Below are 72,089 nucleotides of genomic sequence, written 5' to 3'. Positions count from 1 at the left end.
TTTAAACTACGCACTGAATGCCCGCGATTTCGCGGGTGTGTTCTAGTATCCAGGCTTTCAGGTAGATCAAAATCATTCTGATGGATCGAGATTCAAATATTTATCAATTAAATTCATATTCGTACTGAAAACTGATTATTGATAATGGATGGACCAAATGGGTGGAATGAAGAACTGATGAAATGTTACATTTCGTACATTAATTTTGATTATGATGTTCATTTAGTAGTATTTTTCACCAGGAGTACGTAATACTTCAGAAAAAATATATTGTTAATCCTCAATTCAAAGATACATGTTCAAATGGATCAAAAATTTAGGTAAATTATGACATTTTACGTAATATTTAAGTTACTACTGAAATTAACATGTTTAATGAAAATTTTCAAATTACTTTTATCAAAATACTAAGTAAGTAGCCTGCTTTTCACATACATTTGTATAGGAAATACTAAAACAAATCTTTCTTTCTTGTATTAATTCGTTTAAAATTTCGTCAACAAAACATCATTTTTTCAAAACTTATATCTTGCACTCTTGTTTTCTTATGTAAGTGAAAAAGTTCCATCAAGGTCGCTTCAGATAATAACATATAAAATAATTCAAAATACAAAAACTGTAATAGAAATTAAAGTGTAAAAAAACTATAAAACAAACAACAAGTCATCAATCATTATTTACACATCCTTTTTGGTGAAAGTTCGTGATAACTTATCTTTATCTCAATATCTGCCAAATTTGCTTTCAATTATAACGATGACAAAATCTTTTCACGTAAAAATAACCAAATTAGTGGAGTGAACAGTCTTGCAAAAGTATATAATATTTTTACAGGTTAAACAGGGGTCGAAATTAGCGCTAGTCCGGTAGTCCGGGACTAGTAAAATTTGCGTCGGACCGGTAGATTTTGTCAGGTAGAAATTTGTCGATAAAAATCACTGATTGCATCGCGATCTCCGTTTGTTTACAAAACAATTTAGCTGTGAAATCAATTACAAGGTACTTGGGGGTATGTAACAATTGATCAAGTTTATTAATATGAGCGTCCTTCACAACAATTACCAACAACTGGTTACATAAGTAAGTATTCCAAAATGTGAATCAATCGTCTAAAGTATTGAAGTGCAACGACCATTAAGATATAATCACCTCATACGTCTATAATTAGCTCTAAAAGTCCCACTTATTTTACACTCTTTAGAAGTTTTAGTGATGCGATTTTAATATGCAACCTTCATACGTCTTTCTATCTGTTACATAGAACAGTAATTGTTGATATCTTATGAAAGTATCCTCAGCTTTTCCTCCATGTGTTCTTTTGCGACATATCACTATAATAACACAATTGATGCACAAAACAAACACATAAAAAGATAACTCGGTCTTGTAAGCATTTTGCATCTTGGAGACTTTACAGTATTATAATTTATCACAATTAACTCTGTGTGCGGTTTGTTTGTGTGTGTGCTGTGGTTGCATTGAAATGTACCACAAAAAATATTTCAGAAATCAACTTGAATTTTCAGTTGTATTCAACTTTAAAATAGTCTACATAAGAAGTATGTGCGTTTTCATACAAAATAAGTATTAAGTTAATCCCCATTATTAGTATATAAACGCATTTTATGTTGAGATGCCAAGAAATGTTGATATGAGAGAGGAGAATACGCGTCTTCTTCTATTTATACAAACATTAATCCATAGTTGAGTAGACATTGCTCAGGAGTACCAAAGGTTCCAATCATAACCCATAACTAAGTTTTTGATCGGACTCGTATAGATCAATCTTTTAATTTGTATGAAGTATCTTATTGATGTAACATGCATATCGTCTTTTTATGACATGATCAAAATGTTTTGTATTTTTTTTTTATAAAAGCGTGATGCTATAACAATCAGTTTAGTGTTGCTTATGACGATCTTGTGCGAATTTGTGTGTGTGTGTGTGTGCGTGTGTGTGTGTATCGTAATGTGTGTGTTTTTTTTGTGTTTCTGTTTCGTTAAGATGTATTCCTGCAAATCTTGTTTATTTCTGTATTTTGACTTACACATTATCTTTTGAATACAACTGTCCAATACGCGTGCCCATCTGTATATTCGTTTACATATAAAAATAGTGTACTAAGTATATTCGCATGACTTATTTAAAAATAAGAAGATGGAGTATGACTGTCATTTGTTAAGCAGGAATTGCTAACCCTTCAGGAGCACCATACCTCCAAACCCTCACCCATCTTCCGGTTTCTGGTCGGATTCGTGTTGCTCAAAATTTAAAGGAGTAGGGGCAATTTTTTTTTATCTGAAATATCGCCTTTTTATGACAGGAATATATACTTTTTGTATCATTTTCTTTTTAAACGAAATGCTTTTTTTTGTATGTCAAATCATCATCATAATAAATGATGATTTAAAAACAAATTTTGAAATTTAAATATTCTGTTAAAAATGAAAATCGAACACTTCAGCAATTCGGTGTGAGTAGGGGCAATAAGGCCCTCATTTGGCCCAAAAATTACGGCAAATTTAAAAGTTATCATACCTTCTCTTAAATTACTGAAAACTTGAATAAGGTACAAGGTTTTTAGGAAAACAAAACAAATTTGGCATTCAACAAGTTACCATGGCAACAAATCGTGACTTAATTTGCATATTTAGTAAAATTTGTTGATTTTCCTCGTTTTTTCATCAAATTTTAAGTTTATTTTAGATTGAAAAAGTATGTGCGCACCCAAGAAACAATTTTATATTTCGTGAGATAATGTCAATAGTTATAATAAAGCTTCTGTTAAATTATTTTGTTGTTTTTTGGCTGCGCACGATGTGTCCACAACCAAAATAAAGATAGAAAACTTCATAAATTCTGTATTTTTCATCATTTTTGTGAAAACAGTACATATTATGACGTCCTTGTGACGTCATCAGATAAAATCTTGATAATTTTCATTTATACTTTTTGACCCTATGCATTTCCAAACATTATGTGCCAATTTGAAACTTTTATTTTCTTTGGCCAAAAACAGGCCTTAATGCCCCTACTCCTTTAAATTAACTCCAATGTTACTATTTGCCATGGGGTTGTCAGTATGTTTTAGATTTATGAGTTTGACTGTCCCTTTGGTATCTTTCGTCCCTCTTTTACTAAGGTGAACAATTTGATAAGAGCTTGGATAATAGTTGGTTTCTTGATATTCAACAATGGAATAGCAACAGAAAAGCAAGTGGATATACACATTGTCGTCAATAAATACGCATTTCCAGTCTTGGTACTAGTATTTGGTAAAGGTCCAACACAATGAATGAGTACTCGGCTGATAGGTTCTTTCTTCAAAGGCTGAATTGGCAGAAGTGGTATTTTCTGGTTAGGCTTACCATGGAAGTATTATATTGACAGGAACTCCAACACGCGGACTTCACACGTTTATAGTGCGATGCCGCAAAATCGTTAAGTATCTGGTAATTAACTCAACATGTCAATGGATGCATGGGTTCCGAAAAAAAAATTTGGAACCTCGAGAAGGATAGTAAGATTTTTATTCATGAGAGGGCCGTTGGCTAAACACGTGTAACTGTTATATACATGTTAGGCTTGCAAATCATTAAATGCTCATGTAAAGTAAACGGAAACGTTTTGATCAGTAATTATTATCGCGTTTTACTGCTACTGAAAGAGTTTCCAACAAAAATTTAATCAAAAAGTTGGCCGGGAAGAGGGGGGGGGGGGGTAGGGTGGTTACGGGATTAAAGAGCTCTGATCCAAAAAAATATCAAATATTTTGATTAATTGTTTACTGAAAGTCCAATGGCAAATATTTCATGCAATTAAACAAGAAACAAACAGAAACAGAAATTGCTTAGCATACGGTGTAAGATGTTTCAGGACTGTTAAGCTTTTAAACAAATAAATAAATTCTAATTTGGTTTCCATCTGAGACTACTATAACACATTATAATGTGTTATAGTAGTCTCAGTTTCCATGATAAAAAAATTAAACTGCTTATGGCTCATCATAGTGATCTCTTTAAATGCATCCAGAAATATTTAAAGTCATCTGTAAAAATAAATCTGTCAGATGTCAAAGTAATCTCGGACTAGGTTGAATGTTTCAGGTTTTGGAATTATCATAAAAGGTGTAACAATTCATCTGCATGTCTCGTAACCTGACAAAGAGGTCATCACATGCGTGTAATTATTAACCTCGTTTAGTCTTTAAATTATATTTGTTAAATAAGTTAATAACATTTTACGATATTTTACGATAGAGAAAACCATAAATATTTGTGTTACACTCGATAAAAGTTTTCAATCTTAAACTTAAAATTTGAGTTATCTGGCAATATCTGGCAAACTACACGCGCATCCCATTATTTTCTGCAAACACTCTACTTCAGAATCATGCAATTTTCATAATCGGATATTTCCCGATTTCCAAGTTCCAATGATTAAAACATACTAGCCAAAACTAAACATAAACTTGCCCTCTTTCCGAATGCGGTTAATTTTCTCATGTTATTCTATTAAATGTGGACCGATTTTGTCGATCTTTTCAGTTTTGTTCTTCATTTATTGAACGGACACAGGTGTTGTTATTCATGTGGCGATTCACAAATAACCACGGAAGTTTCCATGTTTATTTACATTGGTAGCTAGATAAGACAATCGATATCAAATCACGTGATGAGACCAGCTTCAATTAAAACGACAGGCGAAGGCGGCATCGCAGATACCCCACAAAGGAGTTATCACGTACTTGACAAACTGAGTCGGAACCTTTTATTTTCTTAAAGAAATCAGTGGGATGGGAATGTGCTAATTTTTCGTTGGAGTTCCTGTCAATATAATACTTCCATGGGCTTACCAACAACATGGCATATATGGCATGATTTGCAGTATTTTGCGAAATCATTTCTAAGTCTGGGCAAGTAGAAATGGTGCAAGATCTTAAGGTAGGTCTTACTTATACCTAAATGGCCAGCCAAGTGGGTGTCATGGGCAAGACCAATAATGTCTTGCCTATAGACTTTAGGCACCACCACTTGGTATACCACACTGCATTCCTCCTCTAGAATAGCACCAGTTCCAGTTCCTCAATAAAATGCCGTCTTGATGGTAGTAGCATTCGACCACTTTGTCTGCTTCCTCCTGTGGCTGTGCACTCTTGAGGAGCTGAAGAACCACATGGTCTTTATTTTGTTCTTCAACATATTTGCTGCATTCTAATGAATGGATGTTCACGTCTTGCCATATCATAATTATATTCTTGTAAGTTATAGATGGTCTTACTACGGCCTTCTATGGGCTACCGGGACCTTCAATATCGGCAAGAAAAGTGTCTGAAAGGCCCATGTAATCAAACTGATTTTCTTGAAAATCCTCATCTTGTTGTTTTCTAGCCATCGCCCTTGTTACAACACACTCTGAATACAGTTCAGCATCATCTTCCGGTGATTTATTATCCACAACCGGTTCACTGGTAACATTTGGTTCAGCAACCACTCTTTTCCTAGCTAGATCATTTCCTAGCAATAATGAAACACCTTCAACAGGGAGATAGATCCCGAACGAGCCTCCAATTTCTTTTACGGTCAGAAATCACTTTTAAATTGTAGATAGCAAAAGACACAAATCAATTTAAAACTTAACAAGATTTATTATACACAAGTTTACTACACAAATGGAAATATCAACAGAATATAACGTCCAATAAATCACAATTAAGTATGATGTTGTTCGTAAATAAAAGTATCACTATTCAAAAACTCCAGAGAACTTCTGAGAATTCAATGTCTATCAAATCTATCTAATGCTAATGGTTTTGTTTCCTTTGGGTTTGTAAGTCTATACTATGTGGTTTTGAATGGTCTTGATCGGTGTTATGATATTGAAACTATTAGGTTTATTTATTTTGGCCTTATTTGTTTTGTGTGGCCTTATAGTTGTTAACAAGGTAAACTTATATTGTGCAGTTTAGAAATCACTGGAACAATCATAGATACTGATTAAAATATCTATTTTACTTACACAACGATTCCAGAATGATCCTTATAAAAGATGGGTAATTTAAACGTCAACATTGTTCTAGAAGTTTCGGTTCTACAGTTTTCTATGAGTTTCCCATGTTTCCTGTTCTAGAAATTCCCGATAGTATAGAGCATTCTAAGCTAGCTGTTATCCTTTTCATGATATTATTGTAAATGAAATAGTTCTTACATGGCTTTGGATAAAACTAATTGAATTGTAATTAATTACATTGGCAATGTAATTGCAATGTATTCAAATACATTTAAAAATCAATGTAATTGTGATATAATTAATTACATTTAAAAATCAATATAATTGTAATTGTAATGTAATTAATTGATTACATTACAATTACATTGATTTTTTAAGATCATCAATACACATCATATTCACACAAAATTGATATTCAATATATCAACTTTGACATGTATTAAGTAGTATTTTTCTCCTTGTATATACATTATACTGCAACAAAAAGATAGTTTCAACTCTCAACATTTTGCTCAATTCAAGGAGATATGTTCAAATAGAACAGGAAAGAAATTATGACGTTTTATGTAATATTAAAGTTCCTTCTGAATTAAGCATAATTTTAGCTGTCAAACTGACGACCACCGGCTTAAATGTTTACATTTGATTAATAACATACTTAAACGTAAATCTAAATTTCAAAAAGTCTAAAAGAAACAATTAACAATGCATGGACTAGATATAACGTATCAGCATTTCGTGCGTATTTAAGACGAGACGCCATCTAATTAACCACCAAGATTACCTCCGAAGATTGCCGATAGTCATTCAACCCGATTTTAACATAAATATAAATATGAAATCGACTGAGAAGCATGTAGAGTTGTGTATTGACGATCTAACGAGGTCTTTTTAATTCCATGTCATAGATTTAACAAATGTAAATCATAGTTTTTACCTGGATATGAATGATTTCTTGTGGGCCAAATCGGTAAAAAAAAAAAAAAAATTTTCTATGGTGGATCAGTTGTTTCACTTTTCAATGTTCTTTTCTTTTCAGTTTCTGAACACACTAATGACATGCGTAACCAATCTTCAGATTAAGATCAAGTTAGGGTAACATCAATACAGATTCAACTGAGGTTGAAGTATTCACTTGCAAGTCAATAATACATTTGCAATGTTTTCGATCTTACTTTGGACGCTTTAATTACTGTTTGAGACAAAAAACATTTTTTTAAATTTAAATGGCACCTTACATGTCTAATGCCTCTTTAACAGGTTTAAGGAACATTTTTAAAGTTTGTTAAAGTGGCGTAACATACATTTTGTATTATAGAAAATACTGTAAAAATTCTCCCTTCTTGTATCAGAGAAACCGTTTAAGATTTTGTCAACAACTCATCATATTTCCAAACTAATATCTTGCATTCTTGTGTTGGTGAAAAAGGTCCGTCACGGTCGATTCAGATTGTAACATTTATATAAAATCAATAATACAAAAACCGTAATAGAAATTAACGTGTAAAACTATAAATTAAACAACAACACATCCATTATTATTTACACATTCTTTGGGGAAGATTAATGTTCAAACATATACATGTTATATGTATCTAAATATCTGTCAAACTTGCTTTTAAGTATTACGATGACAATAGTTATCAAAGGTACCAGGATTATAATTTAGTACGCCAGAGGCGCGTTTCGTCTACATAAGACTCATCAGTGAAGCTCATATCAAAATATTTATAAAGCCAAACAAGTACAAAGTTGAAGAGCATTGAGGATCCAAAATTCCAAAAAGTTGTGCCAAATACGGTTAAGGTAGTCTATGCCTGGGATAAGAAATTCCTTAGTTTTTCGAAAATTTCAAAGTTTATGACAATCCTCACAAGTGATACAGACAAATTGGTGGAGTAAACAGTCTTGCAAAATTATATAATATTACCACAGGTTACCTAAGTTTGTATTCTGAAATGAATTAATTGTCGAAAATAACTGAAGTACAACAACCTTGAAGATATAATCACTTCATACGTGAATAATTAGCTCTAAAAGTCCCACTTATTTTACACTCTTTAGAAGTTTTAGTGATAAAGGTTCTATATATAACCCTCAGACGTCGTCTCGTCTGATGCAAAAACAACCCCCAATAATTGTTACTATCTAATAAAAGTATTTTCACCCTCTCCTTTACGACAGATATACGATAAAATAACTAAACAGGTACAAAAAAACAAAACAAATTAAATCAAAACTCAACTTTATAAGCAAACTGGTACATTATGACAATTTATTGCCAGTTGATGTGTGTGTGCGTATTTTTTTTGTACCGCTGTTTCATTGAGCCGCACATCTTGTTTTATTTCAGTATTTGACTTCGAATTGTCTTTTGTATTCAACTGTCCAAAATGCCTTCCCAGGTGTATAGTTGTTTACACACGAAATAAGTATACTAAGTTTACCCCCACACATTGTTTTCATGTTGATGTGACAAGAGAGTTTAATATTAGAGACCACAATTTTACACCATATCCAGCCTGGGTAACAAAAAAATGAAACCATTAGTTTAATAGGAAATGCTTATATTTTAGAAAAACTAAAGTCTCTTCTTGAATTTTGACTGGATTTATTTTTCCTCAATCTTTATACGTGTTTGTAGTCCATTGTGGACTGTTGTTGATCGTGTTGCATGCCAGCGTAGGGCGACAGATTAGGGTCACTTCTCAGCTTACATTCTGATGGAGAGAAAAATATGTTAAAGAATGTAAAAACAAGTTTCGAACCTAAAGAGTGAAATCTAAAACTGAAATATTGACAAGGACTATCGTATCAAAAGTTTATTTTGTCTGACTCCGAGGTATTCCCCTTTAAAAGTGTCCTGTACCAAGTCAGGAAGATGGCCATTGTTATAATATTGTTCGTTTCTGTGTGTGTGTTGCATTTTAACGTTGAGTCGTTTCTGTTTTCTCATATTTTTGAGATAAGACGTGGCACGGTACTTGTCTATCCCATATTCATGTATTTGGTTTTTATGTTATATTTGTTATTCTCGTGGTGTATTGTCTGTTGCTTGGTCCGTTTCTGTGTGCTGTTGCGTTTCGGTGTTGTGTCGTTATTCTCCTCTTATATTTAATGCGTTTCCCTCGGTTTTGGTTTGTTGCCCGATTTTGTTTTTTTGTCCATGGAATTGTAAGATTCTTTTTCCTATCTGGTGTCTTTTTATTTGAGAGGAGAATTAAGTCAATGATTTCATCTTTCACTGTGCATACATGTAATGTACCGCATCTCAATTAAAAAAAGCACAAATGTCCCAAACAATGATACTTGTTCTACTAGCAATATGGTGCTAGGTGGTTTTGTAACACTTTGTTTCCAACATCTGTACTACCTACTGATGAGTCCTGAGTGTAAATGGTCATTCACTTATACATTGTGTTTATCTATGTAAAAGAAAAGGATACAATTCACAGGGCCTTATCGATTTCTAAACTTATCTGTCTTTGTTCAAAATTTTTTAATCATTCGTTAATTTCTTCATTTATGTAAACGTTAATTACATCACCATGATCACTGATCACTTTTACACCACAACAAAACTGCATCTTATATAATTATATTGTATTATAATTACTGTACCGTAAGTCTGTTTGTCCATCAGTCCTGTTCTTTTCATTGCACCTCCTCTGAAACCTACAACAGAATTTCAGGAAACTTTGTAAATAATTACAATATACTATGTAGATGTTCATATCCACAAGAAGACTGACCAGTTGACTTGTGTTGTAGTTATGAGTCTTTGAAGCATGCTCACAAAGGTTCTTTATATATAATTGATATCATTTTCATACTGATAAAAAAAAATGTTGACTTCCATCAGGCTTGGAAGAAGACATTAAAAAAAGAAATAAAATAACACAGAAGTTAACTTTCTAGCTTATCTTGCCCCAGGCGTCAGGCCAGGTATTTTCATTACCTTAAACTGTTAGATATCTTCTAAGAAACAATTTCGACATTGAAACGAAATATTTACCAATGACATTTGGAAGATCCTTAACTAATTGACAGTTTATGTGGACAAAGTTTTATTAATTTTATATTAATATGATTATTATTGTCATAAAAAAAATCTTTCAAGTTTTCTCAGTGCTTCAACTATTGATTAAGTGGTCATTTATAGTTTGTTCCAAGTCGGTTGTTTATATTTAGCCGAATTGCAAATTTAATTTGCAACACAAACATTAACTCTTGACAGTTGATTGCTAAATGTCCAGTGGCTAATATCTCATGCATATTTAGAGCAAACATAAGGATTGCAATTAATAAGTTTTGTACAGTTAAATTCATTGTTTATAAAGTAAATTATTTTGCACTAATATACTGCAGTGATGCCTAAATATCTTAATAATGTATCTTGGTATTGCACAGACGGCCTCCTGCAGAAGTGGTTTCTGTGCTTTTAGAGAATAACTGTTCCATTTTTACAACAAAACAAAAGGAAGGATCCTGTTATAATGTCGATTTTATACATTTAAACTATGTGTGATTAATTTACAAATCACAATTAAATAACAATGGACACTTTTGGGCTTCATAACAAGGACATTTTTGGTGTAACTGTTAATTGACGTCTGACATATCGACACTTATAGGGCCAGATGGACATGTTTCTAAGTTTTAAATAATAATGTCACCTGATGATTCAATGACGTCACATTATATTGTATTGTAGAACATCTTCCACCATCTTTCGCGGGTGCATACACAAATTCTCATCATAAGCCATTTATCTTATATAAACTTGATAAAAAACCATGACATGCAAACAATATGTTCACGGTTAGATGTACGCATACAAAGATAGTGCAAAAAACAGATAATTCAGAAATTATCTTTTTCAGAAAAATCAGAGAACGAAAATGTAATTGACCCAAATTGTCAAGGTTCACATTTTTGTCCATTGTTTACATTTGTAAGAAATGGGATTGTTTATAATTACTGTCAGGAAGGTTGACGAAGCCCAAATACAATGCAAATCAATTGTAAATAATGCTCACCGACATTACCATGATTACCGTTAACAAAAAGTTATATTCTTAATTGTCTGAGAAGATCTGACATTCAAAGTGGCGTTAAACACCAACAATCAATCAGGCAATAAAAATGTATAAACTTCTAAAAGCAAGACATTAAAAAGGAGATGTATGAACCCCAAATTACAAATTCTTTCGGATGTTAAGCTATGATTGTCTTTCAGAGATTTCATTTTATTTTCTTTATTATGTCTTTAGATGCAAAATCATTTAAACATGTCAAAGAATTTCAAAACTGTCTTTAATAGCGATGTCTTGCGCGCAATGACATTTTTGGTTCATTAAGACCCTTCAGTTTGATATTCAAATTTAACTAGGTTTCACAAACTGTCTTATTTGACCTGGTTACTGAAACAGGACCAAGAGAAATTGACCATACTTCTTCGAATGATAGTCATAGACTATGAAGTGGAAACGTTCCTTTCGATTTTGAACGAAACTGATTATTTCGGAAAAATGAATTTTAAATATCAATAATGAAAATATAAAATATGTTTTAGGTGATTTTGTCTAACATGCGGAAAATAAGTGATCTATAAAACTTTAAATACTTCTATCATTTTGATCTTACCCATTTTAATAACAAAATAATGGGTGCTAAATACGCTACAGAAATTGAAAGACAGCATAGTCATCAAAATTAGAATTTTTAAATCGATTTTGATTCGTTGATTTTCATTGGCTAAAGATCAGCAACGGTTTTCATAAATATTCAGGGTATATAGTTTTCTAGTGAGTTTAGCCAAAGTCGTACTGAGTCTTCAGTTGCAGAAGAGCAGTATAACAAGGTAAGTTCTTAAATAGTTTCACATCGACATGCAACAAGATAATATTTAATCGGACATTGGTTGATTAATTGATGTTTAACTTATATCGGATGTCGTATTCTGAGCATCCCTTTATGCCATGTTGTAAAAATACCGTTTAGGATTAAAATATTTTACCAATTATCCTTCTATATAAAACATAAACATTTAAAACTTGAAATTTAAAGAATAAACTATCTAAAAATTAAGTGCCGTTAAGTGTATTTATAATTTTTAGAACATTCCTTTTAAAACCAAGGACAGATAATTATACAGAATTTGATAGAACTATTTGTGTTTTTAAGAAAACAAGACCCGAGAGCCCCTAAATTTATTTTTATATATCGAAATTATTTTTGACAAGTAATTCACTCATTGGATTTTAACCAGTTCTATCGTTTGATTCTTGTTCGATAAGAAAACATTAAGTTTCTCCTATATAAGTTATATAACCCATATAAAATAACCGTGATTTCGTTTAATTTCAAAGTATTTTAACGAATAAACAATGTCCATGATCCCCAATTTTTATATTGAAATTTGAAATCACATTGACCGGAGTTTAAACGGTCAAACTTCTGATAACATTTTTCTTATAACATCTAATTCAACATTCGATATATTTTCAGCATGATGTTGAAGTTAGCTATCGTATTCTGCATCATATTTGGATGTACCTATGCTAAGAGTCCCGCCGATCATTTTGTCAGTATAACAGCGTCAATACTGGGAAAAAGCGATAATGATTTCAAAAATGACTTAGATTCGTGTGCTGAAATGGATTATCCATCCCAAGAAGACATTTCTTCTGGAACTGGCATGATAAAATGCATTCTTGATGTTGTAAATGACCTTTGTCCTGAAGACACATGTACTCCAGGAACGAGAGTTTCACTCGTTTTTATTGGCTGGTATAAGGTGGAAGAGAAGAAGGAATGTGTAGATCTTGACGAGGATGCAGCTTACGATCCTTCTTGTCATATTAGAATAAAGGTGAGATTTGCTTCTGAAATTTTGGACTATTTTGATCAGCTTTTTTGGTATCTGTATGATCGAGAGGTCACAGAGATGACAGGATGCAGCGAAGAAAAAGAACGATCATTGCAGTCACCAGTATCACAGAGAAAGAAAAAGAATTTGAGGACCCGTGGAGATCCATCCACACCACCCCCGCCACCCCCACCACCCCCACCTCCAGATATGCTGCTGAACAAAAAAGCAGCGAGGGATGCCGGGAAAATTAATGAAGCTTTCATGAAATCTAGAGATTCCGGAATATTTTTAAACTTGAAAAGAAAACTCAGAAGATTCAACAGTAATTGACATGCATTATGGGACAAAAATTCCTTACAACCAATGGACCGAAAATTGACTTCGATCATGATGTATTAAATGTGCATGCTCATTTATATTTTTTAATAAAAATCAAAGGATAAACATAATAAGTATCAATTTTTCATGCTGAATAAAAGAAGGGGGGGGGGGGGGGGTCAGACAGTCAAAATTGGTCGTGATATTTTAATGTTTATTTTTTGCACTAAAACTCAAGTAAGTTGGTGTTCATGTTTAATTTTGTTTGTTTTGTTCTGAGAAAGTTGAACACATTTTCGATGCATTCAAACAACTTGATGTCACGATAACTCGATCGACAACAAGTTTTATCGATGCAAGAAACATACTGGTGACCAAGGTTAACATATGACTTCCGGCGAATAATTCAGTTACTGTTACCGAAATCATATTGTAATATAGTTGAACGTACATTGTTAATTTGCAAAGGACTATTTAGAGACTCCAGTCCCTATCACAGATTTGATAGGCGTACTTACCGATCCTTTTCTCCTCATTTCAAAAAAAATATATTTCATAAAATGTACTTTGTCAATTCGAAGTAACCACATTTGTTGGTTACTTTTGCAATAATTTAAGCTTCCTTTAAAGAATCTTTACTATGTAATATTACTTTTGTTGGCCCGTAAAAACAATCTCCAAGTCCATTTGAAAATTTGAAGATGAGCTGTTCCAGAATTATGGGAATTAAATTGTAAAAGGTATGTTTCAGGATGATGCAATATATATATACGTATCAATCTGATTGTTTTCAAACTACCCGGCAATTCCAGCTCCGATCTGCATACTAATCTACACTAGTACAGGGGCACGAGAATAAAAGCTTATGTGAACGGTTACTGCCAGTCATCACTTATAAAATAAGTAGTGCTGCATATACTTACGCGTATAATCATAAACAATACTACAGTTGCCTGCAGGTCATACCAACATTTATCCGTATCAAATGTGCTTGCAGGTCACACCAAAATTTATCTGTACCATAGGTTCCTGCATATCACATCACTTAAGATCTGTACCATAGCCTATAATTTGAGACTGCAGGTCACACTGCTAATTATATGTACCATGGCCTATAATATCTCCATAGATCTGTACCATATACTATTGAAGGTGCCTGCAGGTCACATTTTCATTTATATACCTGTATGATAGGTGCCTGCAAGGCTCACCACAACGGATTTGCACAATGTATATTAAAGGAATATGTGGTATGATTGCCAATGAGACAACTTTTCACAACAGACCCAATGACACCCAATGACACAGAAATTATCACCTATAGGTCCCCTTACGGGCTTTAACAATGAACAAAGTCCGCTATAAAAGGCCCTGAAATGACAAATATAAAACAATTCATACGAGAAAATTAACGGACTAATTTATGTACAAAATAATGAACGAAAAACAATAAAGTAACACAGCAACAATGACAACCACTGAATTAACGGTTCCTGAAAAAGACTAAAACAAAGGGATTCGTGAACAGCCTCTCGGACCACAAAAAGTAAAAAGTGAACACCATCATCCCAGCCCTTGTCGAATAAGCACTTGACCTATACTGAGCAACCCCTAACTGGTACACGACTTGCTGAAATAAACTGACATAAAGTTTGAACCCTGGTCGGACTGTATAGACTTAGGAAGTCTTACTAAGGTGAACAATTTGATAAGAGCTTGAATAATAGTTGGTGTCTTGATATTCCACAATGGAATAGCCACAGGAAAGCAAATGGATGTACACATTGTCGTCAATAAATACGCATTTCCAGTCTTGGTACTAGTATTTGGTAAAAGACCAACACAATCAATGAGTACTCGGCTGATAGGTTCTTTCTTCAAAAGCTGAATTGGCAGAAGTGGTATTTTCTGGTTAGGCTTACCAACAACCTGGCATATATGGCATGATTTCGGTATTTTGCGAAATCATTTCTAAGTCTGGGCAAGTAGAAATGGTGCAAGATCATAAGGTAGGTCTTACTTATACCTAAATGGCCAGCCAAGTGGGTGTCATGGGCAAGACTTGCCTATAGACTTTAGGCACCACCACTTGGTATACCACTCTCCATTCCTCCTCTAGAATAGCACCAGGGGGTTCCAGTTCCTCAATAAAATGCCGTCTTGATGGTAGTAGCATTCAACCATTTGTCTGCTTTCTCCTGTAGTTGTGCACTCTTGCGGAGCTGAAGAACCTCAGGGTCTTTATTTTGTTCTTCAACACATTTACTTCATTCTAATGAATGGCTGTTCACGTCTGGCCATATCATAATTACATTCTTGTTAGTTATAGATGGTCTTACTACGGCCTTCTATGGGCTACCGGGACCTTCAATGTTGGCAAGGAAAGTGTCTGAAAGTCCCATGTAATCAAATCCTTATTTTGTTGTTTTCTAGCCATCGCCCTTGTTACAACACACTCTGGATACAGTTCAGCATCATCTTCCGGTGATTTAACATCCACAACCGGTTCACTGGTTACATTTGGTTCAGCAACTACTCTTTCCCTAGTTAGATCATTTCCTAGCAATAATGAAACACCTTCAACAGGAAGATAGATCCCGAACGAGCCTCCAATTTCGTTTACGGTCAGAAATCACTTTTAAATTGTAGCCATCACAAGACACAAATCAAATCAAAATTTAACAAGATTTATTATACACAAGTTTACTACACAAATAGAAATATCAACAGAATATAACGTCCAATAAGTCCCAATATAGTATGATGTTGTTCGTAAATAAAAGTATCGCTATTCAAAAACTCCTGAGAACTTCTGAGAATTCAATGTCCATCAAATCTATCTAATGCTAATGGTTTTGTTTCCTTTGGGTTTGTAAGTCTATACTATGTGGTTTTGAATGGTCTTGAGCGGTGTTATGATATTGAAATTATTAGGTTTATTTATTTTGGCCTTATTTGTTTTGTGTGGCCTTATAGTTGTTTACAAGGTAAACTTATACAAATGTTTGCACCTGTCCTAAGTCAGGAATCTGATGTACAGTAGTTGTCGTTTGTTTATGTAATATATACGTGTTTCTCGTTTCTCGTTTTGTTTATATTGATTAGACCGTTGGTTTTCCCGTTTGAATGGTTTTACACTAGTAATTTTGGGGCCCTTTATAGCTTGTTGTTCGGTGTGAGCCAAGGCTCCGTGTTGAAACGTACTTTAACCTATAATGGTTTACTTTTTAAATTGTTATTTGGATGGAGAGTTGTCTCATTGGCACTCACACCACATCTTCCTATATCTATTATATTGTGCAGTTTAGAAATCATTGGAAAAATCATAGATACTGATTCAAATATCTATTTTACTTACACAACGATTCTAGAATGATCCTTATAAAAGATGAGTAATTAACACGTCAACATTGTTCTAGAAGTTTCCGTTCTACAGTTTTCTATGAGTTCCCCATGTTTCCTGTTCTAGAAGTTCCCGATAGTATAGAGCATTCTAATCTAGTTGTTGTCATTTTCATGATATTATTGTAAATGAAATAGCTCTTACATGGCTTTGGATAAAAATAATTGAATTGTAATTAATTACATTGGCAATGTAATTGCAATGTATTCAAATACATTTGAAAATCAATGTAATTGTGATATGATTAATTACATTTAAAAATCAATATAATTGTAATTGTAATGGAATTAATTGATTACATTACAATTACATTGATTTTTTTAAGATCGTCAATACACATCATATTCACACAAAGTTGATATTCAATATATCAACTTTGACATGTAATTGACTGGCTCATAGTTCATTAAGTAGTATTTTCTCCTTGTATATACATTATACTGCAACAAAAAGATAGTTTCAACTCTCAACATTTTGCTCAATTCAAGGAGATATGTTCAAATAGAACAGAAAAGAAATTACGACGTTTTATGTAATATTAAAATTCCTTCTGAATTAAGCATTAGCTGTCAAACTGATGACCACCGACTTGGCTTAAATGTTCACATTTGATTAATAGCATACTTAAACGTAAATCCAAATTACAAAAAGTTTAAAAGAAACAATTAACAATGCATGGACTAGATAAAACGTATCAACATTTCGTGCGTATTTAAGACGAGACGCCATCTAATTAACCACCAAGATTACCTCCGAAGATTGCCGATAGTCATTCAACCCGATTTAAACATAAATATAAATATGAAATCGACTGAGAAGCATGTTGAGTTGTGTATTGACGAGGTCTTTTTAATTCCATGTCATAGATTTAACAAGTGTAAATCATAGTTTTTACCTGGATATGAATGATTTCTTGTGGGCCAAATCGGTAAAAACAATAATTTTTTTTCTATGGTAGATCACTTGTTTCACTTTTCAATGTTCTTTTCTTTTTAGTTTCTGAACACACTTAGGCCATGCGTAACCAATCTTCAGATTGAGGTCAAGTTAGGGTACATCAATACGGATTCAACTGAGGTTGAATTATTCACTTGCAAGTAAATAATACATTTGCAATGTTTTCGATCTTACTTTGGCCGCTTTAATTACTGTTTGAGACCAAAAAAAAACATTTTTTTTTTATTTAAATGGCACCTTACATGTATAATGCCTCTTTAACAGGTTTAAAGAACATTTTCAAAGCTTGTTAAAGTGGCGTAACATACACTTTGTATTATAGAAAATACTGTAAAAATTCTCCCTTCTTGTATCAGAGAAACCGTTTAAGATTTTGTCAACAACTCATCATACTTACAAAACTAATATCTTGCATTCTTGTGTCGGTGAAAAAGGTCCGTCAAGGTCGATTCAGATTGTAACATTTATATAAAATCAATAATACTAAAACCGTAATAGAAATTAACGTGTAAAACTATAAATTAAACAATTACCCATCCATTATTATTTACACATCCTTTGGGGAAGATTGATGTACAAACATATACATGTTATATGTATCTAAATATCTGTCAAACTTGCTTTTAAGTATTACGATGACAATAGTTATCAAAGGTACCAGGATTATAATTTAGTACGCCAGACGTGAGTTTCGTCTACATAAGACTCATCAGTGAAGCTCATATCAAAATATTTATAAAGCCAAACAAGTACAAAGTTGAAGAGCATTGAGGATCCAAAAATTCCAAAAAGTTGTGCCAAATACGGCTAAGGAAATCTATGCCTTGGATAAGAAAAAGTTGTGCCAAATACGGCTATTAAGGTAATCTATGCCTTGGATAAGAAATTTCCTTTAGTTTTTCGAAAAATTCAAAGTTTATGACAATCTTCACAAGTGATAAAGACAGACTGGTGGAGTAAACAGTCTTGCAAAATTATATGATATTACTACAGGTAACCTAAATTTGTATTCTGAAATGAATTAATTGTCGAAAATAACTGACGTACAACAACCATTAAGATATAATCACTCCATACGTGAATAATTAGCTCTAAAAGTCCCACTTATTTTACACTCTTTAGAAGTTTAAGTGATAAAGTTTCTATATATAACATTCAGACGTCGTCTCGTCTGATGCAAAAAAACAACTAATAATTGTTACTGTCTAATGGAAGTATTTTCGACCCCTCCTTCACGACAGATATACGATAAAATAACTAAACAGGTACAAAAAAACCCAAACAAATTAAAACAAAACTCAACTTTATAAGCAAACTGGTACCTATGAAACTGTACATTATGACAATTTATTGCCAGTTGATGTATGTGTGTGTATTTTTCTTGTACCGCTGTTTCATTGAGCCGCACATCTTGTTTTATTTCAGTATTTGACTTCGAATTGTCTTTTGTCCAAAATGCCTTACCAGGTGTATAGTTGTTTACACACGAAATAAGTGTACTGAGTTTACCCCCACACATTGTTTTCATGTTGATGTGACAAGAGAGTTTAATATTAGAGACTACAATTTTACACCATATCCAGCCTAGGTAACAAAATAAATGAAAACATTAGTTTAGTAGGAAATGCTTATATTTTAGAAAAACTAAAGTCTCTTCTTGAATTTTGACTGGATTTATTTTTCCCTCAATCTTCATACATTTGTAGTCCATTGTGGACTGTTGTTGATCGTGTTGCATGCCAGCGTAGGGCGACATATTGGGGTCACTTCTCAGCTTACATACTGATGGAGAGAAAACTATCATGTTGAAGAATGTAAAAACAACAGTTTCGAACCTAAAGAGTGAAATTTAAAACTGAAATATTGACTATCGTATCAAAATTGTTTGTCTGACTCTGAGTGACGGCTCAAACAAGAAAGTTAACTACATAGGAAAAAGAGGAGGGAGATTCAAAACATTCAACCCTCACAAGTCAAAGAGTCTTTTGACCCTAGCTGTCAATATTTAGATAAAATTGAAGATAAGAGGAAGCTGAAATATTGACTATCGTATCAAAATTGTTTGTCTGACTCCGAGTGACGGCTCAAACAAAAAAGTTAACTACATAGGAAAAAGAGGAGGGAGATTCAAAACATTCAACCCTCACAAGTCAAAGAGTCTTTTGACCCTAGCTGTCAATATTTAGATAAAATTGAAGATAAGAGGAAGCTTTGATGGTATCTGTGGTATTATTTGGATAGATGCGTTCAACATAGGGCCAAACCTTTTGAGATAAAAAAAAAATTTGGTGAGAGGACATATTCTATTTAGCATTATTCATAGCTCTTATTCCTTGCCCGACTATGGCTATACTCGTTTTGTCCTTTTTGGTTTAAAACTCTTCATCTTTTTAATAAGCTTTGGATTTTCAAATATTTTGGCGTCGAGCATCATTGAATGACATTTATTGTCGAAATGCGCATATGGTTTTGCATATAATTTTGCAAGACTGTTACTCCACCAGTTTGTCTTTATCACTTGTGAAGATTGTCATAAACTTTGAATTTTTCGAAAAACTAAGGAATTTCTTATCCCCGGCATAGACTACCTTAGCCGGATTTTCAAATATTTTGGCGTCGAGCATCATTGAGAGACATTTATTATCGAAATGCGCATATGGTTCAGAAGAATTGGTACCGTTTATGTTATTATCTTCAACAGATCAATCGATTGAGCATTTGTAGAACGTATTCTAAGAAACTGACTAATTAACGTATGTAATATTTTCGTAACAAAGGACAAATTACAAATCTAGACCAGATAACACTTCCATTCTAAAAATAAAAAAAGTGACCTCTGGTAAATGCTTTGAATCAACATTTTACAACCTGTCTGACAGTTTTAGCTACAAGAAAACATATATCAAATAAAGGCAACAGTAGTATACCCCTGTTCAAACTCAAAAATCCATATTAAGACGCATTTGCTTTCAATAAATTCAACCGGAATCTACGAGTGAGTTATGTCCATTCTATAATTTCTTTTTCAATACTGAAGTTTGATAGATTATACTGCTTTATTGACATGCACAAACACATTTTTAGCCACATGCATGTTTGGTAGAAAAAGAATGAAAATTCAAATATTTATAACATTTTAAATTTCACTTCCAAATGTTTCTACTTTATGTTCAATAATGAATAAAGAAAACACAAAAATTGTATAAGAAATTAAAGAATAAAGAAATGAGAACTCCTCTCCAATCCAGACCCTCATACATCAACAAAGTAAGGAAATCGTAACAATAAATTCCAGCGGAGTCAACATGAAAGGTTCGTATTCAGGAATAAAAGTATTCTATATAACTATTTGAAGATCTTGCCTTTCTCGATGCCGTTCCATATTTGAATAAAATGGAAATTGCATGCTACCCATTTTGTTAGCAAATTAAAATCTGGTATATTCTTTATCGTTCTTTATCACTGGACTAGTATATACTTTATCGTTCTTTACATTGAAGACCTGTTGGTGACCTTCTGCTGTTGTTTCCTTATCACTGAACTAGTATATATTTGTTTAGGAGCCAGCTGAAGGACGCCTCCGGGTGCGGGAATTTCACGCTACATTGAAGACCTGTTGGTGACCTTCTGCTGTTGTTTTTTTTATATGGTCGGGTTGTTGTCTCTTTGACACATTCCCCATTTCCATTCTCAATTTTATATATAGCATCTAAAGTTTTCTGTCGAAACTTTAGAATAAATAGTAACAGAAAGGAATTCCAGCAAAAGTAAACTTGGAGAAACAACCAAAAATCCAGTATGCTTGTTTATAAAAAACCAAACAAACACCGGGAGTAACTCACCACCCCAGTAGTCAACACTTCTGTGTTGATATTAATTATCATTGATATGGTCATAATTATAAATTAACTGTCTAAAAAACTTAAAATTTAAAAATACTAAGGGTTTTCTACCTCAGGAATAGATTATCTTAGCTGTATTTAACAAAACTTTAAGGAATTTTTGGTCCTAAATGCTCTTTAACTTCGTACTTTATTTGGCCTTTTTAACTTGTTTTTTATTCGAGCGTCACCGATGAGTCTTTTGTAGACGAAACGCGCGTCTGGCGCAAATACAAAATTTTAATCCTGGTATCTATAATGAGTTTATATTCAGTTACTGAGTAAGGTTAAGCAGACCCTCATGCATTACTTTTATTCGTTTTACGGCGTGTTGATCATAACCAGTATAATAGGCAAATGATGAAAAATTGCAATTCGTGAATTAACAATAGCGATAAAAGAACAGGATTATGGCTACCACAATTGGAAACATATCCGTGATTATCTGTCTTAGATATTCCATAACGATCAACTAAATCATTATCGCTTCTGTTAAAATTTTGACTGGTTTACCTCTTCGTCACCATTTAGAACCTATGGTTCAATAGGTTCCTTGTAGACAACTACCCTCTCTTAGAAAATAATGATAGAAAACGCAAAGCCTAGACTATCGTATCTTCTGGGGAATATATACTGCATATGAAGGCGCCGGTTAAATGTTGCAATACAAACAGGGAAGTTCACATTGTTTTAATTTTTTTAATTTTGTTGTTAAGTTTTATTCCAAAACCAACTCTCACTTATCGATTTCTAGATGTTAGATATGAAACATGATATGTTAGGGATCATCTCGTCTGATTCAGTCTTTTTCAATTTTTCAAGTTCATATCGCTCGACTCAAAATTTCTTCAAACCTACAACTCCATGTTGATACACCTTCCTCATCTTTCTGTCTCTAAGGAATCTGTAGTATCCTTAATCATAAGATCCGTGGACATAATGCGATCAATATATTCTATAAAAAGTATAAAGATTCCTTCCTTCTTCTTGATACACTTTGTATATAGTCTGACTCATTGGAATATCCGACCAGCTAAGCAAATCCACAATTACATGAACAGTTATAGAACAATTTTTCCATGACATCATGCAAAATTTGAATAAATGGATGAACTATTTTTCGCCTTGACACCAACCAATGAAACAAGACTAAACCAACAGCATTGTTATTATTTTCGTTCGTATTTGACTCTGAATATTTATGTAATTTTACCCTTCTACTATCAGATATATTTGGTATCTATTATAAGTTTCTATACCTAACATTTCACGATTAATTAAAGATGTCAAATTCTGAACTCGTTTTATTTGCTTTTGGATACAGACATTTAAGCCATGTTCCTTTCGCCGAAGAACATTTTGTTGACATTGGATGTTTCGGTCGGACCATGTATTTGTAGTCTCAAATTACATGACAATAGCTCATCATCTGTTAAGGACTTTGATGGTTTTGGTTGGTTAAAATATTGGTTCATTTTAATTTCTTCAACAATAAAGCAATTCCTATTGGATTGTCACTCCATTTAAGCCTGACAAAAATAATTAACTTACAGTCTGTTTGCCAATTCCAGTAATTAGACCCTGTAATTGGAGATCCCCTTTTTTATTTGTCTCCCTCAGGATGGACATACATTTTTTTTGACAATGAAGAGCTAGCGGAAAGAGCAAATCTATCTGTTCGTAATGTGTGTAACCTTTCAGTTGTTCAAATCTTTTAATTACATATTTACTTGTTGTTAACAAGTGTGGATATTATATTTAGATGTTTGACAATGTGTACTTTTTTTTCTTTCAAAAACTCAAAAATTAGGGGACGAACACATTGGGTACATTTCTGCAGGTTGTGATTTTAATATGCGAGATAGTATCATGTACTATTTGTTTGGTTGTATTTATGTTCCTTTGTGGTGGTCATTTCTTAAATGGGTTTGTCCACATAAACTGTCAATTAGTTAAGGATTTTCCAAATGTCATTGGTTAAAATTTCGTTAATGTCGAAATTGTTTCTGAGAAGATATCTAACAGTTTAAGGTAATGACAATACCTGGCCTGACGCCTGGGGCAAGATAAGCTAGAATGTTAACTTCTGTGTTATTTTATTTCTTTTTTTAATGTCTTCTTCCAAGCCTGATGGAAGTCAACTTCTTTTTTATCAGTATGAAAATGATATCAATTATATATAAAGAACCTTTGGGAGCATGCTTCAAAGACTCATAACTACAACAAAAGTGAACTGGTCAGTCTTCTTGTGGATATGAACATCTACATAGTATATATTGTAATTATTTACAAAGTTTCCTGAAATTCTGTTGTATGGCTTCAGAGGAGGTGCAATGACAAGAACAGGACTGATGGACAAACAGACTTACGGTACAGTAATTATAATACAATATAATTATATAAGATACAGTTTTGTTGTTGTGTAAAAGTGAACAGTGATCATGGTGATGTAATTAACGTTTACACAAATAAAGAAATTAACCAATGATTAACAAATGTTGAACAAAGACAGATAAGTTTAGAAATCGATAAGGCCCTGTGAATTGTATCCTTTTCTTTTACATAGATAAACACAATGTATAAGTGAATGACCATTTACACTCAGGACTCATCAGTAGGTAGTACAGATGTTGGAAACAAAGTGTTACAAAACCACCTAGCACCATATTGCTAGTAGAACAAGTATCATTGTTTGGGACATTTGTGCTCTTTTTAATTGAGATGCGGTACATTACATGTATGCACAGTGAAAGATGAAATCATTGACTTAATTCTCCTCTCAAATAAATAGACACCAGATAGGAAAAAAGAATCTTACAATAACAAATTATCTTCACTTGCGAGCTTTTATTAATTTTATATTAATATGATTATTATTGTCATAAAAAAAATCTTTCAAGTTTTCTCAGTGCTTCAACTATTGATTAAGTGGTCATTTATAGTTTGTTCCAAGTCGGTTGTTTATATTTAGCCTAATTGCAAATTTAATTTGCAACACAACCATTAACTCTTGACAGTTGATTGCTAAATGTCCAGTGGCTAATATCTCATGCATATTTAGAGCAAACATAAGGATTGCAATTAATAAGTTTTGTACAGTTAAATTCGTTGTTTATAAAGTCAATTATTTTGCACTAATATACTGCAGTGATGCCTAAATATCTTAATAATGTATCTTGGTATTGCACAGATGGCCTCCTGCAGAAGTGGTTTCTGTGATTTTAGAGAATAACTGTTCAATTTTTACAACAAAACAAAAGGAAGGATCATGTTATAATGTCGATTTTATACATTTAAACTATGTGTGATTAATTTACAAATCACTATTAAATAACAATGGACACTTTTGGGCTTCATAAAAAGGACACTTTTGGTGTAACTGTCCATTGACGTCTGATATATCGACACTTTTAGGGCCAGATGGACATGTTTTTTAGTTTTAAATAATAATGTCACCTGATTATTCAATGACGTCAGATAATCTTGTATTGTAGAACATCGTCCACCATCTTTTGTGTGTGCATACACAATATCCTCATCATAAGCCATTTATCTTGTATAAACTTGATAAAAACCCATGACATACAAACAATATGTTCACGGTTAGATGTACACATACAAAGATAGTGCAAAAACAGACAATTCAGAAATTATGTTTGTCAGAAAAATCAGAGAACGAAAATGTAATTGACCCAAATTGTCAAGGTTCACATTTTTGTCCATTGTTTACATTTGAAAGAAATGGGATTGTTTATACATGTTATAATAACTGTCAGGAAGGTTGACGAAGCCCAAATACAATACAAATCAATTGTTAATAATGCTCACCAACATTACCATGATTACCGTTAAGAAAAAGTTATATTCCTAACTGTCTAAGAAGATCTGACCTTCAAAGTGGCGTTAAACACCAACAATCAATCAGGCATCTAAAATTTATAAACTTCTAAAAGCAAGACATTAAAAAGGACATGTATGAACCCCAAATTAAAAATTCTTTTGGATGTTAAGCTATGATTGTCTTTCAGAGATTTCATTTTATTTTCCTCAATCATGCTAATATGTCTTTAGATGCAAAATCATTTAAACATATCATAGAATTTCAAAACTGTCTTTAATAGCGATGTCTAGCGCGCAATGACATTTTTGTTTCATTAAGACCCTTCAGTTTGATATTCAAATTTAACTAGGTTTCACAAACTGTCTTATTTGACCTGGTTACTGGAACAAAACCAGGAGAAATTGACCATACTTTTTCGAATGACAGTCATAGACTATGAAGTGGAAACGTGCCTTTCGATTTTGAACGAAACTGATTATTTCTGAAAAATGAATTTTAAATATTAATCATGAAAATTTAAAATATGTTTTAGGTGATTTTGTCTAAGATGTAGAAAATAAGTGATCTATAAAACTTTAAATACTTCTATTATTTTGATCGTACCTATTTTAATAACAAAATAATGGATGTTGAATACGCTACAGAAATTGAAAGACAGCATAGTCATCAAAATTAAAATTTTAAAATCGATTTTGATTCTTTCAGTTTCATTGGCTAAAGATCAGCAACGGTTTTCATAAATATCCAGGGTATATAGTTTTCTAGTGAGTTTAGCCAAAGTCGTACTGAGTCTTCAGTTGCAGAAGAGCAGTATAACAAGGTAAGTTCTTAAATAGTTTCACATCGACATGCAACAAGATAATATTTAATCGGACATTGGTTGATTAATTGATGTTTAACTTATATCGGATGTCGTATTCTGAGCATCCCTTTATGCCATATTGTAAAAATACCTGTTAGGATTAAAATATTTAACCAATTATCCTTCTATATAAAACAAAAACATTTAAAACTTGAAATTTAAAGAATAAACTATCTAAAAATTAAGTGCCGTTGAGTGTATTTATAATTTTCAGAACATTCCTTTCAAAACCAAGGACAGATAATTATACTGAATTTGAAACAACTATTTGTGTTTTTAAGAAAACAAGACCCGAGAGCCCCTAAATTTATTTTTATATATCGAAATTATTTTTGAAAAGTAATTCACTCATTGGATTTTAAACACTTCTATCGTTTGATTTTTGTTCGATAAGAAAACATTAATTTCTCCTATATAAGTTATATAACCCATATAAAATAACCGTGATTTCGTTTAATTTCAAAGTATTTTAAACAATGTCCATGATCCCCAATTTTTATATTGAAATTTGAAATCGCATTGACCTGAGTTTAAACGGTCGAACCTCTGATAACATTTTTCTTATAACATCTAATTCAACATTCGATATATTTTCAGCATGATGTTGAAGTTAGCTATCGTATTCTGCATCATATTTGGATGTACCTATGCTAAGAGTCCCGCCGATCATTTTGTCAGTATAACAGCGTCAATACTGGGAAAAAGCGATAATGATTTCAAAAATGACTTAGATTCGTGTGCTGAAATGGATTATCCATCCCAAGAAGACATCTCTTCTGGAACTGGCATGATAAAATGCATTATTGATATTGTAGATGACCTTTGTCCTGAAGACACATGTACTCCAGGAACGAGCTTTTCACTCGTTTTTATTGGCTGGTATAAGGTGGAAGAGAAGAAGGAATGTGTAGATCTTGACGAGGATGCAGCTTACGATCCTTCTTGTCATATTAGAATAAAGGTGAGATTTGCTTCTGAATTTCTGGACAATTTTGATCAGGTTTTTTGGTATTTGTATGATCCAGAGGTCACAGAGATGACAGGATGCAGCGAAGAAAAAGAACGATCATTGCAGTCACCAGTATCAAAGAGAAAGAAAAATAATTTGAGGACCCGTGGAGATCCATCCACACCATCCCCGCCACCCCCACCACCCCCACCTCCAGATATGCTGTTGAACAAGAAAGCAGTGAGGGATGCCGGGAAAATTAATGAAGCTTTCATGAAATCTAGAGATTCCGGAATATTTTTAAACTTGAAAAGAAAACTCAGAAGATTCAGCAGTAATTGAAATGCTTTATGGGACAAAAATTCCTTACAACCAGTGGACCGAATATGGACTTCGATCATGATGTATTAAATGTACATGCTCATTTATATTTTTCAATAAAAATCAAAGGATAAACATAATAAGTATCAATTTTTCATGCTGAATAAAAGAAAGGGGGGGGGGGGTCAAACAGTCAAAATTGGTCGTGATATTTTAATGTTTATTTTTTGCACTAAAACTCAAGTAAGTTGGTGTTCATGTTTAATTTTGTTTGTTTTGTTCTGAGAAAGTTGAACACATTTTCGATGCATTCAAACAACTTGATGTCACGATAACTCGATCGACAACAAGTTTTATCAATGCAAGAAAAATACTGGTGACTTCCGGCGATTAATTCAGTTACCGAAATCATATTGTAATATAGTTGAACGTACATTGTTAATTTGCAAATGAATATTTAGAGACTCCAGTCCCTATCACAGATTTGATAGGCGTACTTACCGATCCTTTATTCCTCCTTTAAAAAAAATATATTTCATAAAATGTACTTTGTCAATTCGAAGTACCCACATTTTTTGGTTACTTTTGCAATAATTTGAGCTTACTTTAAAGAATCTTTACTATGTAATATTACTTTTGTTGGCCCCTGAAAACAATCTCCATGTCCATTTGAAAATTTGAAGATGAGTTGTTCCAGAATTATGGGAATTAAATTGTAAAAGGTATGTTTCAGGATGACGCAATATATATATACGTAGCAATCTGATTGTTTTCAAACTACCCGGCAATTCCAGCCCCGATCTGCATACTAATCTACACTAGTACAGGGGCACGAGAATAAAAGCTTATGTGAACGGTTACTGCCAGTCATCACTTATAAAATAAGTAGTGCTGCATATACTTACGCGTATAATCATAAACAATACTACAGTTGCCTGCAGGTCATACCAACATTTATCCGTATCAAATGTGCTTGCAGGTCACACCAAAATTTATCTGTACCATAGGTTCCTGCATATCACATCACTGAAGATCTGTACCATAGCCTATCATTTGAGTCTGCAGGTCACACTGCTAATTATATGTACCATGGCCTATAATATCTCCATAGATCTGTACCATATACTATTGAAGGTGCCTGCAGGTCACATTTTCATTTATATACCTGTATGGTAGGTGCCTGCAAGGCTCATCACAACGGATTTGCACAATGTATATTAAAGGAATATGTGGTATGATTGCCAATGAGACAACTTTTCACAACAGACCCAATGACACCCAATGGCACAGAAATTATCCCCTATAGGTCCCCTTACGGTCTTTAACAATGAACAAAGTCCGCTATAAAGGGCCCTGAAATGACAAATATAAAACAATTCATGCGAGAAAATTAACGGACTAATTTATGTACAAAACAATGAACGAAAAACAATAAAGTAACACATCAACAATGACAACCACTGAATTAACGGTTCCTGAAAAAGACTAAAACAAAGGGATTCGTGAACAGCCTCTCGGACCGCAAAAAGTAAAAAGTGAACACCATCATCCCAGCCCTTGTCGAATAAGCACTTGACCTATACTGAGCAACCCCTAACTGGTACACGACTTGCTGAAATAAACTGACATAAAGTTTGAACCCTGGTCGGACTGTATAGACTTAGGAAGTCTTACTAAGGTGAACAATTTGATAAGAGCTTGAATAATAGTTGGTGTCTTGATATTTCACAATGGAATAGCCACAGGAAAGCAAATGGATGTACACATTGTCGTCAATAAATACGCATTTCCAGTCTTGGTACTAGTATTTGATAAAAGTTAAACACAATCAATGAGTACTCGGCTGATAGGTTCTTTCTTCAAAAGCTGAATTGGCAGAAGTGGTATTTTCTGGTTAGGCTTACCAACAACCTGGCATATATGGCATGATTTCGGTATTTTGCGAAATCATTTCTTAGTCTGGGCAAGAAGAAATGGTGCAAGATCATAAGGTAGGTCTTACTTATACCTAAATGGCCAGCCAAGTGGGTGTCATGGGCAAGACTTGCCTATAGACTTTAGGCACCACCACTTGGTATACCACTCTCCATTCCTCCTCTAGAATAGCACCAGGGGGTTCCAGTTCCTCAATAAAATGCCGTCTTGATGGTAGTAGCATTCAACCATTTGTCTGCTTTCTCCTGTGGTTGTGCACTCTTGCGGAGCTGAAGAACCTCAAGGTCTTTATTTTGTTCTTCAACACATTTGCTTCATTCTAATGAATGGCTGTTCACGTCTGGCCATATCATAATTACATTCTTGTTAGTTATAAATGGTCTTACTACGGCCTTCTATGGGCTACCGGGACCTTCAATGTTGGCAAGGAAAGTGTCTGAAAGTCCCATGTAATCAAACTGATTTTCTTGCAAATCCTTATTGTGTTGTTTTCTAGCCATCGCCCTAGTTACATCACACTCTGGATACAGTTCAGCATCATCTTCCGGTGATTTAACATCCACAACCGGTTCACTGGTTACATTTGGTTCAGCAACTACTCTTTCCCTAGCTAGATCATTTCCTAGCAATAATGAAACACCTTCAACAGGGAGATAGATCCCTAACGAGCCTCCAATGTCTTTTACGGTCAGAAATCACTTTTAAATTGTAGCCATCAAAAGACACAAATCAATTTAAAATTTAACAAGATTTATTATACACAAGTTTACTACACAAATAGAAATATCAACAGAATATAACGTCCAATAAGTCACAATATAGTATGATGTTGTTCGTAAATAAAAGTCTCACTATTCAAAAACTCCAGAGAACTTCTGAGAATTCAATGTCTATCAAATCTATCTAATGCTAATGGTTTTGTTTCCTTTGGGTTTGTAAGTCTATACTATGTGGTTTTGAATGGTCTTGATCGGTGTTATGATATTGAAGCTATTAGGTTTATTTATTTTGGCCTTATTTGTTTTGTGTGGCCTTATAGTTGTTTACAAGGTAAACTTATACAAATGTTTGCACCTGTCCTAAGTCAGGAATCTGATGTACAGTAGTTGTCGTTTGTTTATGTAATATATACGTGTTTCTCGTTTCTCGTTTTGTTTATACAGATTAGACCGTTGGTTTTCCCGTTTGAATGGTTTTACACTAGTAATTTTGGGGCCCTTTATAGCTTGTTGTTCGGTGTGAGCCAAGGCTCCGTGTTGAAACGTACTTTAACCTATAATGGTTTACTTTCTAAATTGTTATTTGGATGGAGAGTTGTCTCATTGGCACTCACACCACATCTTCCTATATCTATTATATTGTGCAGTTTAGAAATCATTGGAAAAATCATAGATACTGATTCAAATATCTATTTTACTTACACAACGATTCTAGAATGATCCTTATAAAAGATGAGTAATTTAAACATCAACATTGTTCTAGAAGTTTCCGTTCTACAGTTTTCTATGAGTTCCCCATGTTTCCTGTTCTAGAAGTTCCCGATAGTATAGAGCATTCTAATCTAGTTGTTGTCATTTTCATGATATTATTGTAAATGAAATAGCTCTTACATGGCTTTGGATAAAAATAATTGAATTGTAATTAATAACATTGGCAATGTAATTGTAATGTATTCAAATACATTTTAAAATCAATGTAATTGTGATATAATTAATTACATTTAAAAATCCATATAATTGTAATTGTAATGTAATTAATTGATTTCATAACAATTACATTGTTTTTTTTAAGATCGTCAATACACATCATATTCACACAAAGTTGATATTCAATATATCAACTTTGACATGTAACTGACTGGCTCATAGTTCATTAAGTAGTATTTTTCTCCTTGTATATACATTATACTGCAACGAAAAGATAGTTTCAACTCTCAACATTTTGCTCAATTCAATGAGATATGTTCAGATAGAACAGAAAAGAAATTATGACGTTTTATGTAATATTAAAGTTTCTTCTGAATTAAGCATTAGCTGTCAAACTGACGACCACCGATTTGGCTTAAATGTTCACATTTGATAAATAACATACTTAAACTTTAATCCAAATTACAAAAAGTCTAAAAGAAACAATTAACAATGCATGGACTAGATATAACGTATCAGCATTTCGTGCGTATTTAAGACGAGACGCCATCTAATTAACCACCAATATTACATCCGAAGATTGTCGATAGTCAATCAACCCAATTTAAACATAAATATAAATATGAAATCGACTGAGAAGCATGTGGAGTTGTGTATTGACGATCTAACGAGGTCTTTTTAATTCCATGTCATAGATTTGACAAATGTAAATCATAGTTTTACCTGAATGTGAATAATTTCTTGTTGGCCAAATCGGTAAAAAAAACTATGGTGGATACCTTGTTTCACTTTTCAATGTTCTTTTCTTTTTAGTTTCTGAACACACTAAGGTCATGCGTAACCAATCTTCAGATTAAGGTCAAGTTAGGGTTACATCAATACGGACTCAACTGAGGTTGAATTATTCACTTGCAAGTCAATAATACATTTGCAATGTTTTCGATCTTACTTTGGCCGCTTTAATTACTGTTTGAGACAAAAACATTTTTTTTTTTATCTAAATGGCACCTAACATGTCTAATGCCTCTTTAACAGGTTTAAAGAACATTTTTAAAGTTTGTTAAAGTGGCGTAACATACATTTTGTATTTTAGAAAATACTGTAAAAAAATTCTCCCTTCTTGTATCAGAGAAACCGTTTAAGATTTTGTCAACAGCTCATCATATTTACAAAAGTAATATCTTGCATTCTTGTGTCGGTGAAAAAGGTCTGTCAAGGTCGATTCAGATTGTAACATTTATATAAAATCAATAATACAATAAACAGCTGCGCCATAAGCGCATGATACGCCCGACGTCTTGTGTGGAAGTTTTATGCAATAATCATAAATAGTTTCTGATAAAGTTTTAAGCAATAACCATTTATTGTTTTTGAGACATGGCGGGACATGTGCCCTCCCCCTGTTTTTTTTTTTTTTTTTTACAAATATCACTAAAATAAAATTTTGAATCAAACCAAAAAGTATACAGATCTTTAGATTAATAGAAAAAAAAAGTGTGTACAGTTTCAAGCAATAATCAGAAATTGTTTTTGAGATACGGCGCGACATGTAAAAAAAACCCTCCCCCTTTTTTACAAAATACTCAATAACTCAAAAATTAAATTTTGAATCATCATTTACTAAGAAGTGTGTAAAGTTTTAAGCAATAATCAAGAATCGTTTTTGTGATACGGTGCGACATGTGAAAAAAAAACCATCCCCCTGTTTTAGTTACAAAGTGCCGTAACTCAAAAAGTTTAAATTTTATTTTCACCAAAAAGTATACAGATCATTTGACCATCATAAAAAGCAACTACATGTATATCAAGTTTCATGAAATATAGATAAGTCGTTCTCAAGTTACGGTGCGACATGTTTACGCCGGACAAACGGACGGACGGACAGACTGAAGGACACCGGACATTTGTAAACCGTAATACGTCCCGTCAAAATTTTGACGGGCGTATAAAACCGTAATAGAAATTAACGTGTAAAACTATAAATTAAACAACAACCCATCCATTATCATTTACACATCCTTTGGGGAAGATTAATGTACAAACATATACATGTTATATGTATCTAAATATCTGTCTAATTTGCTTTTAAGTATTACGATGACAATAGTTGTCAAAGGTACCAGGATTATAATTTAGTACGCCAGACGCATGTTTCGTTTACATTAGACTCATCAGTGAAGATCATATCACAATATTTATAAAGCCAAACAAGTACAAAGTTGAAGAGTATTGAGGATCCAAAATTCCAAAAATTTGTGCCTAATACGGCGAAGGTAGTCTATGCCTGGGATAAGAAATTCCTTAGTTTTTCGAAAAATTTAAAGTTTAAGACAATCTTCACAAGTGATTAAGACAAACTGGTGGAGTAAACAGTCTTGCAAAATTATAGAATACTACTAAAGGTTACCTAAGTTTGGATTCTGAAATGAATTAATTGTCAAAAATAACTGCAGTAAAACAACCATTAAGATATAATCACTTCATACGTGAATAATTAGCTCTAAAAGTCCCACTTATTTTACACTATTTAGAAGTTTTAGTGATAAAGTTTCTATATATAACCCTCAGACGTCGTCTCGTCTGGTGCAAAACAACAACCCAATAATTGTTACTGTCTAATGAAAGTATTTTCATCCTCTCCTTTACGACATATATACGATAAAATAACTAAACAGGTACAAAAAACCAAACAAATTAAAACAAAACTCAACTTTATAAGCAAACTGGTACCAATAAGACTGTACATTATGACAATTTATTGCCAGTTGATATGTGTGTGTGTGTGTGTGTATTTTTCTTGTACCGCTGTTTCATTGAGCCGCACATCTTGTTATATTTCAGTATTTGACCTCGAATTGTCTTTTGTATTCAACTGTCCAAAATGCCTTCCGAGGGGTATAGTTGTTTACACACGAAATAAGTATACTAAGTTTACCCCCACACATTGTTTTCATGTTGATGTGACAAGAGAGTTTAATATTAGAGACCACAATTTTACACCATATCCAGCATGGGTAACAAAAAAAATGAAAACATTAGTTTAATAGGAAAATATTTTAGAAAAACTAAAGTCTCTTCTTGAATTTTGACTGAATTTATTTTTCCTCAGTCTTTATACGTGTTTGTAGTCCATTGTGGACTGTTGTTGATCGTGTTGCATGCCAGCGTAGGGCGACTGATTAGGGTCACTTCTCAGCTTACATTCTGATGGAGAGCAAAATATGTTAAAGAATGTAAAAACAACAGTTTCGAACCTAAAGAGTGAAATCTAAAACTGAAATATTGACAAGGACTATCGTATCAAAAGTTTTTTTGTCTGACTCCGAGATACAACTAAAACCAGAAAGTAAACTAAATAGGAAAAAGAGGAGGGAGATTCAAAACATTCAAACCTCACAAGTCAAAGAGTCTTTTGACCCTAGCTGTCAATTTTTAGATATAGTTGAAGATAAGAGGCATCATTGATATGTATCTGTGGTATTTTTTGTTTAAAGTTTGATTGGATAGATGCGTTCAACATAGGACCAAACCTTTTGAGATAAAACAAATGTTTTGTGAGAGGACATATTCTATTTAGCATTATTTATAGCTCTAATTCCTTCCCCGGCTTTGGCTATACTTGTTTTGTCCTTTTTGATAATAAAGCAATGCCTATTGGATTGTCACTCCATTTAAGTCTGACAAAAATAATTAACTAACAGTCTGTTTGCCAATTCCAGTAATTAGACCCTGTAATTGGAGATCCCTTTTTTATTTGCCTCCCTTAGGATGGACATACTTTTTTTATTAACTATGTAGAGCTAGCGGAAAGAGCAAATTTATCTGTGCGTAATGTGTGTAACCTTTCAGTTGTTCAAATCTTTTAATTACATATTTACTTGTTGTTAACAATTGTGGATATTATATTTAGATGTTTGACAGTGTGTACTTTTTTTTCTTTCAAAAACTCAAAAATTAGGGGACGAACACATTGGGTACATTTCTGCATGTTGTGATTTTAATATGCGAGATGGCATCATGTACTATTTGTTTGGTTGTATTTATGTTCCTTTGTGGTGGTCATTTCTTACATGGGTTTGTCCACATAAACTGTCAATTAGTTAAGGATCTTCCAAATGTCATTGGTATTTTCGTTTAAATGCGAAATTGTTTCTTAGAAGATATCTAACAGTTTAAGGTAATGAAAATACCTGGCCTGACGCCTGGGGCAAGATAAGCTAGAAAGTTAACTTCTGTGTTATTTTATTTCTTTTTTTAATGTCTTCTTCCAAGCCTGATGGAAGTCAACATTTTTTTTATCAGTATGAAAATGATTTCAATTATATATAAAGAACCTTTGTGACCATGCTTCAAAGACTCATAACTACAACAAAAGTCAACTGGTCAGTCTTCTTGTGGATATGAACATCTACATACTATATTGCAATTATTTACAAAGTTTCCTGAAATTCTGTTGTAGGTTTCAGAGGAGGTGCAATGAAAAGAACAGGACTGATGGACAAACAGACTTACGGTACAGTAATTATAATACAATATAATTATATAAGATGCAGTTTTGTTGTGGTGTAAAAGTGATCAGTGATCATGGTGATGTAATTAACGTTTAAACAAATGAAGAAATTAACGAATGATTAACAAATGTTGAACAAAGACAGATAAGTTTAGAAATCGATAAGGCCCTGTGAATTGTATCCTTTTCTTTTACATAGATAAACGCAATGTATAAGTGAATGACCATTTACACTCAGGACTCATCAGTAGGTAGTACGTATGTTGGAAATAAAGTGTTACAAAACCACCTAGCACCATATTGCTAGTAGAACAAGTATCATTGTTTGAGACATTTGTGCTTTTTTTAATTGAGATGCGGTACATTACATGTGTGCACAGTGAAAGATGAAATCATTGACTTAATTTTCCTCTCAAATAAATAGACACCAGATAGGAAAAAAGAATCTTACAATAACAAATTATCTTCACTTGCGAGCTTTTATTAATTTTATATTAATATGATTATTATTGTCATAAAAAAATCTTTCAAGTTTTCTCAGTGCTTCAACTATTGATTAAGTGGTCATTTATAGTTTGTTCTAAGTCGGTTGTTTATATTTAGCCTAATTGCAAATTTAATTTGCAACACAAACATTCACTCTTGACAGTTGATTGCTAAATGTCCAGTGGCTAATATCTCATGCATATTTAGAGCAAACATAAGGATTGCAATTAATAAGTTTTGTACAGTTAAATTCGTTGTTTATAAAGTAAATTATTTTGCACTAATATACTGCAGTGATGCCTAAATATCTTAATAATGTATCTTGGTATTGCACAGACGGCCTCCTGCAGAAGTGGTTTCTGTGCTTTTAGAGAATAACTGTTCCATTTTTACAACAAAACAAAAGGAAGGATCCTGTTATAATGTCGATTTTATACATTTAAACTATGTGTGATTAATTTACAAATCACTATTAAATAACAATGGACACTTTTGGGCTTCATAACAAGGACAGTTTTGGTGTAACTGTTAATTGACGTCTGACAAATCGACAATTATATGGCCAGATGGACATGTTTCTAAGTTTTAAATAATAATGTCATCTGATTATTCAATGACGTCAGATTATCTTGTATTGTAGAACATCTTCCACCATCTTTCGCGGGTGCATACACACTATCCTCATCATAAGCCATTTATCTTGTATAAACTTGATAAAAAACCATGACATGCAAACAATATTTTCACGGTTAGATGTACGCATACAAAAGATAGTGCAAAAAACAGATAATTCAGAAATTATCTTTTTCAGAAAAATCAGAGAACGAAAATGTAATTGACCCAAATTGTCAAGGTTCACATTTTTGTCCATTGTTTACATTTTTAAGAAATGGGATTGTTTATAATTACTGTCAGGAAGGTTGACGAAGCCCAAATACAATGCAAATCAATTGTAAATAATGCTCACCGACATTACCATGATTACCGTTAACAAAAAGTTATATTCTTAATTGTCTGAGAAGATCTGACATTCAAAGTGGCGTTAAACACCAACAATCAATCAGGCATCTAAAATGTATAAACTTCTAAAAGCAAGACATTAAAAAGGACATGTATGAACCCCAAATTACAAGTTCTTTCGGATGTTAAGCTATGATTGTCTTTCAGAGATTTCATTTTATTTTCTTTAATATGTCTTTAGATGCAAAATCATTTAAACATATCATAGAATTTCAAAACTGTCTTTAATAGCGATGTCTAGAGCGCAATGACATTTTTGTTTCATTAAGACCCTTCAGTTTGATATTCAAATTTAACTAGGTTTCACAAACTGTCTTATTTGACCTGGTTACTGAAACAGGACAAGGAGAAATTGACCATACTTCTTCGAATGATAGTCATAGACTATGAAGTGGAAACGTTCCTTTCGATTTTGAAGAAGACTGATTATTTCTGAAAAATGAATTTTAAATATTAATAATGAAAATATAAAATATGTTTTAGGTGATTTTGTCTAACATGTGGAAAATAAGTGATCTATAAAACTTTAAATACTTCTATCATTTTGATCCTACCTATTTTAATAACAAAATAATGGATGTTGAATACGCTACAGAAATTGAAAGACAGCATAGTCATCAAAATTAGAATTTTTAAATCGATTTTGATTCGTTGATTTTCATTGGCTAAAGATCAGCAACGGTTTTCATAAATATTCAGGGTATATAGTTTTCTAGTGAGTTAAGCCAAAGTCGTACTGAGTCTTCAGTTGCAGAAGAGCAGTATAACAAGGTAAGTTCTTAAATAGTTTCACATCGACATGCAACAAGATAATATTTAATCGGACATTGGTTGATTAATTGATGTTTAACTTATATCGGATGTCGTATTCTGAGCATCCCTTTATGCCATGTTGTAAAAATACCTTTTAGGATTAAAATATTTTACCAATTATCCTTCTATATAAAACAGAAACATTTAAAACTTGAAATTTAAAGAATAAACTATCTAAAAATTAAGTGCCGTTAAGTGTATTTATAATTTTTAGAACATTCTTTTTAAAACCAAGGACAGATAATTATACAGAATTTGAAAGAACTATTTGTGTTTTTAAGAAAACAAGACCCGAGAGCCCCTAAATTTATTTTTATATATCGAAATTATTTTTGAAAAGTAATTCACTCATTGGATTTTAACCAGTTCTATCGTTTGATTCTTCTTCGATAAGAAAACATTAAGTTTCTCCTATATAAGTTATATAACCCATATAAAATAACCGTGATTTCGTTTAATTTCAAAGTATTTTCACGGATAAACAAGGTCCATGATCCCCAATTTTTATATTCAAATTTGAAATCACATTGACCGGAGTTTAAACGGTCGAACTTCTGATAACATTTTTCTTATAACATCTAATTCAACATTCGATATATTTTCAGCATGATGTTGAAGTTAGCTATCGTATTCTGCATCATATTTGGATGTACCTATGCTAAGAGTCCCGCCGATCATTTTGTCAGTATAACAGCGTCAATACTGGGAAAAAGCGATAATGATATCAAAAATGACTTAGATTCGTGTGCTGAAATGGATTATCCATCCCAAGAAGACATTTCTTCTGGAACTGGCATGATAAAATGCATTCTTGATGTTGTAAATGACCTTTGTCCTGAAGACACATGTACTGCAGGAACGAGAATTTCACTCGTTTTTATTGGCTGGTATAAGGTGGAAGAGAAGAAGGAATGTGTAGATCTTGACGAGGATGCAGCTTACGATCCTTCTTGTCACATTAGAGTAAAGGTGAGATTCGCTTCTGAAATTCTGGACAATTTTGATCAGCTTTTTTGGTATTTGTATGATCCAGAGGTCACAGAGATGACAGGATGCAGAGAAGAAAAAGAACGTTCATTGCAGTCACCAGTATCACAGAGAAAGAAAAAGAATTTGAGGACCCGTGGAGATCCACCTCCACCACCCCCACCACCCCCACCTCCATATATATTGTTGCACAAAAAAGCAGCGAGGGATGCCGGGAAAATTAATGAAGCTTTCATGAAATCTAGAGATTCCGGAATATTTTTAAACTTGAAAAGAAAACTTAGAAGATTCAACAGTAATTGAAATGCATTATTGGACAAAAATTCCTTACAACCATTGAACCGAATATGGACTTCGATCATGATGTATTAAATGTACATGCTCATTTATATTTTTAATAAAAATCAAAGGATAGACATAATACGTATCAATTTTTCATGGTGAATAAAAGAAGGGGGGTGTCAAGCAGTCAAAATGGATCGTGATATTTTAATGTTTATTTTTTGCACTAAAACTCAAGTAAGTTGGTGCTCATTTTTAATTTTGTTTGTTTTGTTCTGAGAAAGTTGAACACATTTTCGATGCATTCAAACAACTTGATGTCACGATAACTCGATCGACAACAAGTTTTATCGATGCAAGAAACATACTGGTGACCAAGGTTAACATATGACTTCCGGCAAATAATTCAGTTACTGTTACCGAAATCATATTGTAATATAGTTGAACGTACATTGTTAATTTGCAAAGGACTATCTAGAGACTCCAGTCCCTATCACAGATTTGATAAGCGTACATACCGATCTTCTCCTCCTTTCAAAAAAAATATATTTCATAAAATGTACTTTGTCAATATTCGAAGTAACCACATTTATTGGTTACTTTTGCAATAATTTAAGCTTTCTTTAAAGAATCTTTACTATGTAATATTACTTTTGTTGGCCCGTGAAAACAATCTCCAAGTCCATTTGAAAATTTGAAGATGAGTTGTTCCAGAATTATGGGAATTAAATTGTAAAAGGTATGTTTCAGGATGACGCAATATATATATATACGTAGCAATCTGATTGTTTTCAAACTAACCAGCAATTCCAGCTCCGATCTGCATACTAATCTACCGGCAGTGGCGGATCCAGAGGGAGGCGAAGAGGGCGTAGAGTCCCTTTGTTCGGACGTTTTTCTTCTTCTTGTAAAATGATTAATCTAAATAGACTTCGTGAATTTTGTCATATCCCGAGTATTTAATTTGTATACGACAATTCTTTACTTATAAAGATATTTTCGCTGGTATTTACTGATTATCAAAGTCATGTGATTTGTTATGGTGGAGTTGACCAGTGCGTTGAAAAAACGGCACTCGGTCATTTTGAAATTCAAATTACAGTAATACACATTGCTTAAGCTGAGGATGTCATGACAATCAGGAAACCTTCAAAGCAACACAGGATTGAGCAAGACCGTATACTATTGACTTCTATTTCACTATTCCAAACAGAAAGTAATAGTAAATACTCTATACACTATTACACTCTCATAAAAAAAAAAGTTCTACAATATTATTTAGAAATTATTTTTAGAAAATTTCCAACAAAATTATTTAGCATTTAATGATGAACATGATGAATAAAAACGGGCGTATTTTTTTGTGGCCGGGGTTTGCATGTCTGTCCGGAATGACTTTGCCGGACTTATATATATTGAATACTCTTTTCAAGACCAGACTTTAACCCGCCTGCTGCGTGTGACCTTTTTGTCTCCATTTGTCGACCGTCATTCATAACTTCGGTGGATTTGGAACCCCTCACTTCGGTTCCATTAGTTTTGTTTGGTGAAACATATCAATCAAACATTTTGATAAAAACTGCTTGTTTGTCTTTTTTAACTCGTGTCGGTCGTATTGTAAATTTCATCGAATTTCCATGTATATTGTTTACTGACAAGTCCTATATTCAATATATCAGTACATAGCTTTGGATCAATACTATCATTTTATGATAGACAAATAATAGGGAGAATACAGCATAAAAAATTTCAAACCCTTACACTTTACAGCAACTATAAAATATACATGCCCCAAGCCAGGAACCGTTTAAATAGTGCATATTACACATATTTTATGTTTTTTTTAGCCCAAATAAGGTCCCCAAAAAATTTCGCCTCGCTCCGTTCGGCAATATTTATATTTTCGCCCCCCCTTTCCAAAATCCTGGTTCCACCCCTGTCTACACTAGTAAAGGGGCACGAGAATAAAAGCTTATGTGAACGGTTACTGCCAGTCATCACTTATAAAAAAAAATAGTACTGCATATACTTACGCGTATAATCATAATCAATACTATAGTTGCTGCAGGTCACACCAACATTTATCCGTATCAAATGTGCTTGCAAGTCGCACCAAAATTTATCTGTACCATAGGTTCCTGCATATCACATCACTTAAGATCTGTAACATAGCCTATCATTTGAGTCTGCAGGTCACACTGCTAATTATATATACCATAGCCTATATTATTTTCATAGATCTGTACCATATACTATTGAAGGTGCCTGCAGGTCACATTTTCATTGATATACCTGTATGGTAGGTGCCTGCAGGGCTCATCACAACGGATTTGCACAATGTATATTAAAGGAAGATGTGGTATGATTGCCATTGAGTCAACTTTTCACAACAGACCCAATGACACCCAATGACACATAAATTAACACCTATAAGTCCCCTTACGGTCTTTAACAGTGAAGAAACCCATACCACATAGTCCTCTATAAAAGGCCCTGAAATGACAAATATAAAACATTTCATACGAGAAAATTAACGGACTAATTTATGTACAAAATTATGAACGAAAAACAAATAAGTAACACAGCAACAATGCCAACCACTAAATTAACGGTTCCTGAATTGGGACCGGCACATTCAGAAATAGTTTGAAGGCACCAACCTCCCCCTAACATGGGACAACTCATCAGAGAGGGATACAAATAGAAATAATTGTACATCTAACAAAAACACAAGGTGAAAATTGATGGGTTTATGCGAATAAAAAAACAAAAACAACACTAAGTACAAATCTGAGAGTATTGGCAGTTATCAAAGGTGCCTGTAGGTCAATTCACTTATGATATGCACCATAGCCTATCATAGGAACATGCAGGTCTCACAGCTTTTTATCTGTTCCATACCCCATCAAAGTGGCCTGAAGGTTACATCACCATAGAACGGCATTTTAGCCTATCACAAGAGCCTACATGTCACACTGCTTATTCATCTGTACCAAAAACTATATTTGGGGCCTGCAGGTCACATTAATATCTATCTGTACCTTAGCCTATCATAATTGCCTGCATGTCACATCACCATAGATCTGCACCATAATCTATCATAGGTGCATGTCGGTCACTTCAATACAGATCTGCACTACAGCCTATTAAAGGTGCCTGTAGCTCATACAACTTTTATCTGCACCATGATAGCCTATCATGAGTGTCTGTAGGTCACATTGCTATTTACCTGTACCATAGCCTATTATAGGTACCTGCTGGTCACATCGCCATATATCTGCACCAAATCCTAACATATGTACCTGCAGGTCCAAATGCGTTTTATCTGTACCATAGTCTATAGGTGACTTCAGGTCATACAACTTTGTATGTGTACCATACACTATCATAGATGCCAGCTGTAAGTCACACTGATATTTATCTGTTCTATAGTTTATGTTAGGTGCCTGCAATTGACATTAGCATAGATCTGCATAGTCTATCATAGGTGCCTACATGTCATATCTTCCTAGATCTGCACCAATGTCTTTCATAGGTGCCTGCAGGCCATACAAAATTTTGTCTATCATGGGTTTATCATAGGTGCCTGTAGGTCACTTAACTGTTATAGGGTTCTTGGACAGAATAAAAGGATTCGTCAAGTTTAAGATGCTTTATTCATACGACATAAATAAATCAACCCTGAAAGTACACAAATAACAAAACGTAAATACATAGACAGTACAGTGTACAAAGGGATATAACTCTAAATCATAAAACGGAAAGTACATGTATAAAATACGATAAACTAGCTCTTTTCTGTAAGAATACAACCAATACTATTTAAGTGTATATATTCTTAATATATGAATTCAATCAAACTCAATTATAAACCATGTCAGGATTAATTACTACATATGTCCAATTATATTACGCTACTTATTCATAGATTTATGAATGAACTACAATTTCTTACTATAATGTTTACATGTAATAATTGACATACAGGTAACTACTATTCACAAGACACAAACAATAAATATTTTGAACTAAAATTAAACAGACAAACACAGACAATACAGTAAACTAAAAATACACGTAACACTGATCTTACCATGTATATGGTACAAAGGTATATCTCCTGTTTGGAAACATCACCAGATTAATATAATATGAAGCTTTTCTGGTCCTGTTAAAATACAAATATAACCTACATAAGTCTAAAGAACTAACTATATCAGCATAGCATTTATATAAACAATAAGTACAATGTTCAGCAGACATTACTTTGGACCTTTTATAATAATACAATAACTGTACCAATACATGTATCATTAATATATATATGCTATATTATTTATCTGAGTTCATGGAAATACTTCTTTAAAATAAAATATCTATCATTCATGCACAATCATTCTGACTTATTCAAAATACATTTTCTCTCAGATTCAAACTAAAGGAATACTGTGCAAATATTAAAGACTTAGACATATTAGTAACTGACCTGATTAAAATGGAATAAGTGTCCAGAATATTAAACTATATAAGTAACTATTTTGAATATGGCTGCTACATGTATAGCTTTCTCTCAAGGTGTATCAAAAAGAGTGGCAAAAACTATGAACTCAATGACTGTGACCAATAGTAGACAAGATAATATGACACATGACTAATGAACTCTTAATAAACATATAATAAAACTACTAATTAATATTAATTATTCTAAAAGAAAATAAATATTAATGCTAAACACTCTACCACATAACTATAGATCTGCACCATAGGCTAAGAAATAAGGTACCTACAGGTCACATCGCCATATGTCTGTACATTAGCCTTTTGTAGGAGCCTGCAGGTCACACTGCTATCTATTTATACCATAGCTTATCATAGGTGCGTGTGGGTCACACGCCTTTTTATTAACCAGATTCCATCACACAGCTTTTTGTATGTAACATATCCAGTTATAGGTGCCGGTAGGTCACACCGCTATTTTAAGTACGACATCCTATTATTGAGCCTGCAGTTTTATGATAATGTAGGTGCCTGTAGTTCACACCGGTTTTTATGTACTATATCATATTATAAGTGCCTGCAGGTCACACCAAAATTTATCTTTACGATCATGACCTTCAGGTCACACTTTTATTCATATGTAAAATTAGCCTTTTATAGTTACCTGCAGGTCATACTGATATGTATATATCTATACCATAGACCATCATATGAGCCTGCACGTCACATCACCATTGACTTGTATCATAGGTGCATGCAGGTCGTATCCTTATAGATCTTTACCAGAGCCCGTCATAGGAGCCTGCAGGTCACACTGATATGTATAGATCTATACCATAGCCCATCATATGAGCCTGCACGTTACATCACCATTGACTTGTATCATAGGTGCATGCTTGTCGTATCCTTATTAGTGTTGTCAAATCGTACAATTTTGCCTAACCGGTTACTCGGATAATCGTTCGACCGATTAACCGGTTAACCTGTAGTTTTAAGTTGTCGTTTGAAAGCCTTATCAATAGTACCATACTTGTACACATAGTAATAAGATGTTGTATGAGTGTCAATTTGACGACCTTTCATTCAAGTCATAATACTACGATTAAAGAATTGAAGTTTGTCCTTTGGCATTAAAAGGCTTGTCTGTGAGGATTCCTGGTGAAGTTTGGTTTTTAATAAACAAATACACCGTATCAACTATAGCATTTGTACCAACTTCAGATGGAAAAATATATAAAAAAAAACGTCTTGATCTCGTAGAATTGAATTTGTCTGAAACTATAGCTCAACATACGACCTGTTTCTTTACTTTGTTTGCTTGTTTCTTTTAGCATGTTACTCGTACTATCACGTAAACCTTGAGCACATTCACATTAGTTTGCATTTCACAATTTTTAAGGTAGCATTTCGTTTAAAGAAAGACTAAATCTTGCACTACGGAGGTTACCCATTTAGATGTTGGTTTACACAATATTAGATCAAAAACGAGATAATGAACTAATCAGTAAAATTTAATCGCATCTCTAATTTAAAGTTATTGTTAAAAAAACATGTTTACCAATCATGTTTCTTTAAGGTCCTGCCCCTAGCTCTAATTAATTTTATGTATTTAGGATCAACAATAGTAATCAATATACTGGACAATTGATCTGTCAAATTAATAACCACGACGACAATTTTTAAAACATAACTACTAGTATTTAATGATTTCCATGCAAATTTATATCAAAACTATCAAAATTGGAAAAAAGTCCGGTTAACCGGTTAGCGTTTTTGGTATTCGGTATTCGGTCGTTCGAACGGTTAACCGTTGACAACACTAATCCTTATAGATTTTTACCAGAGCCCGTCATAGGAGCCTGCAAGTCACACTGATATATGTATTTATCATGTACTTAGCATTGTTATGACAGCTTTAGCTTATGTGTAATGAGCGGAAGTACACAAGCCATCATTTCCCACCCGGGCTGATAACCCATATCACGGGCATCTCGTGCACAAAACTCATAATAGTGCCTCTCATGCAATTTATTTCCGGTATTTCCGGTATCGGATGTTTATTTTTTAGTCCATTGTGACGTCAGATAATTTTTATGACGACGTCAACATTTACGGGAACTTTATGGGGATAGTTTAGTATTTGCTAACAAATGCCATCGACAATTATGAATCATTTTATATTACAACAAACATGGAGTAATAATATCATAAAACTCTTCCAATTTTCAATGTTTTAAAATGCCTCTATAGAAAATAGTAACATAAATAAATATGGAGGTAGTGATTTTATATTTGGGCAATTATAGGGTATTTGTTGGATTCATAGTTTTACTTTTTTATAAAGTTTTTTGACTGTTTTAGTTATTTAATTTGTGAGTTTGCCATGTATAAAACAGTTGTCGGAAGTATATGATAAAGATATTAATACATGGCCTTTTCCATATCTGCCAGGGTATCATCCCTCGACCCATATCGACTACGTCTCGGGATGATACCTGGTCCGATATGGAAAAGGTAATTTATTAATCTTTATGTAATGTAGCCTACAGGTCAGAAAATAATTGGTACCGTTAATGTCATTACTACCATTGGGTCCATGCCTCTGTAGGTGGACTGTGAGTCTCCGAGGGTATTATCTGCCCAGTAGCCAGTACATCGGTACTAACATGAAAATACGGATTTTTTTCTTTTCTGCTGTTACATAATGTTAGAAATTATGTTAAATTAAGGTAAGTATTTCCCTCATGCAAAGCTCTGATACCTTGCCCGGCTTTGGCTATACCTTTTATACCGGGTCTTTTTGAATTATAGCTCTTCATCTTTTTAATAAGCTTTAGATTTTCAAGTATTTTGGCCTCGAGCATTAATGAAGAGACATTTGCAGTCGAAATGCGTATCTTGTGCTGAAAAATAGGTACCTGCAAATCCAATCATCATATAGATCTGTATCATAAATGCATGAAAGTTGAAACCTTTAATACGATATGGATCAATACCATCGTGACTTCCAGGCACCTATGATAAGATAAGAAAATATTAGGGTGACCTACAGACACCTATTTTATGATATGGATCAATACCATGGTGACTTACAGGCACCCATGAAAGTATATGTAAGATAACGGGATGACCTTCAGGCACCTATAATATATTACCGGTATGTAAAATAACAAGGGGACCTACAGGTTGCATTTCTGCAAATATTGACAATGCAATTTCCCATAGGAACTCCTTTAACGACTAAAACTGTACCACTTTTACTAAGAAGTTTTGAAAAAAAATCTTATCCTAGAATTGAAAGTTCATATGCACCACAATTTTTTTCAAAGGTCAAAATATAGAGCTGTGCGGCACATTTTCAACGTTTATATGCCCTGAAGTTCTCAGAGTTTAAACTTAAACTAATTTTCTTAACTACCCCTACCTCAAATGAAAGTTTACCACTGATTTCAATGTAAACAATGTGCACGTGTTTATGTACTGGTAACATTCCCAAGTTCTGTCTCTTCGATATGGAACACAGAGAGCATAACTGGGAACCAGTATGTAAACAAAATTAATTTTTAATGAATATTCAATTTCTCCCCAAAAGAGGCGTGTTTTGAGAAACAACTGTATTTACAAAGTGCAACCTACAGACACTTATAATAAATATGATATGGAAAACATTATGATGACCTACAGGTACCTATGATAGAATCTGTAAAATAACGGATTACATACAGGCACCTATGACATAATATGAATAAATACCATGGTGACCTACAGGCACCTACGATAGGATATAAAGACTAATACGGTGACCTACAGGCACCTATATTATGATGAGGAAAATAATAAGGTGACCTACGGGCATCTACATATGATATAGTAAACAACAGGGTGACATTCAGGTACCATTGAAATGATACGGTAAAGATAAAAAAAAACCAGTGTGACGTACAGACACCTAGGATATTATGTGGAACAGATCAATAACAGGGTGACCTACAGTCGCTTTAAATAATTATGATAATATATGGTAATAACAATTGCAGTCACCTTGTTAGTGAAATTGATTATAACATTGTGACCTGCAGGCACTTATTTGGTAAATAACAAGGTACCCTACGTGCATCTATTTAATGACATGGTTAACAACAGAGTGACCTACGGGCATTGATCAAATGATTGGTAAAGATCAAAAGCAGTTTGACATTCAGGCACCTCAATTTTACATAACTTAAATCATTGTATGCTGGTTCATATTCTGGACGCCAATCTTTGCTCCTTTATTATATAATTCACTAACAAAAACAATTATGAAGATTAGAAACGAAAACATATGAAATACTAAACTTGTTCAAAGGGTATCTACACGTCTCAATCTTCAAAATCGGTTATCTAAAAATACTACCATCGCTAACATTTTTAACAATAAAAATCGTGGTTACCCATCTATCGATAAGTGTCATACCAACAAATGACTTACATGTCCCCGTCTTTCCACCAACAATACGGTAAGGTCCACGTTTAATGGTTGCATATTTTCTTTAAATTTTGAAACTGATACAACTTGAAAAACAAACAGTATTATTTATTTTCTCACATGAAACAAACCGGAGTGTGGTATTCAGTACGTAGGAGAAACTGGACTATATTCATATAAACGCACTCTAGAACATCTGTATCGTTTTAAAAGACCCAATAAATTCAAAAGTATCATTTAAAAACACCTTAATAAGCACAACCATCCTTTTAAGTATTAAGCAAGTAGTAAATAAGCAGCCTGGTGAATCTGATTCAAAGTTTGTACGATCACGGAAAATAATTGAATTAAATTGGATAAAAAATTTCAGACAGCCTACCTCTCTTAATGATAATATCATGGGAATTGGTAATATATCTAGAACCAATTCCGTTAAAATTTTGGATATAGTTTCTAAAACTGTTCGTCAAAACGATCTCACGGTCGTAGAACAAATCGCAATCAAAGAAAATTTCGGGCCAATCATACCAATATTTCGGACCTAATTTCTATTTCAAAAAACAACTACAGACATTAGCTGTTAACAAAACTCTGTTCACTACAGGTTAATAAGTATTATGGCATAATGTTATTCTAAATTATTTCCCAAAATGGATCGCCCTGAAGATCATAAAAACATTTAAAAAAAAAAAGTATGTCAATAAAGGCTTTGATTTTGTAAATATTGTCGGTATGTTAAACGACCATTATGTTAAAGCTACCTCTTATTTGTTATATTTACAAGAAATCTACCCGGAAATTTGTGTTTAATTATAGTCAATTGTGTAAAGATGTTAATATCAGTGAAAATACACCTACTTCATGATATTGCAGTAATTCCGAATATATTTATGAACCCATTTCCTATGTTATAACAGGAGATCTTAACATCGTTCAAGACCGAGAGTTAAAATCATTCCCCAGTAAAGGACCTAAATATCATCCCCCGTCAATTATTAATTGGAATGAGTTTCGTAATATCTTCCACGACTTACTCCATACTTACTGTATGAAATGGATAAAACGGGAAAAAGCTGACTAAAAAATCTTTGGACTCTTTTTTTAATTTTTAATTCAGTAATGAAGATAGTTGATATACGTATTCAACATTTTAAAGAACATTTTACTATTACGTATCAAACGCAAACTAAAAGAACTAGCCAAGGAATTTGTTTTTGTCATGACACGGGTTATGTTCCTCTCATATATGTTATGATGGTTATGATACTAAACCCCTAACGGGAAGGATTGTGCCTGATGTTCATATGATGAAATCATAATCTTTCAGTCAGTTTTATTGAAGTCTGCAGCTGGCATGTCAGTTAACTGCTAGTGGTCCGTTGTTATTTATATATTATTGTCATTTTGTTTATTATCTTCGATTACATCTTCTGACATCAGACTCGGACTTCTCTTGAACTGAATTTTGATGTGCGTATTGTTATTCGTTTACCTTTCTACATTGGCTAGAGGTATTAAGGGGGTTAAGATCTCACAAACATGTTTAACCCTGCCGCATTTTTGTGCCTGTTCCAATTCAGGAGCCTCTGGCCTTTGTTTAAAGTCTTGTATTATTTTAATTTTAGTTTCTTGTGTACAATTTGGAAATTAGTATGGCGTTCATTATCACTGAACTAGTATATATATAGCTTTGCAAGGCTTCATATTAATAATAGGTACACTATGGCAGTACTTACTTTATATTTTCTTTTTCGACCTTTAAAATTATGTTTGAAAATAATCTCAGGAAGAGATACTAATGTGTTTTTGTTAAGAATATTTTTTTAAAAGTTTACTGGTATATTTAAAAGATAAAACTATTTTCTTTTGAAATATTTAGAAAAATGCAGCTTGATGAACTTTACAATACTATATCGTTAAATATATATCATTGTGAGGAGAGGTGTATTGTCACACTCCGGAAATTTACGGATCTGTTCCGTCATTATGTTGATTTTTAAAATGATGTCTGCCAATCGGCAACAGCGGCAAAGCCAAACAAACTTTTTTTTATGGTATTCAACCCTCCACAGGGTGAGTTTTCTGTTAAACTGTAGTTTATAACCTTTATTTCATTTGCATGTCCAGTTTACGTATTTAAAGTCTAAGTTCAGTCCTTTTGATTTAAATTGTGATTTCAAACGATTCTCAGAAGTCATATCTCACGTCACACTTATTTTGTATTTTACATGTTAAATGTCAAAATATTTTTTGTATGGAACGCCATTAGAGCCATATATTTTGGCATACGATTTTTCCTAAAACAAGTATGTGTATGGTACACTTTTCGTGTTATAATTTGTTATTCAAAATGTAATTTTATGGCATTTTTGGACCATTTTTTGTTGTTTCATAAACTAGACATATTTTTCAATGTATGGAGAACATTGTTAATGTTCCAGACCATATGAGTATCTGGACCATATGGGTATATACTCATATGGTCCGACCATACGCGTATGGTCGGGGTAATCAACACGTATACTTTTAAACTCTTCATTCTGGTTGTTACGTCACTAATTTATTATATATTAAAAAAAACTTATAAAAAAAACCCAGTTTCACACAGTTAATATTACTTACTATTGGTAAGTACAATTATAAGAAGATGTCAAAATCAAATGAACATATTGTAAAAGGAATTTTATTGTGTAAAATAGGTGACTTCACCGGCAAGGATCATAATAGTTTTTAAGAAATTTTTGATAAGTAAAATATTAAAAGTGTATGTTTCTTTATTTTCTTCTATTCTTCATTTCTATACTTCTATTTCAATCTTGATTATAAGACCAGTAAAATAGTATTTAAGAGCCATGAAATAGCTACTGCCTTTATTTAATTTGATCTGTGATATATTCATTTTACGATATTAGAGATCTAGAAACGGTTTCTTGAAAACACCGTAGACACATCGGAATTGTCCGAGTCGATATCACTGAACGCAGCCAAAACAAGCAATCGCAGAAAAGTTTTATGTATGGTACCGTGTGAATGCCATTCTAAGTATAAAAAGGCATACACGAATACAATTAGCGATGAAAACTAAGATCAACTGACTGTGGCACATTAATATTTAATGTTTATGTAGCTTTTGAAATGTAAAGTAAATACATTATTTTGTAAACACATTTGTTTTTAAGATAGACTTTATTGTAATATTTCTATTGTATATTTGAAAAAAATACCTATATGGTCCAAATACTCATATGGTCCGGCCCGTTAATAACCAAACGAGTATAATACTCATATGGTCCGACCATACGCGTACAGTCGGACCATACGCGTATGGTCGGACTATATGAGTATACGCATATGGTCATGACCATATGCGTATGGTCCAAATACTCATATGGTCCGGAACATTAATACTATTTGTACTATTATTTTGTGAAAATTGTCGATTGTGAACATTGTGATTATTAGATTCATTTTTGTATATTTTCAGTTTTTTACCCTCTCTGGAGGTCTGCAATAAAAGATAATAACAACTCAGGTTCAGCGTATCTTTGACATTACAGTCAAAAACCTTGGTATCGGGAAGAATAACCAGGGATTCAGAAAGAACTTTTCGTGAGGCAAGGAGACTTACTCCAGAAGGACAATTGATGTTCGAGGAGAATGTAAGACAGTTTACTTCAAAACTACGAATTCAACACAGATATATAGACATGATTTTTGGAGATATACATGAGCACACCCATATGACTAAACCATTAGCTTGTACTTATAAACAAGAACTAATGAAACGTTTTAAGGAATATGAAGAAATTTCTCGCAAATATGACGACTATTTGGTTTCTCAACGGTGTGATGAAAGTTCTCGTGAAAGATCTTCACATAATTTGATTGCTAGTTCGTTACAACAGCAAGTCTCTAAAGCAATAGATAAACTGGAAGCAATGTTGCAAACCTTTGATATGGAAGAACTAAATAAAATTAAAACTGAACAATTAACAGAAATCATTCAACCACCAGACGCATTTAGAGAACCGTCAAATACTGGTGTCGATAGAAAATCTAATTGTTCAAGAGCAAGTTCTCATCTATCTCGACAGAGAGCCAAAGTTGAAGTCGCAAAAACCAGAGCGAAATTTGCACAAGAAGAAGTTGAACTTATGCGTAAACAAACAGTCATACAAGCAGACATGAAACTTCTAAGTGTGAAACGCGATATAGAGGAAGCGGAATGTGAACTCAGAGTCTTAAATGAAAATTTTGATGAAGATTGTGCTATTTCAGAACCAAATAAAGAAGACGTCCAAAGACGTACTGCAGAATTCATACTAAAACAAACCGATCAAAATGCACATACGCCTAAAACTCAAAATTTAAATGTTGAGGCACCTACATTCATACCAGCAGTAGTAAATCAAATGCCTACTGCCACGTTTACTCAGACAGACACCTGTAGAGAGTTTATACAATTCATTGTTAAAAAGGACTTGTTATCAAAACGGCTCTGTAAATATGATGACACACCTGGATATTTCTTAGCTTGGAAAGCAAGTTTTACAACTGTAATGCGTGAATTAAATGTTACTCCGTCTGAAGAAATAGACTTATTGGTAAAATGGTTGGGACCCGAAAGTTGCAAACAAGCATTGAGCATTCGAGCAGCTAATGCAGGAAACGCATCTCAAGGTGTAGCCAGAATTTGGGCTAGACTTCAAGACAGATTTGGAAGTCCAGAAATTGTAGAAAGTGCTTTACGTAAGAAACTTAATAACTTTGCCAAAATCGGCAATAAAGACAACAAACGTTTATTTGAGCTTTTTGATATAATTTCAGAAATAGAAGCAGTTAAAGAGAATGACATGTATAGAAGTATTTTTAGTGTTTATGACTCATCGGCTGGTGTAAACATTATAATAGCAAAATTGCCATATATTATCCAAGAAAAATGGACAACAGAGGCCACCAGATATAAGAGTCAAAACCACATGGTATATCCACCATTTACAGTATTTACCCAGTTTTTGCAAAGGATTGCAAAAATGAAAAATGACCCCAGTTTTTTCTTTGAGGATTGTCGAGAAGCCAAAGTACAGAATACTACAAATACAACAAACAATCGATATGAAAATACAAGAAAACAGTTATCTTGTGCACGTACTGAAACCTCATTGTTGAAACCGTTCACTGATAAAGTAAAAAGTTCAGACTCGGTATGTCCTGTGCATGGAACTAGTCACCTACTGAATGAATGTAGAGGATTTCGCATGAAACCAATTTCAGAACGAAGGGAGTTCTTAAAAAAGAATGGAATTTGTTTTCGCTGTTTTGGGCCTAAGCGCCATCTTAGAAGAGACTGCAAAGAGTTCTTGAAATGTTCAGTCTGTCAAAGTCGGGAACACCCTTCTGCTTTACATACCGTTATAGGAAATATTAGAAAGAACGAACCCCCAGAATCTCACGAGGAGGAGAATGAATCAGGAGAAGTTAAAACAGCATGTACACAAATATGTGGTCAAGTATCTGGCACCAGTAAGTCATGTACAAAACTTATGTTAGTAAAAGTGTATCCTAAAGGACAACCTGAACAATCACACATGATGTATTCTTTAATAGATGATCAAAGTAACAAGTCATTGGCCACTTCCAACTTCTTTTATTTGTTTTCTGATAATGGACCAGAAACTGAATATGTTTTGTCGTCTTGTGCTGGAAAATTTACAACATCTGGACGTTTAGCTAGGGACTACGTGATAGAAGCTTTAGATGGGTCATGCGCATTTGACTTACCAACTATCATAGAATGTAATGACATTCCGAACAATAGACAGGAAATAGCGTCCCCTAATGTGGCTATTCAATATCCTCATCTTGTAGACATTGCTCCTTACATTCATGAAATCGATGAGCATACACAGATTGATCTTTTGATAGGAACAGATTTGATATCAGTACACCATGTACTCGATCAGCGTCTTGGCAAAGGTAACCTTCCATATGCACAGAAGCTGCCTTTATGTTGGGCTATAATTGGTGAAGTGTGTCTCGGAAAAACTCATCAACCTGGCATTCTAGATTTCGTTAATGTGAACAAAACTACCATTTTGAGTAATGGCCGAGCTACTTTTCTTAAACCTTGCCAAAGTGAATTACAAGTAGGTACAAACATTTTCCGTACAATTGACAAAGATGAAAAAATTCGTGCATCAATCGAAGACGATACATTTTTGAAGATCATGAATTCAGGTTTTGTTAAAAAATCAGATGGTTGTTGGGTTGCTTCATTGCCCTTCCGTGAGCATCGGCCAATATTAGAAAACAACAAATAAGTAGCTTTGAAGAGAGCAAAATCTTTCGATTACAGCTTGAAAATTAATTCTACAAAACGAGAACATGTCATATAATTCATGCAGAAAATCGTTGAAAATGGTCATGCTGAAATAGCGAAAAGAGGCTATAGCAGTAACTGCTGACGTCGAACAAATGTTCTATAATTTCAAAGTGAGTGAAGAGCATCGTAATTACCTTCGTTTCATTTGGCATTCTGATAATGACATAGAAAAACCATTGATTGATTACCGTATGACTGTTCACGTATTTGGCAACAGTCCCTCGCCGTCAGTGGCAACTTATGGACTTCGTAAATCTGCTGAGACTGCTGATTAAGTGTGTGAAGGATTTTGTATATCGCAACTTTTACGTAGATGATGGTCTGTTGTCGTGTCAAAATTTCGAGACAGCTGTTGATTTAGTTAAGAGTACACAAAGTGCATTGTCAAGTGGTGGTGATCTTAGGTTACACAAAATAGCCTCAAATAGCAAACATTTGTTAAGCCAGTTTCCCGTTGATGATCTGGCTAAAAATCTCAAAGATCTGAAATTTGAAAATGACTGCTTACCTTTGCAAAGAAGCCTAGGTATGGCTTGGGATATAAACAATGACTGTTTTACCTTTGAAGTAACTCATGACATCAAGCCATTTAGCAAGCGTGGTGTATTATCAACGATCAACTCACTGTTTGATCCGATTGGCTTCACAGCCCCTGTTTCAGTTCGTGGTAAACTTCTCTTACGTGATATGATGACTTCAATAGGACACACTGAATGGGATGACCCATTACCTGATAATTACCTACATCCATGGAAGCAGTGGATTAATACGTTACCTGATCTTGAACAATGCTGTATTCCGCGTATGTATAGTGACATCTCATATGCAGAAGCTTCGAACAGAGAAGTTCATATCTTTTGTGATGCTTCCAAAGAGGCAATAGGTGCAGTGGCTTATTTGAGATTAATTGACTCACATCATGTAACAGTTAGTTTTTTATTGGGAAAAGCTAAGGTTGCGCCTTCGCATGGGAATACTATTCCACGATTAGAACTGTTCGCTTCTGTTCTTGCCGCAGAATTATCAGATCTTGTCAAAGAGCATCTAGGTATAGATCAAAGTGAAATGTACTTTTACTCAGACAGCAAAATAGTGTTAGGTTACTTGACAAATGAGTCAAAGAGGTTTCATGTATACGTTGGAAACCGAGTGCGACGAACTCGAGTCTCTTGTGACCCAAAACGATGGAGTAATGTTTCAACTGAAAATAACCCAGCAGATATTGCAACACGAGGAATTAACCCTGCAGAGTTATAAAATAGTTTATGGATAAAGGGACCAGCATTTCTTTATGACATATCCCTTGAAAAGTTAGATAACGGTCCACATCAGTTGGTGGATGCTGATAGTGACAAGGAGATTCGCCCAGAGGTGCAAGTAGCTAAAGAACAAACTGTAGATCAAAATAATGTACATAGATTAGGGACACATAGATTCTCAAAGTTTTCAGAATTTTCCTTATTGAAACAACGTGTTAGAAATCGAGCACATCATAATGATAAACCTGAACATTTAGAAGCATACAAACAACCAGATGCTTTGAAACAAGCTCAACAATTCATAATTCGTGAGGTTCAAATGGAAAATTATAGAGACGTAATAGACAGTATCAAACATGGAACATCGTTACATAACAACAGTTCTCTCTCGCAACTATCGCCCATACTTGATGTTGATGATACCTTAAGAGTTGGTGGTCGCTTACGAAACTACAAAGATTGTTCAGATCTATCAAAACATCCTATTATCTTACCAAAACACCACCATATATCATTACTTATTGTTCGACACTTCCATGAAAAAGTGGCTCATCAAGGCAGAAGCCTCACAGATGGTGCTATCCGTACAGCTGGTTTTTGGATTTAGGCAGTCGTCGTTTAGTTTCTTCAGTGCTGCATAAATGTGTGATATGTCGTAAGCTTCGTGGTTGTTTCGGTTGGCAGCAAATGGCAGATTTGCCTCAGGACAGATTGACACCATCACCGCCATTTGCATTCGTCGGTGTTGACACTTTTGGCCCATGGCCTATAGCTTATAGACGAACTCGTGGAATACAAGCTAATCAGAAAAGATGGGCACTTATGTTTACATGCCTCGTCAGTAGAGCAATTCATATAGAGGTCATAGAGGAGCTCTGCAGTGCTTCATTTATAAATGCGTTGCGACGTTTCATTGCCTTAAGGGGTGAAGTTAAACAATTCCGTTCAGATAGGGGAACAAATTTTGTTGGCAGTTCAAAAGAGTTAAATATGATCACTGAATTTGTTGAAAAAGACTCTGTGAAAAGTTTTATCTCAAACAACGACGTCTTGTGGCAATTTAATCCTCCACACGCTTCCCACATGGGAGGCGTGTGGGAAAGCATGATTTGTGTTTCATGTAAGATTCTCGATTCAATGTTATTACGAGAAGGTTCGAAAAATCTTACGCATGAAGTTCTAACTAACCTGTTATCGGAGGTAACAGCAATTGTGAATGCAAGACCCTTAGTTCCAGTGTCAACGGACCCAGAATCACCATGTATTTTTTGTCCGGCAATGCTTCTAACACATAAAACAAATCAGGACAATGTTTCTTTTCAAACGTTTGGAGAGAAAGACATGTTGAAATCTCAATGGAAACACACTCAGTTTCTAGCAGAAGAGTTTTGGAACCGCTGGCGTAACGAATATTTAAACCGTCTACAAACTCGACAAAAATGGACTCGTGAAAACAATAATATGAAGGAAGGCGATTTAGTACTTTTAAGAGATAACGAATGTGCTCGCAACTATTGGCCAGTCTCAATTGTTGAAAAGACATTCCCTAGTTCTGATCAGAAAGTCAGAAAGGTTCAAATTCGTGTTGTGCGTGATGGGAAACCGGTTAGTTATGTAAGACCAATCAACGAACTAGTAATGTTGGTAGAGCATGTGGAACTAAAAGAAAGTGAAATAGACTAATGATTATAATTTTAACTTGTTGAATCTACAAATAGTCAGAACATTTAATAACAGTTATAGCATTTTGCATTGATAATTTGTTCGTTATTTCAAATTTGTTTATAAAATTGGTGTTTCAGTTTGAAATCAGAGGGGGAGTGTATTGTCACACTCCGGAAATATACGGATCTGTTCAGTCATTATGTTGATTTTTAAAATGATGTCTGCCAATCGGCAACAGCGGCAAAGTCAAACAAACTTTTTTTATGGTATTCAACCCTCCACAGGGTGAGTTTTCTGTTAAACTGTAGTTTATAACCTTTATTTGCATGTCCATTTTACGTATTTAAAGTCTAAGGTCAGTCCTTTTGATTTAAATTGTGATTTCAAACGATTCTCAGAAGTCATATCTCACGTCACACTTATTTTGTATTTTGCATGTTAAATTAAGCATTCCGATGTTTATTTGATGGTTATATATATTCCTGCATTTATTTTACACAATTCTCAGTCAATTTAAGCTTCTTAATTTGCAATTTTTGATTTTACTCCGTCAGTTTGTCAAAATATTTTTTGTATGGAACGCCATTAGAGCCATATATTTTGGCATACGTTTTTTCCTAAAACAAGTATGTGTATGGTACACTTTTCGTGTTATAATTTGTTATTCAAAATGTAATTTTATGGCATTTTTGGACCATTTTTTGTTGTTTCATAAACTAGACATATTTTTCAATGTATGGAGAACATTGTTAATACTATTTGTACTATTATTTTGTGAAAATTGTCGATTGTGAACATTGTGCTTATTAGATTCATTTTTGTATATTTTCAGTTTTTTATCCTCTCTGGAGGTCTGCAATAAAAGATAATAACAACTCAGGTTCAGCGTATCTTTGACATTACAGGAGGTATGTGTAATTTGGGAAATCAGACAATTATGCATTGTGCATTTCAAAAGAAAGTGCATTTATTATGCTAACATCAATTGTACAATAAACTGTATTTAGTGATTATGTATACTATTTGCATCATGATCATAAAAGGTTTTAAATATGTACATTTTAAAGTTATAGATATAAACATATATTTCAATTTAAAAATGTTTTGAAATGCCTTTAATATTTAATTTTAAGTCCTTTAATGAACCATCATTTCATAAATTCAAACTCAGTGAAATGTATTTAAAAAAAAAAGAATCGGAGTTATTCCTCTTTGTCCCATTGTTCATTTTTCTTAAATATTTGAAAAGACCAATGAACATTTAATTTTTTTTCATTTCTTCTTTTTTAATGTTGTTATTTCAATCAAATGCTATGTATAGATATACATTTGTACATGAATATATACATCAACCTAACAAATGAAAAAGAAAGAAAAAAAATAATTGTTTTATACACATGATTATACATGTTATACTTACTTTAAACACTATAGAAATATAAATAGTCATATCTGTGCCAGTTTTTGAATTTGTTATTAATTATGATAAGTAACCTTACTATCTCATCTTGGAATGTTCAGGGGCTTGGGAGCAAATGCAGTGATGAAACTTTTAACTCATATTTAAAACATGATATAATTATACTTCTTGAGACATGGAAGGGATCAGACTCTTAATTTAGATATTCCTGAATTTAGCACTTTTCAGAGATGCCGAAAGAAAAAAAGGCGATAAAAGAGATTTAGTGGAGGCATTATTGTTTTATATCAATCAAAATAAAAGAAAGGCATAACTGAAATGCCACATATTTCTTCATCAAAAAACAGATTTTGGTTCAAATTAAATAAAGTCTTTTTCGGTTTAAATAAAGGTGTTTACATTTGTGCATGCTATATTCCTCCTGTTAGCTCCAATTATTATGATGATGATTTCTTGAATCTAGAAAATGAAATATCTAATATTCCAAAGACATCTAATATTCTAATACTTGGTTTAAATGCTCGAATTGGAGAAAAGATAGATTTTATTGATAATGAAAGCCTGTCTCTTGACTCTCTGCAAAATGTGCTGCCTGATGATTATAGTGAAGATTGTACTATTCTCAGAAATACACGAGATAACATTTTTAATACTCAAGGTCAATGTCTCATAGACCTCTGCATTGCTTCCCAGCTCCGTGTGTTAAATTGTCGCTTTGTAGGTGATATTGTGGGGAATTTTACTTGCCATAAGTCATATGGATCAAGTGGTGTTGATTATGCTTTGGCGGATATGGACCTCTTAACTTCTATTATTTTTTTCAAGTTGATAGTGCCACATATTTATCAGATCACTCACAGATTTCTGTTCATACATATTGTAATATTACTCCTGATTTTGAGGAAGACTCTCCTAATTTTATACCTTTACAGTACTTTACATACAAATGGGAAGCTATTTCTAAAATCAAATTAATCGACACTATTAGTGATTGTGATGTATTACATGCGATAGTCTCTTTTGAATTTTTTTTTGATGAAAACAGCAATGGAATCAATAAAACCTCAGAACAACTAACAAACATTTTTGATAATTTGGCAAAAACGTCCTGTAAAATAATAAGACACAAAAAAATAAAAATAAAAAAGAAGAAATCATGGTCAGACAATGAAGTTAAAGATTTGGAAACATTATTAACTATAAAGTTAATTTTAAAAATGCTATCCAAGAACTATCAAGAAAAGGGATTGAAGGTCCTATTTGCCTTAAAAAGTAGATTTTCTAACTTTCAATCCATCCCTGTTAATTTATCATGCAAACTTAATTTATCATGCAAACTTTTTGATGTCTCAATAAGACCTGTTTTATTATATAATAGTGAGATATGGTTTATGGAAGATTATTTATCCATGTTTAAATCTTTGAAACGTTCAGAACAACATGGTTCTGTTTGTGATACTTTGTCGTTAGAAGATAAATTTTGCTATGAAATGATTCATAATAAATACTGTAAATCTGTCCTAGGACTTAGGAAAACTGCATGTAATATTTCAGCCAAAACAGAACTGGGTAGATTTTCTATGGCTTCATTTATTAAACCACAAGTTATGCTATATTTCTGTAGATTTCATACCCATGATATTAATCCTCTGTTAAAAGAAGCCTATGAATTAAATAAGTCCCTGCATAATGATGGTTTTCATAGTTGGTATACATTTGCTCTAAATGTTTTTAAAGAGACTGGATTAAATGCTGAAGATTTTGAATATTATGATAAACCATACAATAAAATCAAATATTCCTTAAAGATGAAGTTTAAACAGATATCACATGAATTTTATACAAAAAAAGTCTTAAATAAACTTTCTTCTATAACAGACAATTCGAAATTATTACTATATAGTCAAATAAAAACTGAGATAAAAATTGAAAATTATTTATTAAAAGAATCAAATTTTAAAACCAGACAATTAATTTCTAAATCAAGGGTTTGTGACCATAACCTAGAAGTTGAAATGGGAAGATATAAAAATGTACCAAGAGATCAAAGATTATGTAAACTTTGTAATAAAATTGATGATGAATACCATTTTTTCTATATTGCAAACTAAACTCAACTTTAAGAGATTGCTTATTTTTAAAGATTAATAATATAAATCCTGATTTTACAAATTATCAACCACTTTTAAAGCCAAAACAACTTTTAAATCCTAAATCTGAGCTTTTGACAGAAATAGGTGACTTTATAAAGCAATCTTTAGAATTGCGAAAATGAGGTCCATGTCCATCAAAGGTTACATTAATTACCATTTATAACTATGTTTTTTTTATGTTTATATTTTGTAATTCTTCACTGTCTGTATTAAATGTTGTATTTGTGTAAGCTTGACCCATATGGGTGTATTTTGCAAATAAAATTATTATAATTATTATTATTACTTTGGCATTGTCATTTTGGTTTCGACTTATGAGTTTTAAAACCTATCGTCTCTCTTCTACAGCAGGTTTCAAATTCATACCAGTCATAGAATATGCTGGCTGCAACTGATATTGATATCTAAAAATACATCGAGACAATAGAACATGTCCAACTTGTAAAACATTAGAAGATGAAAATCACTTTCTCCTCCACTGTCAAATCAATAATGTTTCACGTATAAAACTTTTTAATGACATTGCAATAGATATTCCTATGTTTCCAAATCTATCTGATACTCAAAAACTAGTAGTCCTACTAAATCCTTCTAATATAAACCAAGCGAAAAACACAGGTTCCTTTATAAAACAGTCTTTAGAGCTGAGGACAGGGGACTCGTAGTTAGTTTTACTTGTATATATATATATAGATATGTGTGTATTCAACTCAGTTATTTTATTGTTGTTGTTACTTTTGTTTATGTCACAAGTATAATGTTACTTATATGACAAATAAAGATATTATATTAATATCGATTGATTTTGTTGGTTGCTTAACGTCCAGTGATAAATGTTTCATACCTTTTCAAGATGAATTGGCTGCAAGATGAATCGCATCATTTCGTCAAAAGACGTATGAATTTTATACATTGAAAAGTCATCACTTGCACCTCCATATCTTCAGTCTCTGTAAAATACGTGGGTCTTTGAGAGTTTGTTATTCGCGTATGACGCGATTACATCTTATTTCATATATTTGGTTTTGATGTTATATTTGTTATTCTCTTGGTGTTTTGTCTGTTGCTTGGTCCGTTTCTATGTGCTGTTGCGTTTTGGTGTTGTGTCGTTGTTCTCCTCTTATATTTAAATGCGTTTCCCTAGGTTTTAGTTTGTTACCCCGATTTTGTTTTTTGTCCATGGATTTATGAGTTTTGAACAGCGGCATACTACTGTTGCCTTTATTTATTGGTCGTTGCACTTGAATTGTTTCGACGATTACTTCATGTATATACTAATGTGTAATCTGTAGTTATACCATATATACATATATAAGACTGTTCACTCCACCAATTAGGTTTTATTACGCAAAAAGATTGCCATCGTTATACTTAAAAAGAAAATTTGGCAGACATTCAGATTAGGATAAGTTTTTTCACAAAAAGGATGTGTAAATAACTGTGGATGACTTGTTGCTGAATTTATATTTTTTTCACCTTTTTGACCTACTACAGATTTTGTTTTTTTGTTTATTTATTTTTTATGTCATACATTTAATCTGAATCGACCTTGAACAAGAATGTAAAGGTGTTTTAATTTGAGATCCTATGCCTTCCCCGTAAGCTTCTACAGCTAAAATATGAGATTTCTACACTCTAAGAGTTTTGTGTCAGTCGGGAACTACACGGTTCTATCTCCATATTTCCGTTGCATTATAATGGGTTTTACTTCTAGTTAGGTGGAGACAAACAACCATTTGTGGATCCAGGGGAGGGGGGCGACCCCTCTTGTGCCGAAAATTGAGTTGATTATATATGGAATCACTGAAGCTTGACTGGAGCAGCTCCCCTTATGTCTATAGGTCAGTCAGTGCCCCCTTATAAAAAGTTCTAGATCCCCTACTGATAACAGTGCTGTATATCCACAAAATGTCTTGTGTATTTTAGCAGTTAAATAATCGGTATCAAAATTATCTTAATTATCAGTAAAAAGACTAAATGGTTTGCCTTGCTTAATCTCAATCTATGATCAAATTTAAACAAATCCAGCAAAATATAATGGGAAATACTAAAAAAGTTAGCAATCCCGTGAACATATCGTATGAAATGACAGTTTAAAAGAGAAATGTATCTACAAGCTATTAAGCAACAATCAGTGAATTTTTATGCATCGAGTCAACTTAAAATTATTGTCAGATCGGTTATCAAGGGTGTATTTCCAAAGAATTAAAAACATTAAAAAATGTTTATTAATATTTCAAGGAAGGACAGACTCAATCATAGTAAACAAATACAAACAATTAAGAATGTGTCCATAGTACACGGATACCCCAATTGCATTATCAGTTTTTATGTTCAGTGGACCGTGAAATTGGGTTTCAAAACTAAAATTTGTCATTAAAATAAGAAAGATCATATCATAAGGAACATGTGTACCACAATTTCAAGTTGATTGGACTTCAACTTCATCAAAAACTACCTTGACCAAAAACTTTAAACTGAAGCGGGACATACGGACGGACTAACAGACGGACAAACAGACGGATGAATGGACGCACAGACCAGAAAACATAATGCCGATAAATGAGGAATACAAATCAATTAAAGGACAGACTATTAATTTGATTTTAGAAAATAAATACAAACAAAATCAGTGACACATTATCGACTAGAAGTAACAATCTACAAGTAAAGTCTGTCTTGAGGTATTTTCAGAAACCACTCAATGGAAAGATATTTCATATGACCCATATATTTCATTGCCTACAGTGCCGCTACGAGTACATGTAACAACCAATGTAAATGTAATGAAAATCTAATCGGCAGGCCTTCCAATCATTCACCCGTTTTTACAAAATAGTTGTTTTTTGCAAAGAACTTAAATATACTTCAATCAAATATTCACCTCAGATTGAATGATTTTCAGCATAGCGTTTAACATTCAAAACTACTATATATATAAAATTAAGATATGGTATGATTGCCAATGAGACAACTCGGCACAAGAGACCAAAATGAAACAGAATTAACAACTATGGGTAACGTACGACCTTTAACAATGAGCAAAGCCAATACTGCATAGTCAGCTATAATAGGCGCCTAAATGACAATGTAAAACAATACAAACGAGAAAACTAACGGCCTTTTTTATTAATAAAAATGAACGAAAACAAACATGTAACGCATAAAGAAACGACAACCACTGAATTACAGGCTCCTAATTTGGTACAGGAACTGTCACACATACATAATGTGATGGTGTTAAACATGTTAGGGGGATCCCAACCACCCCTCTAAGCTAGGACAGAAGTATATCAGTACATCATGAGAACAAAATATAAAAATCAGTTGATAAAAGTTTAACTCATCAGATGGACAAGAACACAAATGGACGTGGCCAGGTACTTATATTAATTATCGCATAGCAACGCAATTTGAATTATCGTCGTGTGCATACAGTGTGCATCTTTCAACTTCCGGGGTCCGCCATGACAAAGACTACGTACTTTATATTTTAGCTACGGAAGTCCCTACTAGGTTATTATTTCTTATCGGACCATAGATGAAATATCACGTTGTGATTGGTTAAACGCCGTCACGTGGTGACCCCCTATGAGACCGTAGGGGGTTAGTAGGTTTCATAGGGGGTTCATGACGCGTTATTGGCGACGTCATGTATTAATGTTGTTGTGTTTCGTTGTTTATTTTTCAACAAAACGACGCAGAAAAAGTCCAGCGTCCGATAAATTCGTTATACGGTTAACTACTGACCCCCTACGGATCCATAGAGGGTGAATAAAATCCATAGGGGACTCGGCCTCCGGCCTCACCCCCTATGAATTTTACTAACCCTCTATGGATCCGTATGGGGTCAGTAGCGAACCATATAACTTATAATGTTTCCTGTTTTACAGACCACGTGCATCTCGAGAATAATGTAGCCATACAGTTGTTATATGCATCTTTATAAGTCTTATAATGTGCGATGTGCATCTTTATAATCTTATAATCGTGGACAAGCGATGTTTCATCAGTCAAATTCAAAGAAATGTTTGTATTTTAAGCGATAAGAAATAAGGTTATGGAGTTACCAGTCCGTTTCGAAAGTAGAAAACTTAGAAATTGACCCAATATAATACGAAATTAACCGTTATGATATTGATGTATTTATCTATGAAATTACGTTTGTTCGTGTTTTTGAATTATTATTTTCTGTAGTAGCTTAGCATGCGTGTCTCTTTTCTGATAATTGTCCAGGTTTTCTTTCCCAATTTACCATCTACATGGTCGAGACACAGAACAGTAACACTAGTATTCTTCAGGTATGAGGGAATTTTATTGATTATTTTAAAATAATTAAGAATTGTACAATTTAAATAAAATAAAAACATAAAGAATGCAAATATTTATTCACTTATAAGCTTATTTCAGAATTTTACAATATAATAAAATTAGTCTGCTGTCCATTTAAAAAAACCCTTTTAGGTGAAGATTAACTGGTTTTAGATAATTGATTAACTCTGGTTTCTTCTTCCTCATAACGAAATTTTTGAATTTTCTAATTTTTTATCAATTTTCTAATTTTCATCATGGAACGAAGACGTTTAAGTTGAATGGCTTTTTCGGATTTCTTTTCTTCTTTTTTCTTGTTTTTCAGCAGACTTCCGAATTTGCCACAACCGCAATGGCAATACCCATCGGCACATTCCAATTCACAATATATAAAACATAAATCTTCGACGCAGAACGATGGTGGAAGATCTTTTTCCCAGTCTATGCCAGGACATCCAACACGGTTTACAGCTTCATCTGCATCTAGTGCTATATCCACCAGGTTTTCGATTGTCTCACAGATATCATCGTTTATTTTACGCTGTAACAAAATAGGTGTTCTTCAGCTGTCCCCTAAACAAATATATATACTAGTTCAGTGATAATGAACGCCATAATAAACTCCACAAGAAACTAAAATTAAAAATAATACAAGGCTAACAAGGTCTAGAGGCGCCTGACTTGGTACAGGCGCAACAATACGGCGGGGTTAAACATGTTTATGAGATCTCAACCCTCCCCATATACCTCTAGCCAATATAGTAGAGTAAAATTTTATTTTAGCGCTATAGAACCAGGTTTAATCCACCATTTTCTACATTTGAAAATGCCTGTACCAAGTCAGGAATATGACAGTTCTTGTCCATTCGTTTTTGATGCGTTTTGTTTTTTGATTTTGCCATGTGATTATGGACTTTCCAAATTGATTTTCCTCTGAGTTCAGTATTTTTGTGATTTTACTTTTTACGTCATTACGTTTGCATACCGTTTGACCTTCTTCTTTCACGCAGCTCTGTATGTCTCTTAACGGTTTGTCCAGGCACATGTCCAATATTTTAGTGACCTCTTTTGCATCTTTTTCGCCAAATTTCGTCCTTGTAATGTCAAAGCCCATTCTTCGTAAGAGCCCATTTTCTTTGTCAGTAAGTCTATCAGTAGTACGTTTAAAACTGTATCCATTCAAACTCAAAATACAGGCAACCATTGCCAGTGATAAAATTATAAACTTCATCTCTCTAAAATTAAAAAAAATAATAAATTCAAAATACAAGCAATATGTTTAGAATATTTCTTATATCGACCATATCTACAAACAGTAGATGAAGTTCCTAAAACTAAAAAGTATAACAAAAATACCGTACTCCAAAGTTAATTCGAATTGGAGAAATTCAGAAAAAAATTAAAACTCAATGGAACCATGAAACGAGCTAGTGAAAGTCAACTGCCATAGTCTTGACTTGGTTCAGGAATTTCTCGAATCAAACACTGTTGTTAATAAAATTGAATGGAAATGGGGAATTTGTCAAAGAGACAACAACCCGACCATGGAACAGACAACAGCAGAAGGTCACCAACAGGTCTTCAATGCAGCGAGAAATTCCCGGAAAAATAGGTGTTCTTCAGCTGTCCCCTAAACAAATATATATACTAGTTCAGTGATAATGAACGCCATAATAAACTCCACAAGAAACTAAAATTAAAAATAATACAAGGCTAACAAGGTCTAGAGGCGCCTGACTTGGTACAGGCGCAACAATACGGCGGGGTTAAACATGTTTATGAGATCTCAACCCTCCCCATATACCTCTAGCCAATATAGTAGAGTAAACGCATAACAATACGCACATTATAATTCAGTTCAAGAGAAGTCCGAGTCTGATGTCAGAAACCTAGTTTGATAGTTAACACAATATCAGTCCTACATGGTGTTGATCTGTCCGGTGGACTAGCGTTCAATATGTTCGAAAAATCCCGATCTCACCAAAACAATGACAGTCTAATAAACATGTAATTTCTCCAACTCTGATATCTAACGCACAAAGCCTTCATGAGCTAAATATCATATCGAGAGCGACTAAATGATTTTGTTTTAATGACTGTTTCACATTCGTAAGTTTTCCTTTTTAAGATGAAACACGCGTATTGATAAATAAGCATGGAATCCTTGCTTTGAATTTCAACAACCGCTGTGTACAACGTGTGTTCCGCGGAATAACGTCAACGCAAGATTCACAACTTGGGAAATCACCTTTACCTTGATAGAAATTTCCTCAGTGCTATTGGACTAAGGACAACATATCAACAAACTCATAATCTACTTTGATTTCCGCTTTGAGAGTTTCATTGACATTATCACTTTTATCACTTATGGTCCGTCGTTTTTTTATATAGATTAGACCGTTAATTTCCCCGTTGAATGGTTTTACATTAGTAACTTTTGTGACCCTTTATAGGTGATCCAAAGGCTTCGTGTTGAAAACCGTACTGTGACATATAATGGTTTAATACATTTATAAAATGTGACTTGGATGGAGAGTTGCCTCATTGGGATTCGTACCACATCTTCCTATATTTATACATAGAATTCAACTCACCTTTATTTGCTTTTCCTCTGTGGTAAAGGATACAGTAAATCTGGAAACAATATTCTACAAGACTATGGTTTTACTGAATAGCAATTGTCTACAACTTGCGTATAAATACAAGAATTTGTTACGCTTAAGACAATAACAAAGTTCTTAGTACGATAATTACAACAGTTTCGATATTTGAATACAAAATCGCATTTCTATATATTAACGCATTATATTTTTGTTTTACTCACTGAAGCGTATAACCTTGTTCCAACCCCACCCGTTTTGTGAATAATGATAAGTTAAACGTGTGGTAACTTTTTTAGAAAATTTTATTTGACCTTGTTTATGTCCGTGACTCAGAAGTTGAAGTAAAATTCTAATTTTGAGTCGTAAAATTTCGTAAACAATTAATTGTTTATCTATATTTTTGAATATCAAATACTTTTCCTGCACAGAGGAACAAATAACAGTTGATAAGAATTTTTTTTTCAGGGAATATGATTCTTATATGAAAAAGTTACTTAGATGTTAGAAGACACATGTCCATCTCACTTATAATTTGTAAAAGTAAACTATTATAGGTCAAATAACGGTCTTCAACACGGCACATTGGGTCACACAGAACAGCAAGCTATAAAGGGTCATATCTATATAAAAAAAATAAAAAAATCTTTTGATCCACATTAACAAAAATGAACATCTGGTTCCTGACATGTTCCTTTGAAGGACTCATATCAGTATTATAATGATTTTAAAAAGTATCTTCATGTCATTTTATTTAAATGTTTTACAATGATGTGTGAGTTTTGATATTGATATTACTAAAATATAAAAATGTTACACCCATTTTCCTCACTCTAAGAATGTTTGAAAAATGAAATTTTGTCAGTTTCCTGCGAGGTAAAAATATTATAGACTAATTATTTCCTCCGTTCGCCCTTTAAAACGAATTAAAAGTTCAATGAACAATATCGCAAAATGATACAAAAATGAATACCTCGATGTATGTTTGCCATGATCATTCTAAGCAAATCTAGGCAATTTTCAACAGCTTGTAGCTTTAATAATAGCATGGTTATCCATCATTTTTATCATATCTTTTTTTAAAAAGGGCATATAAAAATCTTAATTTTGACAAAGTGTTAGAAAATTCTATCTAGGGAAACATATGACGACGATCTACGTTAGGATTTTGTAAACGACACATCTGTTTTCCAAAATTATGACAGGTGTCAGTAAATAAGGTTCGTAAAGATCGCTTCCGATTGTAACTGAAAATATAAGGTACAAAAATACAAAAACTGTAATAGAAATTAAAGTGTAAAAACTATAAGTCAAATAAAAACTCATCCTTGATCATTTTTTGTTTGGTTTAATTTTTGTTTCGATATGAGCTTCACTGATGAGTCTTATGTAGACGAAACGTGCGTCTGGCGTACTGAATTATAATATTTGTACCTTTGATAACTATTACACACCCTTTTAGCAATAATCAGCTTCCAACTTATCTTTATCTATGTATCTGTATATTTTGCTTTTTAGTATAAAGATGACAACATTGACAAATTTTAAAGACAAGTTAGACTTGCGAACTGTCTTGCAAAAATTATATATTAGTACTACAGGTTCATACGTTAGTATTTCAATATGAATTAGTTGTCGAAAATAACTGAAGTGCAACGACCATTAAGATATGATCAGATCATACCTGAATAATTAGATCCGAAAGTCCCACTTATTTTACACTCTTTAACATTTTAACAAATGAACTTTCAATACATAGCATTCAGGAGTCTTCTCATCTGAGGAAGAAGAAAAAACAAGAATTGTTTTTGGCTTTGAAATGAAAAGCATTTTACTCTCTCCTTCAGGACAAATAAAATATCTGAACATCAAAACTGGTACAAACAAACAAAAAAGTTAAAACAAAACTCGATTTTATAAGCAGACTTGTACCTATAAATAAACTCATCACAGATACCAGGACTAAGTTTTGTATTTCGCCAGACGCCCGTTTCGTCTACAAAAGACTCATCAGTGACGATCGAATACAAAAAGGTTAGAAAGGCCAAATAAAGTACGAAGCTGCAGAGCATTGAAAACCCCAATTCATAAAAGTTTAGCCAAATACAGCTAGGATAATCTATTCCTGAGGCAGAAAAGACTTCATTTTTAAAGAAAATAAAAGTTTTGAAAACAGTTAATATATAAATATGACCATATCAATGATAAGACTCTACATTAATGACACTCTATTGCTAGTTGATGTGTGTGTTGTGTGTATGTGTGTACAAGTGTTTGTAAGTGTGTTTGTTTTGTCTTGTACCGCTGTGGCATTGAGGTATGCCGCTAACATTGTGTTATTTTAGTATCTGTCTATTACATTCAACTGTCAAGGTGTATAGTCGTTAAATTGGTTTACACACGAAATTGGTATACTCCACACACATGGCGTTTACTTTGATGTGAATGGAGAGGTTAATATGATGGACCATAATCTTGCACCATATCTTGGGAACATAGCATTATTAAAACTTATTAAATTACCTGCAGGTACCAAACCGAAGATAAAGAGGGAGGTTCCGACCATGTGACCCCATTCAAATGCATCGATCGTCCGAAAAGAGGGGTGTTTAATCATATGTTCCCATTCAAATGCATTGATCGCCCAAAAATGAGGAGTTCCAAACCTGAACTCCCCCTGGATGCACCACTAGGCTTGATAAAATTTGTCATATTTGAATTTTTAAAAGTATAACGAGGGCAATCTTGACAAGTTTTAAAAACAAGTTAGGGGTGCTATTCGTACTATTACTACAGGTCACACACGTAAGTAATTCAATATGAATTAATTGTCGGAAATAACTGATGTGCAACGACCGTTAAGATATGATCAAAATATCCTGAATAATTAGATCTAAAAGCCCCACTTAGTTTACACTCTTTAGACATTTAAACTAATGAACTTGCAATATTTAAAATTCAGTAGTATTCTGACCTTTGAGAGACAAAAAAATATGAAAGCATTTTCACCTTTACCTTTACGACAAATAAAATAACTTAACTAGCACAAACAAATAATCGAATTACAAACAAACTCGGTTTTATACGCAGACTGGTACCTATAAGACTGTACATTAAGACAATATATTGCCAGGTGCTGTGTGTGTGTGCAGGTGTTTGTGCAAGTGTGTGTGCAAGTATGTATGTGCAAGCGTTTTTGTAAGTGTTTGTGCAAGTGTGTGTGATTATGTCTTGTACCGCTGTGTCATTGAAGTATGCCGCTACTATTGTGTTTTATTTCAGTATCTGACTTCGAATTTTCTATTACATTCAACTTTCCCGCTATAAAGTTATTACATTTGTTTACACACGAAATAAGTATACCCCACACACATGGTCTTCATGTTCATGTGACTGGAGAGGTTAATATCATGGACCATAATCTTACACCATATCCGGGTAAAACAAAATTAATGACACTTGTTACATGTGTTAAGTTGGAATCGCTTATATTCCAGAAAAAAACAAAAGTTTCTTTGTTTTTTTATTGGATTGATTTATACTGAATCTTTAAATACGTTTGTAATTCTACGTAATTTTTCATGGCAGAAAGATTATGACAACTTTTCAGCTTTCATACTGATACTGTGGATTCATTATTATTCGTGGGATACCAATTTTCATGGCTTTCATGGGTACTGGTGAACCACGAAATTAAATGTTAAACGAATAACGAATTTTTTACAGGCTTGAAGGTAGTCTTCGGCAAAACCACGAAATTAAATATCCACGAAATTGCATGTTTTCAATAATCCACGAAAATTGGTACCCACGAAAATAAATGAATCCACAGTATGTTAATACAAATAAAACAGACTTGAACCTAAAGTAGTAAATTTTAAGCTAAACTATTGAGAACTATCTAGGGACTATCGTATAAAGATAAACTGTCCTGCGTATGGGAGCTAATATCCGAAAGTTTACTTCATAAGCAAAATAGGTGGAATATTGAAAACATTCAAAATTTATAAGTCAAATAGTCTTTTAATCCAGGCTGTCAATATCTAGTTAACAGTCAAGATAAAAGTTAGCGTTGCCAGGGCAGATTCAGCCACTTTCAAAAGGCGGGGTTCCAAACCCAGGATATAGAGATGGGTTTCAAGCATATGTTTCTATTCCAATGCATTGATCGTCTAAAAAATGGGGGTCAAATCCCCGTAACCCTCTTCCTGGATCCGTCACTGACCTTGATGGAACCTG

The 72,089-nt window shown here is 33.3% G+C and overlaps 5 protein-coding genes across 5 annotated transcripts; all 5 read left to right on the top strand.

The window, feature by feature from the left end:
* The first annotated feature begins 11,741 nt into the window (after nt 1-11,741).
* LOC134690451 (uncharacterized) lies at nt 11,742-13,371 on the top strand. The gene is made up of 2 exons (XM_063550419.1): nt 11,742-11,873; nt 12,521-13,371. The coding sequence occupies exon 2, from the start codon at nt 12,522-12,524 to the stop codon at nt 13,212-13,214; it is 693 nt and encodes a 230-aa protein (XP_063406489.1). The 5' UTR covers nt 11,742-11,873; nt 12,521; the 3' UTR covers nt 13,215-13,371.
* Nucleotides 13,372-25,989: 12,618 nt separating this feature from the next.
* Nucleotides 25,990-27,588, top strand: LOC134690450 (uncharacterized). The gene is made up of 2 exons (XM_063550418.1): nt 25,990-26,104; nt 26,744-27,588. Exon 2 carries the CDS (start codon nt 26,745-26,747, stop codon nt 27,435-27,437), a length of 693 nt encoding a protein of 230 aa, XP_063406488.1. The 5' UTR covers nt 25,990-26,104; nt 26,744; the 3' UTR covers nt 27,438-27,588.
* Nucleotides 27,589-37,694: 10,106 nt separating this feature from the next.
* On the top strand, nt 37,695-39,234 carry LOC134690449 (uncharacterized). Its single transcript, XM_063550417.1, has 2 exons — nt 37,695-37,784; nt 38,432-39,234. The coding sequence occupies exon 2, from the start codon at nt 38,433-38,435 to the stop codon at nt 39,114-39,116; it is 684 nt and encodes a 227-aa protein (XP_063406487.1). The 5' UTR covers nt 37,695-37,784; nt 38,432; the 3' UTR covers nt 39,117-39,234.
* Nucleotides 39,235-54,682: 15,448 nt separating this feature from the next.
* LOC134690125 (uncharacterized) lies at nt 54,683-56,308 on the top strand. Its single transcript, XM_063550099.1, has 2 exons — nt 54,683-55,573; nt 55,754-56,308. The coding sequence occupies exons 1-2, from the start codon at nt 54,683-54,685 to the stop codon at nt 56,306-56,308; spliced, it is 1,446 nt and encodes a 481-aa protein (XP_063406169.1).
* Nucleotides 56,309-56,388: 80 nt separating this feature from the next.
* On the top strand, nt 56,389-57,384 carry LOC134690124 (uncharacterized). The gene has a single exon (XM_063550097.1). The coding sequence runs from the start codon at nt 56,389-56,391 to the stop codon at nt 57,382-57,384; it is 996 nt and encodes a 331-aa protein (XP_063406167.1).
* Nucleotides 57,385-72,089: the final 14,705 nt, after the last annotated feature.

Source organism: Mytilus trossulus, chromosome 11 (genome assembly GCF_036588685.1).
Source record: "Mytilus trossulus isolate FHL-02 chromosome 11, PNRI_Mtr1.1.1.hap1, whole genome shotgun sequence".
NCBI lineage: Eukaryota > Metazoa > Mollusca > Bivalvia > Mytilida > Mytilidae > Mytilus > Mytilus trossulus.
The sequence above is the reverse complement of the archived record's forward strand: the minus strand, read 5'-3'. Positions and strand labels throughout refer to the sequence as shown.

Excerpts from the sequence above, each read along its gene's own strand:
- LOC134690451 (XM_063550419.1), top strand. The coding sequence starts at position 12,522 with ATGATGTTGAAGTTAGCTATCGTATTCTGCATCATATTTGGATGTACC.
- LOC134690450 (XM_063550418.1), top strand. The coding sequence starts at position 26,745 with ATGATGTTGAAGTTAGCTATCGTATTCTGCATCATATTTGGATGTACC.
- LOC134690449 (XM_063550417.1), top strand. The coding sequence starts at position 38,433 with ATGATGTTGAAGTTAGCTATCGTATTCTGCATCATATTTGGATGTACC.
- LOC134690125 (XM_063550099.1), top strand. The coding sequence starts at position 54,683 with ATGGACTTCGTAAATCTGCTGAGACTGCTGATTAAGTGTGTGAAGGAT. Across the intron at positions 55,574-55,753 it reads ATGAGTCAAAGAGGTTTCAT|TTAGATAACGGTCCACATCA; the intron begins GTATACGTTGGA and ends TCCCTTGAAAAG.
- LOC134690124 (XM_063550097.1), top strand. The coding sequence starts at position 56,389 with ATGGCAGATTTGCCTCAGGACAGATTGACACCATCACCGCCATTTGCA.